Source organism: Jaculus jaculus, chromosome 17, assembly GCF_020740685.1.
Source record: "Jaculus jaculus isolate mJacJac1 chromosome 17, mJacJac1.mat.Y.cur, whole genome shotgun sequence".
Taxonomy (NCBI): domain Eukaryota; kingdom Metazoa; phylum Chordata; class Mammalia; order Rodentia; family Dipodidae; genus Jaculus; species Jaculus jaculus.
The window spans coordinates 19,899,958-19,968,855 of NC_059118.1; the positions used below are offsets into that span (position 1 = coordinate 19,899,958).

The following is a 68,898-nucleotide window of genomic DNA, read 5'->3' on the forward strand; positions in this document are numbered from 1 at the left end:
AACGAATATTTAAAATTTTACTTCAGGGGCTGGAGAGATGGCTTAGCTGTTAAGCACTTGCCTGTGAAGCCTAAGGACCCCAGTTCGAGGCTCGGTTCCCCAGGTCCCACATTAGCCAGATGCACAAGGGGGCGCACGCGTCTGGAGTTTGTTTGCAGTGGCTGGAAGCCCTGGCGCACCCATCCTCTCTCCCTCTATCTGTCTTTCTCCCTGTGCCTGTCACTCTCAAATAAATAAATAAATGAACAAAAAAAAATTTACTTCAGTAGAAATTTCCTCTTTATCCTTTTCTCTCTTTCATTCTGGTCTCATTTGCCTGTATTTTGTCCCCAGGTTCCCAGGGGCCTTCTCTTGCGTCCACAAGCAATGGCAGACACAGTGCCTCATCACCCAAAGCCCCGGACCCCGAGGGACTGGCTAGGCCTGTCTCTCCCGACAGCCCGGAGATCATCAGTGAGCTCCAGCAGTACGCAGATGTGGCTGCAGCTCGGGAATCTCGTCAGAGCTCCCCAAGCACCAATGCCGCCCTGCCTGGACCCCCAGCCCAACTGGTGGACAGCAGCACCCTTCCTGGGACAGCTCTTGGAACTGAGCCACGCCTTGGCGGTCATTGCCTCAATAGTTCCCTCTTGGTGACTGGCCAGCCCAGTGGTGGCAGGCACCCAGTGCTGGACTTAAGGGGCCACAAGAGAAAGTTGGCCATTCCATCTGCCACCCAGGATTCAGTTCGCCGGCGGTCCAGGAAGGGCCATCTGCCAGCTCCCGTGCAGCCGTATGAACACGGGTATCCAGTCTCTGGCGGGTTTGCTATGCCACCCGTCTCCTTAAATCATAACCTCACCACCCCCTTCACCTCCCAGGCTGGGGAGAACTCCCTGTTTATGGGTAGTACCCCCTCCTACTACCAGCTGTCCAATTTGCTGGCAGATGCCCGCCTGGTATTTCCAGTGACTACTGACCCTCTGGTGCCAGCAGGCCCCGTCAGTTCCTCTTCCACGGCTACCTCAGTCACTGCCAGCAACCCCTCCTTCATGCTCAACCCCTCTGTGCCAGGGATACTACCCAGCTATTCACTCCCATTCTCACAGCCACTCCTGTCTGAACCAAGGATGTTTGCACCTTTTCCTTCCCCCGTCCTGCCCAGCAACCTTTCGCGGGGCATGTCTGTCTACCCAGGCTATATGTCTCCACATGCAGGCTACCCAGCTGGTGGTCTCCTCCGGTCCCAGGTGCCTCCATTTGACTCACACGAGGTTGCCGAGGTGGGGTTCAGCTCCAATGATGATGAGGACAAAGACGATGATGTGATAGAGGTCACTGGGAAATAGCTGGGGAGTCCCTTCCCACCTCACTCAGGGCCCTCAGCAGGTTGCCCACCAAACTGAAGGCAGTGATCTGGGCTTTCTGAGAATAGGGGAAAGGAAGAAGACAAAAGGGGTTGGCTGTAGTGGAAAGGCTCTGTTGCTGCTTAGCAGAAGTGGGGGACTCCAACAGAGCAGCAATAGTGGGAAATCAGGGACCCAAAACAGGGATGGAGGGGCAAAGCGGCCTCTCTGTCTCCTCCCTGCCTTGCTTAGCTCTGCTTGTTTACCTGCCAGAGTGTAGAAGCTCACCCCATTCTGTCTCCGGGAACTCTCCCAAGAGGCTGCCGTGCTGGGTAGTAAGCTGGCCTGGGGAGGGGAGAGGGGGAGACTGAGGAGGAGGGTGGGCAGGGGCACACTGAGATCCCATGTGCGTGGTGTCTTTTTTAGGGGGTGGGAAAGAAGCAGACCAGGGTGTGTGTGTGTGTGTGTGTATGTGTGTGTGTGTGTGTGTGTGTGTGTGTGTGTGTGTGTGTACACAATGTATGTAGCAGAACAGGGAGGGAGGGAGGGAGGGAAGAAGTAAGGGGAAAATTGAAAAATGAATTAATCCTTTTTAAAATGGAAATCAGAGTGTGGTGGTTCATGGCAACTACTAGTTGAACCATCAAGGTAAGCCCAGGAAAAGAGCCATGGAAATCACACTTCTAGTTGGGTGAAGAGAAACCCCAACTGATTCAAGTCCTTGGTTTTTAGAGCCACTTTATTTATTTATTTTTTTTAATTTGGGGGAAATCATGAGAGAAAATGGGCATTACCAATCTCTGACTCTTTCCATGATGGCCATCTTTGAGCAGATCTCCCTTCCTCCTTTTCCAGGTGTGATAGAAAAACATTTCAGTATGAGGGCAAGGTCATGAGTTATGGTCAGAAAAGACATTCATCCCCAGGGTTGAACTAAGCCCCCAGGCTACCTATCCCAGTAGCCTTTCCTCTTCCTTCCCTTCTCGTTAGTGAACTCCATGTTAATTTATTTCTTATGGGCAATTATTTATTTGAATTTTTCATTTTGGGATGAGGGTAATGGGGGAGGTCAGAGGGTAAGAAAAGTAGGAGATAGAAAGTGAAATTTTATGATATTTCAGACCCTGTAGCTGCTGGTTTTTTAAAAAAATGTCCTGGTGGAGTGTGAATTAACCAGGGAAAGAGAAGTAGAATTGACCAAGGGTTACACAACTATGTTGTGGGGAGATAGCCCTCAGGAAAATCAGGGAGTCCTGAGTCTGGCTGTTTAGTAGTGGTAAGACTCATTCCATAGAAATTGCAACGTGGGATCATGGAATTTGTTACTGAGAAATAAGTAACCTTCACAGTTGGAGCTGTGGTCTGTGAGGTTCTATGCTGGCTAGTGAATCTGTGGATAGGCAGCTACTGGGTTGTTGGAACGGACTATTGATTGATTTCCTGTTGGGAAATATCTTGGCTTCCCCAGAATATCAGGTGGTCAATATGGGCCTGGTTTCTGGTGCCTCCAGCTTTGAAGGAGCACAGGGGGACCCTTCATCTGTATGAGCCTTCAGTCTGGCTTTTGTCTTAAAAAAGCATAAACACATTAGTCATCTGGCCTCCCTTTCCTTATTGCAAATGCCAGGGAAGAGGTTTCTAGAGCTTAAGCATAAACACTGGCTGTCTTTAGTTATTGGTGTGGCCTGTGTCTTGTAGTGGCCCCACCTCCCAACCCTCAATTTGCCAAGTGGTTCTATATGAGCAAATCTTGTCTGACTGTAGAGCTTTACCACCCATCTGACTGGGCTGCTGGACCTGCCTCTTTCAAGCCCAGGAAGCATCTAAGCCTCTTCCAACTCTTCTGACACTAGCCCCTTTTCATTGTTGGAGGACCTTAGGTGGTTATATCAGAGGCAAGACAAGGAGGTGGCTGACAGGATGTGTGTGTGTGTGTGTGTGTGTGTGTGTGTGTGTGTGTGTGTGTGTGTGTGTACATGTGTACATGTACTGTTCAGTAACACCAAAAGTGGAACTTAAGGAGCTTTCTTTCTGTTTTCATAAGCACCCTACAAGACACTTAACTCTTCAACTCATAGAAGCCTTAGACCTACAGTTTAGCTATGCAAATTTTAATAGTTTAAAAATAGCAGCTCCAGTCAGTGCTTTCTCTGTCCGACACAGCCCAGGAATGCATAGCAAAAGGATTCAGTTGAAGTGGGCTTTCAGGTTGAGGATGGTACTATAGGAGTAAGCTAGTCCAATTTGCAGAATACATTCAGAACTTGAGTTACACAAATGTCTCTCAGATCCTGGATCCCTGGGATCCCAGAGGGGTGTGTGTGCGCACACGCATATACGTGCACACACACACAGACACCTACCTGTCTGCCAGGGAAAGTAGTATTTGTGTTCACTAACAGGAAATCACTACTGTTGCAGTCAGAATCGAGAAACTATTTCAGTGGGGACTGAAACCAGTCACTTTTTAAGCTGCCAGAAAGAAAATGGATGTTCTGGGAGGTCGCACTTGTCTTGCTCACTACCCAGTGACTCCAGGGTTTGGAGCTTGCATCAGCTCAGCAGAGGCCATAACTCCAGGAGGGTGACCTCGCTAAGGAAGGCTTTCTATGATAACATGCAGCTCCTGTGGTATAGGATATGGGGTGAGATCATGGGAGACTGAAGTGCTTTTGGTTCCATGGGCTTTACTTTAAAAAAACAAAACAAAACTTGGAAACATGGATTTTTTTGTTGTCTCTATATGTGTGTGCTAGTGGTCAAATGCGCTTTCACAGCAAGCATAAGCATGTGACTAAGGGAAGCAGAAAGCGTCTAAGAGCTTAACAACCTTGTTTGATCAGAAACACTCGGTGACTGTGTGACAGCTAAATGTCCATAATCCCAGTCCCCCACCCCACCCCCAGGCCTGGGCAGGAGGTGGAGGTGGGATTGGTGACTGGAGAAGGCAGGTCAGGCTCAAGCATTTTCTCTCACTGTTGTCTTCCATGGAATGTTCTTAGGGTTCTCCCAAGTCCCACCAGTGTGGTGTGGCCCAAATTCTTACCCTAGGTAATACATTACTAAATAATTCAAGATTACCATTTGTAATGACACTTGATTTCCTTTTCTTAATGTCTTGGTGTCTCTTCTGGCAGGAAAAGAACTATTTAAGAAAGGAAGTAAGTACATCATGTTGTCAGATCCTTTTTGGAAATCTCTGTAGTCCTCGCCTCTTTGAGTTGTGCTGTTTAAGTGTCTAATATTATCATCTCCTGACCTAAAGATAACCTTGACTGGTCTTTGGAATTCCCTAAGAATTGTGCAAATTTATGATACTTGTGACTCACAACTAAAAATGGTATTTCCCACTCCGGGAACCTGAAGCAAACAGGGTAAGTTTTGCTGATTGGTTGACGCCATCAAACACCAACTAATGTGTGGAACTGTCACTAGCAAGTTGTCAGCATGCTTAAGTCCAGCATTGCTCTGGACCTGAGTCCCATGGGGAAGGTCTTCTGGGGGTTTTACATTCCATGTTTCTAGTGCTTCTGGCTTCCTGCCTCCCTTATCCCTTGACTAGCCCCTTTTCTGAGTCATGGCTTTCTGTACACTTGGCTAAGTTGCTCTTCCCCCGTCTATAACTCCTCAGAGAAGTTGCCTTTCCTGCAAAGGATGACTTTCTGGTCCTCTGCTGGTTGTTCCCAGGAAGTCAGCACCTCAAGGTGTAGCGGAAAATGCTGTGCTGTCCCTCTACCTAGTGCTCACCTTCAGACTCAGTTTTCCTACTTATTCTTTTGCCTCTGTGTATTCAAATTGCTGTAACCCCTCAGTGTCTGTTCTGTGCCAGTAGCTTGGCTGTAGGCTTGTTATGAATATCTTAATCCCACAACAAGGAACTTCCTGGTCAGGTAGTGTCCATCCACTTTGCTTTTCAGGGATCCAGGTCTGCGCCTTTCCCCTCTCACAGACCTGTTTGATATAGTCATGTAGTGTGCCAGGGAGAGGTAGCCAGGCAGGCTGTACAGTCTGCAATGCAGAGGGCTAGGGAAGGTTTGGGCACTCAACTACCACTACTGGGATTATATTCAGATGAGAGGGGACCTCATACTGTGACCTGACCCAGGACCCTCCCTGGTGGAGAGCTTAGCCTAGCTCTGTGTGTATGCGCGCGCGCGTGTGTGTGTGTGTGTGTGTGTGTGTACGCTTATGTGCACTATGTTGTAAAATGACTGTTATGGTTGTGTTACTCAGGGTGGGCTGGGGACTCACCAGAAGAATCCCCCAAGTCTGCCTAAGATAGGTTTTGTGTTGTTTTTTTTTTTTTCCTTGCACCCTCTTCAGAGGGATTAGAGGGTCCAGGGAGGTTGAGGGGGTTGCAATGGTTAACCACTATGGGCACACTGCAGCCAGAGGAGTTGGTGTGTGTGTGGAGATGGGTTGGCCTTAGGGCCCTGCCACCTGGCTTTAGTTTTCTGTCTTCTTTCCTCAGGACGCCCCTGAGGCCTGGGGCATGTGCCTGGCTTAGAGGAGCATCTGTGGCTGGGTGATCCAGCTGCTGGTGTGATCATGGGCTTCCCTCCTCTCTCAGCAGGGCAGGTACTTCTGCCCCAGAGACTGGGCAACTGGCTGTTTCTATGACGTATTTATTTTTACTTGTGTTTCATGTCACTTTTTTAAAAAAGCAAACAGAACAATTGTAAGTCAGTATAACTGCCTATCAGTTTTCTTTATTTCTCTTTTTGTAAAATAAAATTTAAACTCAAGGCAGTGTTGTTTGATCAAGGAATTATCTGGCCAGCTGCTTAGCTGGGTGATGGTGAAAGGAATATAACAGCACATGGGATAAGGTAGGTGGGATAGAGGGCCTGATTAATGACAGCTCTTTACTAGCAGTGGCATTCACTCGAATTTTTCTGCCTTTGCTACCTGAAGAGGTTAAAGTACTCTGTTACTGCTGCATTTCCTGGCTCTCAATGATAGAACAGTGGCGCTGACTTGGAGCTAGCTGGTCCTCAGCCATGACAATCCTTTCAGGGGCAGACCTGTGTAGGCTGTGTGGCTGAGTGGGCCATTTTCAGTGCTTTTGAGGGTGGAAGATGGTATATCTGAGTGACTGATAGCTGCGGTGGGAATCATACACTGACTGCATGCATGTTCTTGTTATATGAATTAGGGAATCTATCCACAGCCCACAGACACCTAATCAGGGTTTGGAGAGGGAGCAGTTAAAAGGAAAGGAACTGTCCACCGCAGTTCCCCAAGTAGTTTCTTTAAGGGGGTAGGGCTGGGGAAATACTTTATGGCAATTTACAAAAGGATAGTTAGCCTCTGTGGTGATTCCTTGGAAAGAGGAAGGCAAGAGACAAAGGCCAAGTCTGTTGAGAGAGATTGGGAGGGTGAGCAGGATGGAAAGGTGGCTGAGCAGGTCTCAGACCTGTTGCAAAAAATGGAGAGGGCTTTGCAAAGGAAGCTGCTGCCTCCCAGTGGCCTTGCACGGAGCCTCCCAACTGCGGTGCCTGCACTGTTGGAAGGAGTGGGAGATTTGGGCCCAGGAGGCTGAAGGTCTGCAGCCCCAGTGGCAGACCTACTCTCCTGCCACAGTGTTGAAGCTCCTGAGGTACATGCAGAACTTGGAGGTGGCCAACCAGGCTAAAGGAAATGAGCAGAGAGAACAAGATGGAAAGGGTGCCTCTGGATGATTTCCTGGGAGAAGGTTACCAACTTCCAATAAACAGGAGAATCAACCCAAAATCTTGCAGGCAAAGGCTGTCTTTGAGCAAGTGTCATGCACCATCCTGTGTCTTGAGAAATGTTTCCAAGCGTGTAGCCCACCTTCCTAGAGCCACAAGTGAAGTAACTGTGGTGACTTGCTGACCCAACCCTGGGGACTTGGCAGCAAGTGGCCAGCTGCCCATTCTGCTAGTCTGCCCAGTGTTGGGACCGACTTGGTCCTTCCTACCTATGGAAGAATGTGAAACAAGGAAAAAGAAGCCATGATCATGGCTGCCTTGGTGTACTCAGCCTTCTCCTTGTTAAGGAGTGGGATCCACAAGATGTACTGCCCCATGGCTGCTTTCCTTCACAGCTATCACCCTGGTGTGCCCTTCAGGGTGATCCTCTTCCCAAACTGCACTTCTTGTGAAAAGCACCAAGATTGTCTTTAGCCCAGCCTGTCTTGTAGCCAGACTTAGCACAGTTGTCACCTTCCTCACTTCCTCCTCGGAGCTTCTCAGAGGGGGCCTTTAGCGGAGTGCTTTGTGGTTCGTAGGTGCTCAGAGACAGGAGGTGAATGAAGATGGAACCTTTACCAAAGGAGCTTACTTTTGACTTGGTAGTTACCTAGGATACATTAAACCAGGACCTCTCCACAACGTCAAGGTCAATGATGGAGGAGCCTGGAAGAGGCACTCCTCGGCACCAGAACACGAGCTCCTTTTTTGGTTTTAGTAACTCAGCCCCCAGAGCTGTCCGGGACAGTGAGTGGTAGGTACTCCATAAATGTTGGATGGAGGAAAGATCACTCCTGTGGTCACAGAAGGAAAAGCCCTTGACGGGCGGGGTGAATGAGTAGAGAAAGTCCTTCCGTGTGCATTGTCCCAAGGTTTGCTTAACCGGCTTCTTTCCTGAGCCCTGGCCTGTGATTCCATTTTCTCGGCGGTTAAAAACGTGAACCACGCGGCCTGGCCTTGTTTGGGTCCCAGGCCAAAGTGACAGGGTAAGGATGGTGTATAAATCGCTATGAGGCTCACATTGCTGTGACGATCCTCCCTAAAATGTATGAAACAAGTCTTCCGCCCAGTCCTGGCTTCCTGGACCCCAGCCTGGCCTTCTGTGGCCGGACACACCAGGGCTGACGTCCCTCGGAGCTTGGGCCCAGGAGGGTCGCCGTGGCGCTTCCCTCCAGCCGGACACCTGGGAGGTGCGGCCGCCGAGTCACCTTCAGCGGGTCTCGGTAGTTGGAAGGCAGGAAGGTGCGTAGTGGACTCCGCCCCAATTAGCTCTGGGTGGGCGGGACCGGGGAGGAGGGCTAGGCGGGGGGGGGGGGGGGGGAGGAGAATTCGGCGCACGAGTTTCCATGGAGACGGGCGGGGCGGGCCTCCGCCCTCCGGCTGGTCCCGAGCGCACGCGCCCACGGCCACGGCCACGTCCCGCCGCGAGAGGGGCGGAGCGAGCGAGCGGGCGGGCGGGCGCGTAAGCTCCGCGACGGAGCCCCATCCGCCTGCGCGCGGGGTCGGCGTCCGCGGGGCGGCTTGCTGAGGTGAGGGCCAGGGCACGGACCTGGGACTCCCCATCTGCCCCAGGCACGACCTCAGGGGCTGCCCTTCCCTATCCCCTCCCTGCGCCACCCCAGCTGCCGTGTTCCCCGTCTGGGGAGGGGGGGGTGTCCCGTCCCTCTCCGTGGCACCCCCACCCCCACCCCCGCGGCCTGGCTGCAGCCTTTCCATCACGGTCTCTTCCCCAGCGCGGGCCCGAATGCCGCCTTGGTCCAGCAGCTCTCCACCTCCGCCCCGGGTCGCACGCTCCTGGCCCGCGCCGGGCCGTGGGGGTGCGGGGCCAGAGTCACCTCTTACCTCCGCCCCCCACCCACCCACCACCACCACCACCACCAGCGCCACTCCCCAAGGCCGCGCGCCTCGCCGCAAACTTTAGCCACCCTATAAAAAGTTGAGGTGCGTGGGTCGTCCGCGCGAGCCCGTAAGGCGAAGGGGAAAAGAAAAATAAAAGGGGCCTGGCTTGGGCAGAGTCCAGCCCGCTCCGGAACCGGCCGCGCGCGCCGTCCCTCCCTCCGGGCTCCGCTCTGGCGTCCGACTAGCCTCCGGCGCAGGCCCCTTTAAGTTGGGCCAGGCCCGCGGCCCAAGGCGCACGTGAGCGGCCTCTGGAAACCTATGAGTCGTCTCCGCTCCCTCCCCATCCCCGACCTTCCCCTCCTGGGCCACCGGCCTCGACGCTTGCCCACCCACCCGGGGGACTTCCCCCCTTCCTCCCGGGGGGGGGGGGAAACTGAGATCTGAGGGCGTGGCACGTACCGTCCAAAGGGCGGTGACAGGGGCCTCAAAGAACATCCCTGTTGTGAGGCCTGCTTTGGCCTGATTTCTCCCCCAGGAGCTCTGGAGGTGGTGGGGTGGAGGTGATGGTAAGATGCTCTTTTCCTCCCCCCTGCAAAAGGGGTGTGTGTGTGTGTTTAAAATCAGGGCATGGTGTCCTGCCCTCTGGCTCTCTTTCCTGGGGTTTGGGGGTGACTGTTCTTTTCTGCCCTCAGCACCAGAAGTACTTGACTCCTGCAAGCATTGGATGTCATGATTTGCTAAAAGTGAGCCTGGCTTCTCAGGTGAGCCTCCGCTGCCTCTTGTGCTTCTCTTCTCTTGGTACATTTCTGGATCGCCTTTCCTACCTGTATTGAACCAAAATTATGGTTGAGCCAAACATTTCCCTGTCTCCCCGCGTTCCCCACCCCCTGCCCCCAGCACTTGAGAGATGGGAGGAACAAAAAGGTAGGAACTAAGTTCCCTTAAAACAGGAAGTGTGTAGCTGTGCCTGTCACTCCCGAGCAAGCTGTAGCTTACTTGCTGAGAGCTTCCAGGCTTGGGTTCAGCGAAGTCTAATGTGGATTAAGTTCTTGGGACTTTCTGGAATTCAGTGAGCAGGGGAGAGGGGAAAAAAAAAAAAAAGGAGAAATTGGGCAGTGCACACCTTTAATTCCAGCACTTGGGGAGGCTGAGGTAAGATGATCGCCAGGAGTTCGAGGCCACTCTGAGACTACATAGTTTATTCCAGGTCAGCCTGAGCTAACAAGCGACACCCTACCGTGAAAAACCAACCAAACAAAAAACAGAACAGGAGGGCTGGAGAGACGGCTTAGCAATTAAGGCGCTTGCCTGTGAAGCCTAAGGACCCAGGTTCAATTCTCCAGGTCCCACGTAAGCCAGATGCACATGGTGGAGCATTCATCTGGAGTTCGTTTGCAGTGGCTAGAGGCCCTGGTGGGCCCATTCTCTCTCTCTCTGTCTCTGTCTCTACTAAATAAATAAAAATAAATTAAAAAAAAAACAGAACAGGAAAATTGGCTGGAGTCAGACTGCTTGGGTCCCCATTACCTGCATGTTGGTCCAGGTGGCTCTGTTTTGTGCCTATGTGACCTTGGACAAGCATCTTAATCTCCAACCACTTGTTTTCCTCCTGTGTACCTACCTTATTGGATTCTTTTCAGGATTAATGGACTAGTCTTGTTGCAACACTCAGACAGTACTTGGCATATAGTAAGTACCCTTTGAAAGATTGGTTATCATTATCAAAGAAAAGAACTAAACTAGCTGGAGGCCGGACAAGTAGGACAGGGAATGTATTCAGAAAAGATAATTCAAGTGACAGGCGTGCGGATTCCTGAGAAGACCAGTGGGAGGCACCTCAATATCATGACACCACAGTTCAGAAACTTACTGGGACTCTGTGAGGCAAATGCTAGGTGCTCATTAACTCCAAAGACAAATTTGAGCATCATCATTTGATATTCCAAACCTGCAGGGAACAAGCAATGCCGTATAACTAAGTTGTCCCACAGGGCTGACAGGGCTGAAGCATTGCCCTTTCAGAAGCTTAAACATTTTATGTTTTAAAGATGACTTTTATGTTTTTAAAGATGACTTTTAGATAATTGAGTGGGAATGTTCCCCCTCTGGTCCGTGGATTTTAAATTATTTATTTATTTATTTATTTATTTGAGAGCGACAGACACAGAGAGAAAGACAGATAGAGGGAGAGAGAGAGAATGGGCGCGCCAGGGCTTCCAGCCTCTGCAAACGAGAACTCCAGACGCGTGCGCCCCCTTGTGCATCTGGCTAACGTGGGACCTGGGGAACCGAGCCTCGAACCGGGGTCCTTAGGCTTCACAGGCAAGCGTTTAACCGCTAAGCCATCTCTCCAGCCCTGGTCCATGGATTTTAATTCTTTAAATTCATAAGACAAGAACCTGGGGTACCCTAAATTTATTGGTACGTTGTATATTGGTATCTTGGGCAAAGAATCCTCAAATTCCTGTTTCAGACTCATGCTTAACAGTCTGTGTGCTGTGATCCCAAGGCTACTCAGGTGAACCCCTCTCTGAAGGAGGGTCAGGATTCTGGCTCCACATTACCTGACGCCTAGGCAGCCTGTCTAGGATGGTGCACACAGACCCCTGTGTTGATCCTGGGCCTGCTCCTGTAGTGCTTCTCTACCTCTTAGGAGTAATGGCTACTTCCAGCAGCTTTTTCCTCCTCTCAACAGCTTCTAGTCTAATGTGGGCCTGGGAAGTGGACCGGAGCTTGTTAGCATTGGTGGTTTGTGTTCTTCTGGGAAGCTTGGGCTGGACTTTGTTCTTGCTGCTCAGGCTGTTTTGCTCTGATCTCCTCTAGTTCTGGATGGGTGCACTGTTGGAAAGCAAGATTCCTTACGGGGTAGATGCCCATGAAATTCTATTTCTGTGGCACGTTTGCTCCCCGTCCCCCCAGGGATTTTGTTCCTCATGATATTCCTGTTTGTTAAGCGCTTGGGCCCTGATACTTCTGTCTTCCCCCTGCCAGTAGTGCATGAAGCTTAGGGAGGGAGCCTAGGCCAGCAGTGTGGCTCAACCAGGAGAGGGAAGGAAGAGGAAATATAGGGAAAAGGCTCCCTGGTGGTATCTGGTCCATCTTGGCTGGGGGCTGGGGAGGTGGGGTGGGGGCTGGTCAGGGTACAGGAGCACATCCCTGGCTGACTCATCCTGCTGCCCCTGTGATTCAGTTTCCCCAGGTGTGACCAGGCTGTCAGTACCAAGCAGCTGTTCAGGAGCTTCAACGACTGTGATTAAGAAATAAAGAAGCTTGTGGCTTCAGTCATCTTTTGTAGCTCCCTTCTAGGTCACTATATGTGTAAACACCTGAGGCCCCTCCCCCTCCTGGGTCAGAGCATTCAAGGCAGGACCGAGGTTGGGCTTGTACTGCCTGGCAGGCCGGTAGGCATGGTCAGAGCAGGCTGATAGCCTCCTCTTCCTTCTGTCTCCTTTGCAGCTTCCTTGGGGTGCTGTGAGGGTGTCTCAGAACCATGTCGGACCTACTACTGTTCGGCCTGATTGGGGGCCTAACCCTGTTGCTGCTGCTGACGCTGCTGGCCTTTGCTGGGTACTCAGGGCTGCTGTCTGGAGTGACAGTTAGTGCTGGATCGCCCCCCATCCGCAACATCACTATGGCCTACAAGTTCCACGTGGGGCCCTATGGTGACACTGGGAGGCTTTTCACCGAGAGCTGCAGCATCTCTCCCAAACTTCGTTCCATCGCCGTCTGCTATGACAACCCCCACATGGTAAGGAGTCTCCATGGGGTTCTACTCCATGGATGGACATGGACCTGGGCCAGGGCCTGGTGGGAGAGCGGAGTTTGGGTCTCTGAGGAGAGGCTGGAAAAATCTTTGAACTGTTCCTGCAGGATACTTCTCTGAGCTTAAAGTCTCTTCCAAATTTAGTCTGACCTACTGCTTTGGGCATCCTGAAGCTTTCTACTTGCCCATGTCTGGTTTCCCCTTGTTCATGTCTACTCATGGATTCCTGAGTACAGTAGATTGTATCACTGTGAGTCTGTAGCTTCTGCCTGTACTTCAGTGCCCTGCCTCCTACACTTGCTGTTCCTACCTCTTCAGTTTCCATTTGGGGCCAGTGCTCTAAGGCCATGCCATTCATATTCTGCCCACTCTCGAGAGTTAAAGTTTATTTTTTTGCTTTCTAGCCCCTCAGCTTTTGAGTCATGCCTCTGGGCCCTTGAAGGCTAACAGGGAAACCCCAGAGCATGGAGCTTGGACTTCCATTTCTTTTGCCACTCTTACGCCTCTTGATCCAGTGACAGGGCATTTCCTTAGACCTCAAACTACCTGGTTGGGAGAGGGCCAAGTGCAGCCAGATGAACTACTCAGAATATCCTAGATGCTGGGGTCAGAGACTAATCCGGCATCACTGGCACCCTGTGGGCGTCTAGCTATACTACAGCCTACAATGAGTCAGGCCTTGCCAATGTAGCCTCCTGCCATGCTATGGGGTGGTGCTGCCCACACGTAGATGGGCTGGCAGCTCTGCCGAGGGCTCTTTAGCCTCCATTTCTTTGCCAGACCAAGCACTGGGGAATTTGGGTTTCCTTGCCTAGAGAGCTCAGATGGACAAGCCCTACCCCACTGTCTCCGGATCAGGCCTCACTGGAGCACCCAGTTGTAATGGGTTTGCTGGTTCCTCTGTGTGCCAGGTTCTGCTCTATGTTCTCTGGAGATGACTTAACTGGTGCTGCCCTCAGGAAACTGGTTGGCATGTCAGCCTCACACAAATGATTGTCCAGTAGGACATTGAGCTCAGTGTCTGTAGATGTTTGACCTTAGGAGATTTAGAGAGGGCGCCTCAAGTCTGCTGGGAAGGCTCAGAGAAGAGATGGATTCCAGCTGGGTCTTTTCACGTAAGTAGAATTTGGCTCTGCTATAAAGGGCCATCTGGCTAAGGAAACTGTATATACAAACACCTGAAGACGTGGACTGAAGGGGAAGTGTGGCCCAGTATATGTGTGGTGGGTGGAGAAAGAGGTAGAAAGGCTCCCTGGGATGGGGAGGTGGGGAGGTACATCAGGTTGGGAGAATGGGTGTGACACCATTTCCACCTTTGTTTTAGGAAGCTAACTGGAGGGCAGGTGGAGGAGGGAAGGAGATGAGGCATGGAGGCCATTGGAAAGATTGGGCTGGACCCAGCTAAGAGGTGACATGGACTGGTTGAAGGATGAGTAGACATTGTCTGAGGTTTCATAGTCACATGCCAGGGTCATGGCATTACCTGAAGTTCAAAACACTAGGTCCTAGGTTGTTTCCTCTTGGGTTAGTGTGTAATTTCAGGATGGGAAAGGATCAAGGAGGCAGATATCCTGGGGACACTCCTAGAAGCAGAACCAGGGAAAAATGAGAGAAGAACCCGGGCCAGGGGTATTCTTCCCCTGTCCTTCCAGGTGGCCCTCATGTAGCTTCCAGAGATGGGGTGGGCCCTGGATTGTCTAGTGTTGGCTGGGCATCCTCTGACTTGGGTGCTGCTCTCGGGGATCAATAGCCTCCGAGTATAACCTTAAGGATGACTGTGCCAGGTTCTGATTGTATCTCATCACTGTTTTCTGAGTGACCTTGGACATATCACATAGCCTATATGAACTTCTAGTTTCTCTTCTGCAGTGTAGTGGTAAAATACCTTCATAGATAGAATGGAAGTATTCAGCTCCAGCATCTGGTCCTCCACAAATGTTTAACAACAACAGTAGAGGGCTGGGAGATGATTCAGTGGTTAAGGTACTTGCCTGTAAAACTCAAGGACCCAAGTTCAATTCTCCAGTACCCATGTAAAGCCAGGTACACAAAATGGCTCATGCGTCTGGATTTTGTTTGCAGTGGCCAAAGGCCCTGGCACACCCATTCTCTCTATCTGCCTCTTTCTCTCACAGATGAAAACAAACAAACAAAAACAGAGTAGAGGAAATACTTAATAGCATGTGCTGAGGGATGGAGCTGAGCACTCCAGCTGGCCTAGTCCTTGACTTGACTGTGGATTTCTGGCCATTATGAGGATGAATGAAGAGGTTAAAGTTGCTGCTCTGCCAATCCCAGCCTTAGGTGACTCCAGAAGATACCCATGTCCATATTCAGATCTAGTCACATCCTGGCACTTGGGATGGCTCAGGGACACTTGGATCTCCACCAACTCTGGAGCTGGACAGTACATTCTTTTCCCAGTAGAAATTGTTAAAGATCCAGGGAACCATACACCTCTAGAATTCAGGTGTTCGATGGCTATCCAGACCACCTGGCCCACATTCCAGTAGTCGTGTGTTGGGGTGGGGGTAGGGTAGTAGTGCAGGTCGTCTAAATGAGGTACTGGCTTGGGTTCAGTCAACAAATACTTGAGTCAGGCTCTGTAGTGGGCATCTGGGCACCATGGGGCCTAGTCCTCAGAATCTCTTAGTGTGGAGCTGTCAGGCCCCTGGAGGGGAGACCCTGACCCAGTGCTGAGGAAGGCTGAGAATCCATGCTTACTGCTCCCAGTTGCATCTGCCAGCTGTGCCAACGTGGGGCCCTGCGTATTACGGTTCCAGGGAGAGGATAGGCTGAGCTCCGGAGTGTTCCACCTCCACCGCTCCTAGCCCAGTGCACCTGGAGTGGGAACGCGCTCTTAGAGTGTGGGCAGGAAGTGAGGCTGTTCCAGGCTCAGAGTGGGGCAGTGAGAAACGAGATTACAGGTTCACTTGGCCTCGGATACTGCCCACCCTATGACCACTCCTGGCCTAAGCTGTGCAAGGGGGAGGCTGGTGCCTAAGAAAGGCCTTGGTGAGTCCTCACTTTGGTTTGGGTGCCAGAAGGGATACTTCCAAGGCAGAACCGTGGTTGCTATGGATCCTTTCATATCATAATCTTGAGCCCTGGGTCCTGGAGTCTGGCTTGGGAGGATACCATGAAGTCTCCAGATGATTTCTGTGAGGTAAGAGGTAGGATTACATTCCTTCTCCCTGAGGCCTTGGCATGGCTGAGGTTGAGGAGGGGGAAGAAGGAATGTGTCAGAAGGTGGGCAGGCCCTGGTAGTGGCTCACAGTGTCCCTCCCATCTAGTGACTGGTGTTCATGGAGTGTGGGCCATTTTCTTTTTAAAGTACACAGGGATGAGAAGGAGTGAGTTCTGAAGGCCATGGGTCAGGTTATAAGTGGATGTCAGTCACAGACCTACCCCCTTCCCATATACACTGGTCCATACTGCCTTTCTTAGCTGGGGAAGAGTCCTAGATGGGAAATCTTGTTTGCTCTTAGGCTTGGACACTGGAAAGTTGGAAATTGACTTTAGTCTCATCTGAGTCTAGTCCTTCTGGGAGTCTTCAGTATTGGAGGGGGAAGGAGATGGAAGGACCCTTTATAACTCATTTGATCCTGGCCACTCTGATTTATGGACAAGACTAGTGGCTAGCTGCTGTTACCATGCCTATGGGTCTGCCCTGTGTGCCACTTCCTGCCCTACCCTCAACTGTCACCACCTCCTCTGGGGCTTAAGCACCTGTCTGCCTGCCCTTGTGGAGTCTGGCTGAGGCCAGTGGGTGTGGCAGCCAGTTACATTCACCTGGTCTAGGCCGGCCTGGATCTGCTGATCTGCTGCTCCCATCCACAGCCTGGCAGGGGCTGCTTGCTTCTGGCATAGAGTGGATGAGATGACCGGTAGGTAGCACTTGTAGTTTTGCCTTTAGAAAGTCCTGTTCTTTCCCATAGTGCACTGAGAATAAAGGCCTGGCACTACCAAGTCTGCAAGGCCTAGGGCTAGACCTGTGCCACCCTCCCTCTTACTACTTACCGGAGTCAGAGGACTGTCTTTCCTTGAGGGATTTAGGTCAGATGGAGCCTGTGTAGGGTTGAGAAAGTGGGATTTCTAGAGCTGACCTCAACAGGGCAATGGGAATATTGCCTAGGATGATGTCTCCTGAGGCCCTAAGCTGTCCCTGTTCCAATTACCCTATAGTTATTTTCTGCCTTGTAGAGTCAGCTCACAAGATGAGCTCCTCTGTACCCCACCTTCTTGGAAGGGAGTTGAGGTGAGAGGAGACAGCTCTGGTTTGCCCTTCTGGGGTCTATTTGGGCTTCTTAATAGCACATGGCTGCTTAATATCCTGACTCTGGGTGAGTCACTTGGACTCTTCTTGAGTTTGTCTCCTCATATGTCAAATGGGGATGGAAGAATCCCTATCTCAAGGTGTGTGTGTGTGTTTGTACGTGTACATACATATGCACTGAGTATTGAATCCAGGGTCTCATTCAGGCTAAACACATATACCTCATCCTGGGGATTTTGTTTTTCTGGGGTCTAAGTGGTGAAGTAAATGCCCAGCCTGATTGGTACATAGCACACCTGACATTAACCTTTCCTGTGAGAGCCTTGTGCTATTGGGCCTTTGTGCTTTTAGGAGCCCTGCCTGCCTGCAACAGGTGGCTTGGCATGGTGTGAGAAGGCATACTCCAGGGAAAGGACACCATGCAGCCTCTTCTAGCCAGAGCTGAGTTCTCGAATTCCCAAGAGGCTGTGGTTTGTGTGGTGTAGCCCAAGAGCTGGTCTGCTTGGGTTTAAATCCTGCCCTCAAAACTGCCTTGCAAGCCTGAGCTAGAGCAAGACCCTTACCTTGAAAAATAAACAACAACAACAAAAACTGCCTTGCTGTGAGACATTTGCTGATTAGCTTGGTTTCCTGGGCTTCAGAGACAGTTGACAACAGCATCAACCAGGCTGTTTGGATTTCGTGAGCTAGTATGTGGAAGGCAGCAAGAGGAGCAAGTGGTGAGGCCTGTCAGGTGCCAGCTATTGGTAGGAGTATGTTTCTAGGAGCAGGAAGGAAAGTTCCTAAGGAATGCAAGGTGGGCACTGTCAGAAAGACCCATAGCCCCGTTTAAGAGTTGGCATCCTGATGACTCCTTCCTTCTCTTTGAGCCGCAAGTATGAGTCTTCCCAGGTGGCTGTCCACTGTGACTTACGCATCAGGGAAGTTAGACACACGAGGCTGGGTATATTGACCTGTAGCACTCATGAAGCTAAAATAGGTCCAGCATACATCTGTTTGTTCCCCTGGGTGTACAAGTGTTTGTTCCCCTAGGTGTACCAGTGTAAGCACAGGGCTCTGCCTCTAATTATCCCTGTCCCTTGGCAGCTCTGTGTAGGGGATGCTGGCATAAGAGGATCTGGGCCTGGACCAGCAGATGGTACGGCTGTCTCTGTTGGTTGTATGGGTTATAAGCCTGGCCATTTCTGCTGAGCCCAGTAGGTCAGCTGACATTATTTCTCTCTCTTGATCCTGGAAGATATCAATCTTGTCCTTTTCTTAGACACAGTGAGGTCTTGGCCAGGTAAGTAAGGTAGCTCTCTTCACTGTGCCTCATACCACAGGGTTGTCAGAGACTTTTCTAATAGCGGTAGTAGAGCCAGCCTCAGGTTCAGTTCATATCTGGAAACCTGAGGCCCCAAACAGATTGTCCTCTTTTCAGTATTGGGATTCAGGAAACTGCAACCTGAAAAGAGATGTGTTGAGGTCTGACATGCCTTTGTCTCTTTCCTGGTAGTCTTGCTTTGAAGGCAGTTCCTGGGGTAGGCTTTCCTTTACTGAAAGTAAGTGATGGTAGGTCTGGCCATTCCCTGTCTCCCTGGGTGGGCCCTGGCTGGTGCCGTTTACTCCAGCTTTTGTTCTGGTCTCAGATACCCAAAGAAATAGCTAATCTGAGTAGAACAGGAGCAGGTAGGTTAGAGAGGCAGGCTTTTATCTTGTGGCCAAGCTCAAATAAAGATGCTGCATTGAACCAAAGTGAATGGTGTCTCTTGCCATGTGGACAGACATACCTTCTGTGTCTTCTTGGATATTTTGGATAGGTCATTCTCCTAGAGATGGACCTGGGCTCTCCTGGGAGGACAGGGAATGCTTTCTCTGCTGATGGACCAGCCTTGCCACTCCTTGGAATATCTTATTAGTTGTCCAGTCTCCTTGCTGCGGCCTGGTTCATCTGCTCTGGCTTGTCATATCACTACTTAGCAGGCTGTAGGCTTTTTGAAGGGACCTCACTTATGGAATTAGGGGTGTTCCTCAGGCAGCAAGAGAGCTCTTGCATTTCTTACACAATCCCAGGATCTTAGGAGCCCTGCCTCCAGATTTGCTACCTCCCTCCATTGTGGACAGCTCTTTCCTTTCTCTGGATGGAAGAGGAGGAGGTTTGTGCAACATCACTGAGTATGCCCAAAGAGTTTGTGTGTGGAAAAGATCTTAGACCTTTCTGCTTTGAGGTCTGGAGTGTTGGGGAGATGGGGAAAGCTTCATTACCATGCAGTTCAAGGCATGCCACCTTGGTGAGTGCTGGGGTCCAAGAGGAGGGTCAGCTTCAGCAGAGTGACAGAAGGCTTTCAGCGGAGAGTTGAGCTGCGTCTTGCAGGATGGATAGGAGTTTCTCAGGCAGAAGATGCATAGGTTGAAGAAGGGCATTTTAGGCAGAGGAAGTCACTTACAGAAATGTGAGGCAGCGTGAGAAGACGTGGCATGTGTGGCTACAAATAGTTCATGTGGGCGTGTGCAGGGGTGTGGTGGGAGAGGAGGCTGGCACGGTGGGCTGGGCCAGAGCCTGGGCCTGTCCCTCCTCCTGCCACGTAGATACTCGGTGTGTGTCCACCGTCAGGCCTACTGGTGCCTGTCTTGAGACGAGTGTGTATGGTCCAGTCTGAGCAGTGCCATGTATTGCTTACTGGACTTGGAAGTTTAGTTGTACTGGAGATGAACTGGGAGCTATTGAGAGGTTCTAGTCACATGAGTTCTCATGTTTTTTTGGAGACTAAAGAGGGTGGGAGTTCCATGGAGGCTGCTGAAGTGGTCCCAAGAAAGACTAGAATCCAAATCCAGGCAGACAGGGGATAGAGACGAGATCACATGACTTTGCACCAGTTTCTCCCTTTAATCTATTTTGGATGGCTTCATTTTTGTTTGACATAGGTTGCTAGGGTCAGGGACATGCAGATAGCTTTTATGGTCTCCAAGGCCCTTTGGCCTGTCAGTACAGGAGCCTGTAAGAACCTCTGCTTGGCTATTTTGTAAGTCTTGGGGTGTAAGCGGTGCAGGTGCACCATCTAGAGACAAGATGTGGTACTGCAGCAGTTTCCTTTGCTGTGGGGTGGAATGGAAACAGCTTCAGGCTACAAGTAGGGTTGATTTTAAGCTAGTGCTTATAGTAAATATTGGGGGGGGAGATGTCGTGTCATCTAGCCATCCTGAAAGGCGCTCCAAGAGGGCATTTGAAGCCAGGCATGGTGGCACACACCTTTAATTCCAGCACTCTGGAGTCAGAGGTAGGAGGATCACTGTGAGTTGAGGCCAGCCCAGAACTAGGGTGACTTCCAAGTCAGCTTGGGCTGAAGTAAGACCCTATTTGTGTGGGGGGTGGGGGTGGGTAAGAGGGTATTTGAATCGGAATGATGTACAGGAAGGAACTTTATTCAGAAGTTAGGGCAGATAGACATTCTAGGCCAACGGATAGTTGGGACACTTATGGACTACTTCATGAATGCTGGGCCTTAGCCAAGCCCTGTGAATTATGTCCTTTAATATGAAAAGTCTAAGCAAATATCAAAGAATTGGTTCTCAAAGAAGCCAAGGGTCTGGATCACATGACTTATGATTCACATCCTGGCCAGCCTTCCTCTAGCTATAGTCATGACTACTGCACGGTAGTTCCTGGTACTAAAGTTCTGAGCTAGATGTGATGCCATAAGATTTAAGGGAGCAGCAAAGGACCAGAGACTTGAGAGTGGGCTCATCCCTGGATGACCAGGTCTCTGGAAAAAAGTAATTCTAAGGCAGGGGAAGGTCGTTCAGAGTGTGTGTGTGGGGGGGGTTGTATATCAGGGCCAAGAAAGTCCCCAGAGGTTTGCTGACAGGACTTAAGGGTATAAGTTCTGGGAAGGTGGGCTTGGGAGGAAAATGTGTGGAAGTTGAAAGAGTGGTCTGTTTAGATTTAGAGGCTAATAGCCTCCAGGTAGGGAGAAAGGGGAGTCTGCAGATTGAGCAAAACTCAGGATTGAAAGCTAAGAGTGGTGGCTGGTGCTTGTAATCCCAGTGCTCTGAAGACTGTAGGAGAATGGGGTGAGTTCCAGGCTAGCTTGAGGTAGAGTGAGACCTTGCCTGAAAAAGAAACAGTCAAAAACCAAGCATAACAACAAAAAGCAAAACAAACAAACAAAACACTGAATAGGGCTGGAGAGATATCTCACTGGCTAAGGTGTTTACCTGCAAAGCCTCACAGCCTAAGTTTCATTCCCCAGTACCCACATAAAGCCAGAAGCACAAAGTGTAACATGCATCTGGAGCTAATTTGCAGTGGCCAGAGGCCCTGGTGCACCCACTCTCTCTCTCTCTCTGCTACGTGTAGTGGCACACACCTTTAATCCGAGCACTCTGGAGGCTGAGTTAGGGGGATTGCTGAGTTTGAGGCCATCCTGAGACTACTTAGTAAACTCCAGGTCAGCCTGGACTAGAGTGAAACCCTACCTTGAAAAACCAAAGCCAAAAAACCAGAGTAGGGTCAGCTAGGCATGGTAGTATATACCTTTAATCCCAGCAATTGGAGGCCGAAGTAGGAGTATTGCTGTGGGTTTGAGGCCATCCTGGAGCTACAAGGTGAGTTCCAGGTCATCCTGGGCTAAAGTGATACCCTACCTAGAAAATAAAAACACAGAATAGATGTATAAGATCTGTGATATATCCCTGGGTTCAGGAACAACTTCTCCTGGGAACCTAGCCAAGGACTGCTACAGATCTAGATGGCAGGAAAATAGACATGGGAAACAGGAAGTGGGACAAACTAAAGTCACTTGATGCCAGAAGTGAGAACTGGCCCTGTAGGCTGTGGGTTGATCCTGGGAAGTGTTTTGAAGACTCACATAAGAGCCCCATCTTGCTGGGGTTGCTGGGAGATAGTAGAGGAAGAAATGGAAGGGGTAGGAACATAGTGGACAGAACAGTCATTTGGGACTGAGAGATGGGAATAACCAGCAGTTTGGGGGCTTAGTTCTCAAAATGGATTTGGGAAGTCAGGCAGGTCCCAGCATGGGGCATGGGTTAGAAGAGGTCTAGAGCTTAGTCCTACCTTTGTGACCCTGGGAAGAGATTCCTTCTCAAACTTATTTGTTTGTTTGGTTTTGGTTTCTCGAGGTAAGGTCTTACTCTAGCTCAGGCTGACTTGGAATTCACTATGTAGTCTCAAGGTAGCCTCGAACTCACAGTGGTCCTCCTACCTCTGCCTCCTGAATGCTGGGATTAAAGGCATGCGCCACCATGCCCAGCTCTTCCTTCTTAGACTTTTTTGTTGACCCAGTATTCTGCGTGCTTTTACATCCTGACCAACACCTTCCACAGCCTCTCTATAGCAGAGGCCAAGTCTCCACCATGGCCTCTACCCTGTGTATTCAACTGTATACATACCTATTCTTGTTTTTGTAGGACTTGACCAGGAAGACAGCTGTGGGCTTTTTCTCATCCCTACTTCTTGATTCTACTCCCTTGCCTGCCATTTCTCTGCCAGTAAAACATACTCTTCTGGGAGCTGGGAGGGAAGTGAGCTAATTGGGCTGTGCTATATCCAGACCTCAAGGTCAGCTGCCTGCAGTCCTGCTGGAGACCTTGGGAGCATGGGGGCTGACAGAAGGTCACATCTGGAGATGGGTAGGCCCCTGAGCAGTGCTATTGATGATGAGCTGTATGAAGAGTAATGGCTTAAACATGCTGTCTGTCCTTCCTTCTCCTGGCCTCTGGAGAGCAGACACCATGTCTCATTCCTCACCATGACTCCTAGGTGTCCAAAATGGGGCTTGTAATGTTTGTTGAAGGTTTGGATGAGAGTCCTGTAGGAGGATGCATAGGCATCAGCCACAGATGGGTTTTGGTAGGAAGATGACCAGCTCTCTCCTGGTGTCTGGAGCTGTGTGCCCAGCTAGAGCAGGTGGTTCTCTGGGCCTGAGCTGGTACAGTCACAGTGAGGCCATAGGGCCTCCTTCCTTAGCCCTGCTCTGACCTCCTGCTCTGCCTCCGTAGGTGCCTCCCGAGAAGTGCCGCTGTGCAGTGGGCAGCATCCTGAGTGAAGGAGAGGAGTCGCCCTCCCCTGAGCTTATCCACCTCTATCAGAAATTTGGCTTCAAGATATTCTCCTTCCCAGCACCTAGTCATGTGGTGACAGCCAGCTTCCCTTACACCACTCCCCTGTCTATCTGGTTGGCTGCCCGCCGAGTCCATCCTGCTTTGGACACCTACATCAAGGTGAGACATAGCTGTATTATGTGTGTGGGGAGTGGTCAGCCAAGTCCCTTGGGTAAGAACTGGGAGGACTGGCCAGGCAGGGAGGAAGAAGTAGCTTTGGAAGAGCAGTACTCAAGAGGCCCTCATGGATCAGGTGCTTCAGGAACTAGAGAGATTGGCATCTCTTTCTTGCCCCTCCTTCTCCCCTCCCCTCCCCCTTCTTCCTTTCTTCTCCCCCTCCTTCCCTTCCCCTCCTTCACTTCCCCTTCCCCTCCTTTGCTTTCCCTCCCCTCCCCTCCTTCCCTTTCCCTCCTTTTCCCTTACTTCCCCCTTCCTTTCCCTTCCCCCATCCCTTCCCCTTCCCTCCTTCCCTTTCCCTTCCTTCCCCTCCCTTCCTCTTCCTTCTCTTCTCCTCCCTCCCCCTCCTTCCCCTCCCCCCTCTTTCTCCTCTCCCTCCTTCCCTATCCTTCCCTTCCCCTTCTTCCCATCCCTTTCCTCCCCTTCCTTCCCCTCTCTTCCCTCCCCCTCCTTCATTTCCCCTTTATTCCCCTCCTTTGCTTTCCCTCGCCTCCCCCTCTTTCCCTTTCCCTCCCTTCCCCTTACTTCCCCCGTCCTTTCCCTTCCCCCTTTCCCCCTTCCTTCTCCTCCCTTCCTCTTTCTTCCCTTTCCTTCCCTTCTTTTCTCCCTTCTTCCCCTCCCCCTCCTTCCCTTTTCCTCCCTTCCCCTTCTTCCCATCCCTTCCCTCCCCTTCCTTTCCCTCCCTCCCCTCCCCCTCCTTCCCTTCTCCTTTCTTCCCCTCCCTTCCCTTTCCTTCCCTCACCCTCCTTCACTTCCCCTTCTTCCCATCCTTTTCCTTTTCATCCCATCCCCTCCCCTCCTTCTATTTTCCTTCCTTCCTTCCCCCTCCTTCATTTCCCCTTTCTTCCCCTCCTTTTTCTTTCCCTCTCCTCCCCTCCCCCTCCTTCCCTTTCCCTTCCTTCCCTTTCCTCTTCTTTCCCCTTCCTTCCCTTCCCCTCCTTCCCTTTCCCTTCCTTCCCCTCCCTTCTCTTCCCTCCCCTCCCCTCCTCCCCTTTCCTTCCCTTCCCCCTTTTCCTTTCTCTCCCCTCTCTTCCCCTCCCTCCCCTCCCCCTCCTTCCCTTTTTCTTCCTTCCCCTTCTTTCTCCTCTCCCTCCCTCCTCCTCTTCCTCTCCCTCCCTCCTCTTCTTCCTCTCCCTCCCCTCCCCCTCCTTCACTTCCCCATCCTTCCTCTCCTTTTCATTTCCCTCCCCTCCTCCATCCTTCCCTTCCCCTTCTTTACCCTCCTTCCCTTTCCTCCCCTCCCCTCCCCCTCCTCCCTTTTTCTCCCTCCCCTCCATTTCCTCTCCTCCCTTTCCTCCCCTCCCCTCCCCTCTTTCCTTCCTTCCTTTCTTCACATACTTTGTATGGATACATCATGTGTTGGTTCCTTTATCCCTGCCCCCATTCAACTGAGGGGCCTCCTCAGTGGGGTAGCTGGTATTGGTGAAGCAATGCCAGCTGCCCAGCCTGCCTAAAGGAAGGAGCAGAACCCGCCTGATGAGGGTCTCTGTGTCTGCAGAGGTTTTACCCTCGGTAGATCTGACCGGAGTCTCTGTCTACAGAGGTTTTATTTATTTATTTTTTTAATATTTTTTGTTCATTTTTTATTTATTTATTTGAGAACGACAGACACAGAGAGAAAGACAGATAGAGGGAGAGAGAGAGAATGGGCACGCCAGGGCTTCCAGCCACTGCAAACGAACTCCAGACACGTGCACCCACTTGTGCATCTGGCTAATGTGGGGCCTGGGGAACCGAGCCTCGAACCGGGATCCTTAGGCTTCACAGGCGAGCGCTTAACTGCTAAGCCATCTCTCCAGCCCTGTGTACAGAGGTTTTAAACTTTTGCATTGTTGTACCTCCCTTCTCTTTAAAGTGCTTCATAATCTTGGGTGGTAGAAATAATTGTAGTTTGAGCTTGCATGTGATTGTTTATTGGCAGTGTGGAGCACCAGTGAATGAAAGAGGCATTTACAGTGACATGATGAAAATAATTAATAAGCATGGAATGCATGGTAGGAAAGAGCAGGGTGAAAAAAAGTTAGGGGGACCCTAGTTGGGCAGAGTGGGCAGCTACAGCCTGTCAGAAGAGGCCATTTCAAGGTGGAATCCTTGTAGAGCCTTTGAAAAGGAGCTAAGAGCATTCTAAGCAGAGCCAGGTGTACGGAGCATAGGTTTAGTTTAGTCTAGTTTTTTTGTTGTTTATTTTTATTTATTTATTTATTTGAGAGCAACAGAGAGGGAAAGATGCAATTAGAGAGAGAATGGGCACGCCAGGGCCTCCAACCACTGCTAACAAACTTCAGACACATGTGCCCCCTTGTGCATCTGGCTAACGTGGGTTCTGGGGAATTGAGCCTCGAACTTGGGTCCTTAGGCTTCACAGACAAGCCCTCAACCACTAAACCATCTCTTTAGCCCAGGTTTTGTTTGTTTTGAAGAGGTTCTTTTGTAGCTAGGCTGGCTTAGAACTCACTGTGTGACCAAGGACAACCTTGAATTCCTGATCTCCCTCTAGTACTACAGGCATACACCACCATTTCCAGCAAGGAGCATAGGTTTGATCTAAACGCAGGAGAGCATGACAGCACACATCTGTAATCCTAGCTGCTTGGGAGGCTGAGGCAAGAAGATCAAGAGTTTGAGGCCATGAGCCTGGTGTGGTGGTGCACACCTTTAATCCCAACATTTGAGAGGCTGAGGTTGGAGGATTGCTGTGAGTTCGAGACCACCCTGAGATTACATAGTGAATTCCAGGTCAGCCTGGGCTAAAGTAAGGCCGTAGCTCAAAAACAAACAAAAAGGAGTTTGAGGCTAACCTGGGCTATGTAATGAGACTGAGCTTGTCTCAAAAAAAAAAAAGAATAAATCTCAGTGATAGAGAAAAGATTACCTAGTATGTCTGAGGTTTAATTCCCAGTGTGTGCATGTGTTGTGTGTGTGCACACACACAATCAGTGCAGTGGTGGTCATTGTAGTGTTCATGTGGAACCATCTGTGCAAACACTGAGCAGGTTGGTTCAGAATCTGTCCGGAATCTCTGTGGAAATGACAGAGCTTGTGCTAGGCCGGTGACTATAGAGATACAGATCAGCATAGAGATTTGTGATGTGGAGATTTGTTTTGTGGTATACCTGTGGGGTGGCAGTTGGGAGAGGGAGGGTATGGGAGTGTCACAGCTGTGTGCCTTTTTTTTTCCCCCTGGGTAGTTAGGTAAGTGCATAATGGTGCTTTTCACTGAACTGTGGGGAGCTGAAAAGGCATTTGAGTTGAGAGAAACCAGCTCTGGGCCGTGTCAGTGAAGCTGCCTGAGAGACATCTGGATATGTGGGGGGCCAGCTTGAGAAGCAGTGATGTGTGTCAAGTCTGATGTTTAAAAGGGTCTGGGCTAGAGTCATTTTAGGGGCCATCAGCTTGTTGACAACATTTGGCTTGAGAGGCTACTTTGTATCTCCTAGCCTGTGTGAGGCCAGGTGGGCGGTGGGCAGTGGACAGCTTGTGGTAGCAAGGGCTGTGCATAGGACAAGAGAATGAGCGTGAGTAGGAGCTTGACAGACTCAGAGGAGCCTTGCAATTTTGTTCTTCTTTTTTATTTAAAAATTTTTGTTCATTTTTATTTATTTATTTGAGAGCAACAGAGAAAGAGGTAGAGAGAGAGAGAGAGAGAATGGGCACACCAGGGCCTCCCGCCACTGCAAACGAGCTCCAGATGCGTGCGCCCCCTTGTGCATCTGGCTAACGTGGGTCCTGGGGAATCGAGCCTCAAACTGGGGCCCTTAGGCTTCACAGGCAAGTGCTTAACCACTAAGCCATCTCTCCAGCCCAATTTTGTTCTTCTTAACAGCCTGGGACATGGTGTCAGTAATGGAAATCAGACCTCATGTGCCCTGATAAGAAGGTGTAAGTGGTGTCAGGGCTGGGGACTTAGTCAACGAGCCCCAGGTCTCCAGCTGTGGCCTTGATGGTAAAGTAGGCAGAGCTGGAGAGAGGAGGGAGGGCAGGGCGACTGTGCTGTGGTGTCAGGATGGTACAGCGTCGGGGTGGGAAGACAAGTTTGTTTCCTTTGTGAGCTAGAGGTGGGAGCCTGGTGCAGTGCTGAAAAGGATGTGCTTGCCAGGGCTAAGGTTGCCCCTGGAAGTGGGGAAATGGGCTGACATTGGGACAGGAAGGGAGACACCAGTGACCCAGGCCTACTTAGCATGCCACCTCAGGGGCATTCTAACTCATTCCCTTCAAGGGAAGACACATACGGTGTCTTACATCTTGTCTGTGCAGTCTTCAACCTCGAGGGCTAAGCTGGAGGATCCCCAGGAAGAACTTCCTCGCTTCCAGACCTCAGGACAGGGCGCGTGGCGCGTGGCATGGTGGCAAGCGACTCAGCCACCAAAGCCTTTCCCTGGCTTCAGGGATTTATTTTTAGACACCTTTGTCCAAATTTCCCGGCCCCTGACAGCTTCACAAGTTGCCTGGTTTTGACGTCACCTCTTTGATGAGAGCCCTGCCTCCTCCCTCCTCCTCTTGTGGGAGCCTGTCAGCTGTGCTCTCTTGGGGTGGGGGCAGGGTTAGGATGCTAGGGGTTTATGGGGGGGTGGAGGGGGAAGGGGCTTCTCCCAGAGATGTCTAAGAGGCAAGCTTGTGTGGATGCGACCACCAGCTGGGAGAGTGAGATGCCAGGCTGCCTGCAAAGGAGGAATAGTTCAAGACACTCAGCTTGCTTCCATGTCAGGGTGGGGTCACCCCTGGTTTTGGATCCTGGGGAACTAAGCTGAGGTAGAGATGAAGAGGTTGGCTGGTCATAGCTGCATTCCAGAGGGGGTGGCCCTGTCCTGCACCTTTCAGCACAGGAGACAATGAGAAGAGTGTGAGGCTGCCTCCATCCCTGCCTTCTTCCCACTGCCCTGTGGTCAGAGAGGAGGCTACTAATGAGACTCCAGCGCTTGTGGCTCTCTCCCAGCTCTGACAGCTGGCTGCCTTTGACTGTGCGCACACGCGCCTGTTTCTCTCTGTCTGGGATTTCTGTGAAGGTTCTTCAAATGGAATGACAGCAGCCGTCAGCATTCTGTTTTCAGGAGGGATAAGAGAAGCCCAGGGTCCTGCTGCCAGGGGGAGGGGAGGGAAGGGTGTATGGTTCTTAGTCAGGAGCTTTAAGTCAGAAGAATGGAGGGCAGTTACCATCCTGGCAGCTGCAGATGTGCCTGAGCAGGGGCAAGATTTGATCTCATGGGACAGCAAGGACCTTGGGGTCACTGTAAGGAGCCCAAAGAGAAATGTTTGTCAGGTCCCTTTGGGAATTCTGGAAGGGATGGCGATCTGAGAGACAGCCTCTGGCTCTCTGGCCAGCCTTCTTCAGCTTAGCAGACTGAGCTGTAAGAGCTGGAATTCTGCCTTTTTCCCAGTAAACTACTAGGGGGCTCCAGGCTGTGAGGGCTCTCCCAAGTACCACAAGAGCATCTATGTAGAAAAGCCCTAGCCTGGTCAGGCTGCTTGACTGGAATCCAAGGGGATGGCCTCTGGGATAAGAAGAGCCTACTCCCTGAGTCCCACAAAGGTTCTTGCAGCTGCTGGAGGGAAATTGGCTTCATTGACATTGTAAGCCTACACAAGAGCTGGGGTCTGTATGTGAGCCCACAGTAATGGTCCCCAAATCACCTCAGAGTAGAACCAGTCTCATTAAGTGTTTAAAGAGTGCTTTAAGCACATGGAGCAATCTGGACTGATGAAACCTGAGGTCCCATTTGTGGGTCTGTGTGTAAAATGTCCCTAGCATGGGACTTGGTCCATGACTCCCTGTGGCAGTTGATGAGGATTATTAAGAGTGTTAGACTGGCCTAACCAGCCACACCTCCATGCCTGCCTGCTCTCCCTCCCAAAAAGGACCAGAATCTTGTCTGTAAAATACTTTCTTCAGGTCTCTTAAGTTCCAGGAGTTCTCAGGGAAAGACACTTGTAAAATGACTTGAGCATCTTTCCTCAAGTTTAGGAAGACAGAATCTTCCTTTCACATGATGACCTGTGGCAGGCAGGCTCCAGAAGTCAGATTTGGCTCTTTCTTTGTCTAACTGGAGAGAGAACTAGAAGAAAGAATATGCCTATAAGGGGAATCTTAGATGCCAAGTTCTGGGACATTTGGATTGGCTGTAATTTCTCTACTAATGGCTTAAAGGGGAAAGAGACCTCAGATTCTGTTTCTCAAACTGCTCTGGATTGGGAACTAGAGGTAGTGCTGAGGTACCTTGTGTCTGGCAGTTTGGGGTTGGATCTCTCCCTTATTTCAACTCAGACACCTCCATGTAAGATTCTTCAATCCAGAGGATGCCTTAGTCTTGTGTCTGAAAGAGGGCTTCCGAGGATCAGCTGGTTTGCGAAGCTCTGTACGAATCGAAGTGTGCCGCTGGGCAGATCCCTCTGCACCCTTGCCAGCTTCATGTTTGACGCTTGTTCTTGACCTGACAATGCTATGACAGCAGTGGTGTGAGTGGGGAAAGAGGCACCAGGCTTATCCTCTTGCAGTTCAACGTAGAGGCTTCCAGAATAGGCAGTTGTTTCAGCTGGAACTGAAGAGGATCCTGGGGAGCTGCAGGTTGGAGGTCTGTGGGTGAAAGTCACTGAGCTCTCAAGTGGTGGCTAGTGAGGCAATGCTGTGCCCTGGATAGTCAGCTAGGAGCTGAGGCTCCAGCAGGGTGCCTGTGGAAGTGAGTCAAACAGTGAGCTGTGGGCTGGAGGGTGCTCACAGCATCATGGTCAGGACCTGGGTCCTGCCCATTGGGATCTGAGTCCTGTGATTCTTTCCTCTTAGTATGCCTCTTCAACTCAGAAAGAGTCCGTGGGTAGGTCTGAGTCCATGCTGGGGGGCAGAACATTAGTGGAGATCAACAGGCCCTGCCATGGCAGTCTAGGTGAGGGAGCCCCAGGAGGAGTTTGAAAGGTCATCTTTTTCTCCTTGCCTATTACCTACCTTGTCTTAGCTAACATGGCAGGGTTCCTAGCTTTATTTTTTATTTTTTTGGTTTTTCAAGGTTTTTCGAGGTAGTATCTCACTGGATCCCAGGCTGACCTGGAATTCACTCTGTATTCTCAGGGTGGCCTTGAACTCATGGCAATCCTCCTACCTCTGCCTCCCAAGTGCTGGGACTAAAGGTGTGTGCCACTACGCCCGGCTTCTAGCTTTATTTTATTTCCTAAAAATATTTTATTTTTATTTATTTGAGAGAGGGGGAAAAGGAGAGAGAGAGAGAATGGACATGCCAGGGCCTCTAGCCACAGCAAATGAACTCCAGGCACATGTGTCACCTTGTGCATATGGCTTACATGAATACTGGGTCACTAGACTTCATAGGCAAGCACCTTAACTGCTGAGCCATATCTCCAGCCCTAAAAATATTTTTACTGGGGCTGGAGAAAAGGCTCAGCAGTTAAGGCTCTTGCTTGCAAAGCTCCCCAGTACCCACATAAAGCCAGGTGCATGAAGTGGCACATACATTTGGAGTTCGTTTGCAGCGATAGGAGGTCTTGGCATACTCTTTCTCTGTCTTGTTGTGTCTGCTTGCTGGGAGTTGAACCTAGGCCAGCAGGATTTGCAAGCAAGCGCCTTTAACCACTGAGCCATCTCTCTAACCCACCTAGCTGGGATGGGCTCAGTGTTGGAACATGTCCTTAGCATGCACAAGGCCTATTTCTTCCCCAGCCCCCAAACAAAAAAAACAAGGAGTGGGGTAGAGGCCTTCTTACAACCTCAGCTCCGTCCCTTTCTCAGCAGATATTTACTGTTCTTTGTGTGGCAGTATTCTGGGCGTGGGGTTTGGGTAGTAGGTAATCATAGGTTCTTCAAAGCCAGCATCCTCAAGTGGAAGACAGAGGCCCAGAGAGGGAGGCTACCTAAAGCCAAGGGGTAATGTAGCAGCTGAACCCAGACATGAGTAGAACTGAGACCAAGAGGCTGTGGTTTGTCATGACTTGGGGACACTGCCAAGGTGGGCTGTGGATGACAGCAGCAGGCACTTGCTTGACTCCTGGTCTCCAGTGCTGGGAGTTAGAGTTGGATTCTGAGGCTACTGGTCATTTTCTAGCAGGCCTTCTAGCTGCTTTAGGCATCCTATTGGGTCTCATGCCCTAACCCTCGATGAGGTACAGGCTGCCCCATTCTTAGTGGGTCTCCAGAGTCAGGTGACCTGCCAGAGCTCCCTGCTAATCAGCTTACTCCAACATGAAGAGGGTATTCTTGGCAGCCTAGGACCTACGGCTGAGTAACAAGCCCCCAGAACCCTCCCCCTCCCCAGCCAGAGCTTAGTCATTCTTGGTAGATGTGGGAATGGGAAAAGGAGAGATGGAATTACTGGGAAAGACAAAATAACCTTTTGGGGTTGTGGGAAGGTGGGAGTGTAGGCCCAACAGAGGTTCTGGATTCCACTGAGGCTGGAGTTCCCAGGAGAAGCACTAGTTGAAGCCCAAAAGATCAGGCTAGGTCCTGCAAGTATCGGGGAGTCACTGACAGAATCCAAATATCTGCCATCATGCCAAGGGGCATGCCGAGTGACAGTGTCCAGGCTGGACTTCAGAGCAGGACTGTTGAACATTGGGAGATACGGAGGAAGAGCTAGAGGCCATACCTAAACTCTGAATGAGAGAAACAAGAGGTTAGCTGAAAGTAGCAGTCGCTCTTCACTCTCAAAGACCATAAACCTAAAAGAGACCCTCCTCCCATACCGAGGCTTGATTTCCTGGCACTTCTTAGGGAGCTGCACCTGGGGCTTAAGATGTGGGAGGACCCACAGGATGGCAGGCCTCTCCCTCCTGCTGACCTAGGCACTGGAATCTGCTCTTCAAGCTCTTTGGCTTCACCTCTTCTTCCCCCGCCCCAGGACTAAAAACACAAAGCCAGCCTTTGCTGGGGTGGCGTGGGAGCCACCGCTCTCGAAATACCAGCTTGGATATTGTCGCTTGGCAGTCCTGTAGGCCTCGGAGGGCTGAGGCTGTCTGGATAGTATTGTTGGGTTGGAGGCGCACCTTCTCTAGGCAGGTGGGATTTATCAAGGAAGAACTAACTCTGTTTTTCTCTAGAAAGCTTAGGATTTGGGACTAGGGAGGGGAAGGGATTCTGAGGAGGGACCTTGCTGTGCAACACAGAATGATTGCGTCCTTGAGCAGAGTCAGGAGAGGCTAGGTATCTAGGCAAACAAGATGGACATCCTTGAGGGCTCAAGAAGGGTCAGAGTACCAGTTGGAACTAGGAAATTCAGGGCCTTCTACTCTCCCTCCCCTCTGTTCCGTCTTCTCTATCCCATTTGCCCACTTGTCCTTCCCCTCTGGCATTTCCTGACTTCTGGCTCCCAGGTGCTTGGCTTCATGGCTCCATCTGCCCTGAGCAGCCTTCCTGCTGTTGGACAATCAGTCAGCAGCATTTTCATCAGTGTTTGAGCTGGACAGGTCTCAAGGACCTTGACTGCACAGACATGCAAAGAATGGCTGGATTTGGAAAGACGATGGGCTGTGAAGGCTGTGGTGGGAGGGGTATTGTCTAGGAGTCCCCAGATTTGAAAAGGAGAGCCGCGGCATCCTGTGGCCCACCCACTCACTCTAGTGCTCCTCAGCCCTCTGCTGCCTTCCCACAAGGACTCAAGGAGGCATGAGCAGGACTGTTGAGGGGTTGAGTATTGGTCATCTGGGCCCTGGGCATAGTTTCAGAAGCAGGGCTTCCCAGTCCGTCTGACACTAGGGTATGTGAGGACCTGTGTCCTATATGCTTGCTTCCAGGGAACCATCTTTTCTCTGCTCCTCAGTGCCTAGCCTACCCTGATACCTGGAGCTGATCACCCCCACCATGAGCCACCTAAGAAGCTGGGGCCTGCACAGCGCCAGGGAGATGAGCAGAAGTGTAAATTGTGTGGCGAGCTGCCGGCTCTGAGGTGAAAATGAAACGTCTTCAGGCAGCAGTGGCAGCAGACAACAGCAGGCTGGGGTGCCAGGCACAGCACCCTATCTCCCCACCTCTCTCCCTCACACTTCCTCCTTCTGCAGTCTTCCCCAGGCTCCTGCCCAGGCCTGGCCCTGTCTGCCTGGCTCCTCTACCATCCTCTGCCATTTAGGGGTTTTCAGACCAGCCTAGGCTAGACTGAATTCCAAAAAGGCCTTGATGTCTTGCTTCCATTTTATTTTCTAATTGGCACAGAAAAGCACACTGTCCTTTAATAAACATTATGTTGAATGTTTATGGTAGTCCCATCATTACTAGCTTTGGTATTTTTCCAGATATATAATTGTCCTATATGGTGTTTTAGGTTTATTTTTATTTTATTATTATTATTTTTTTTTTGCTTCAAATTCCTCACTTCTTTTGAGATCTAATCCCTTTATTTCGTAGTTTGAAAAACTGAGACCAAGAGGGATGCCACCCATCCGCCAGTAGCTTAGCTAAGGTACTGGTCTCCTATATAGGGCTCTCTGTGTCAGCCCTCCATCCCCTCCCTGACAGTGTCTCCTTACCTTTCCTTTTCAGAGCTCTGGGCCTTCCTTCTACTGGGAGGAAAGGAAGAGGGTGCTCACTAACTCTTCAGAGGTTCTCCCGGCTGATAGTGGGGTACCCCCAGAGTAAAGGGCTTTGTGCTAGAGGCTATTGAGAGTTCTGGTGGAGATGAGAGGGAGCCAGGCAGAGGGAAGTTGGTAGAAGTTTCTGGGCAGAATAATAACAATGTGCTACATTTTAACTGCAGCCTCCCTGCTGTGCCTCCCCCAAGCACTTTGCACATGCAGTGCAGACCGGCTGCCTAAGGGGCCCCTAGGGTCTGACCCCCCACTTGCTGAGGACTGCTGTGTGCAGGCGGATGCGTATCGGTGTCTGTGTAATTAAAAATGAGCATGCATCATTTCCCTCAGCAAGGAGATGCCGCCACCTCGGGTGGGATGCAACAGCTGCTTGCTGGCTGTATGCTCCTTGGCTGTCCAGCTTGGCAGTGCGGGATGAGTTGGACTGGGCAGCAGAGGGTGAACAAGGAGGCTCAAGACCCCAATGAGGCAAGAAGGGAGAAGGATACTTCAGGCAGACCTCATTCCTTTTCAGACCCAAGTGGAGCTTGTTATGTAGATGCGTGACCTAGACCTTGGCCTGTACCCATGGCTTTCTTCTTTTGTGTGTCTGTCACCTAACTCTAAGCAAATCTGGCCCCTGGGTGGTCTAAAAGTGAGATCCACTCTCCGCCTCCAGCCTGGGACCTTTCTTTTCTGTGTCTCACCCTCTCCACACTCCTAGCTGAAGCCAGTGCATAAGCTGATACTTTGAGAGCAAAACACAAAAGGAGGGTTGTTCAGGTCCTCTCTCTTACCTTCTTTCTCTTCCTTCCTGAATTCAGAATGATCTGCTTGTGGGCCCTAGGAGGAAACCTTGTCCCAGCTTACCAGTCCATTCCTTTATGGGAGCCCTGAGCTGAGCAGGTGTATGCTTGCCCCAGCCTAGGACATGAGCTCAGCCTGAGGTGAGGAGTGAGTGACATGTTTCCAAAGTGGCTAAGGTATTGGCCCCATGGAAGCCTTGTGTGAGGTGGTGAGCTGCTCTTTCCTTTGTCTGCTGGCACTCACTCCTGAGTAGGTTGCCCGTGCTAGTACAGGGTGGAGTGGTGATGGGGGCATGCAGATAAATGAGGTCTCATGGAAGTCCATGATCATGAATGGTGCCCTGAAGTCCCTCTCTCATTTCTGTTCAGGTTGTTGAGCTGAGAGATGTCTTAGTAGTTAAGGCACTTGCCTGCAAAGCCTAAGGACCCAGGTTCAGTTCCCCAGGACACACATAAGCCAGATGCACAAGGTGGCGCATGTGTCCAGAGTTTGTTTACAGTGGCTGGGGGCCATGGCATGCCCTTTTGTTTGTTCTTTCTTTCTTTCCTTCCTTCCCTCCTTCTTTCTTTCTCTCTCTCTCTCTCTCTCTCTCCCCCCCCCCCGCCCCTTTCTCTGTCTTAAACAAATAAGGTAAAATACTGCTGGAGAGATGGCTTAGCAATTAAGTCACTTGCCTGCAAAGGCAAAGTACTCAGGTTCTATTCCCCAGGACCCACGTAAGCCAGATGCACATGGGGGCACGCCCGTTAGGAGTTCATTTATAGTGGCCAAAGGCCCTGGCACACCCAGTCTCTCTCAGTTTCTACCTGCCTATTTCTCTCTCTCAAATAAATGAAAATAAAAAATTTTAAAGTAATATAAAAGAAATATTTTACAAAAAAATTGAAAAATACTCTTATTTGATTAAGAAAGAAAGAAAGAAAAAAGATGGGCTTAGCTTAGTTAAGGTATTTGCCTACAAAGCCAAAGGACCCAGGTTCAAATTCCCAGAACCAACATTAGCCAGATGTACAAGGTGGCACATGTGTCTGGAGTTCATTTGCAGTGGCTGGAGGCCCTGGTACACCCAGTCTCTCTCTCTCTCTCTTTCTGTCAAATAAATGAATAAAATCAAAATATTTTTTAAAAAGAAAGAAAAGGAAAGGAAAGAAAGGTCCAGATTACATGAAAGTACTGATGGGGTGTCTGAGGGACCTGGGACTCCTGAATCTAATTGGTAGCAGTTCTGGTAAAGCTTTTGAATGGCTGGCCAACTTCTTCCTGTTGGGTGTCAAGGACTGTGGAGATCTATATCTCTTTGCTCTTGGAGAAGGCCTGATGGTTTCTGTGTGTGAATGAGCTGCTCTAGGTTGTGGAGTTGTCAAATGGCCAGTGGCTTCGTGGCCAGGGCAGGTTCTCCTGTTATGGCCTTGCTTCTACATACTTGTTGCTGTCAGGGCTGTGGAAGGGTTGTTTTAGGGCTGGTAGAACTTATTTTTTTTAATTTTAATTTTAATTTTAATTTTTTTCTCAAGGTAGGGTCTCATTTAGTCCAGGCTGACCTGGAATTCACTATGCATTCTCAGGGTGGCCTTGAACTCACAGCGATCCTCCTACCACTGCCTCCCGAGTGTTGAGATTAAAGGCATGTACCACCACGTCTGGCCTATTCAGGCTCTTTTACTCGGCAGCACCATCCATGCCAATGTGGCATTGCGCTCTTGTCCTTGGCCACTGGCAGTCTGTTCTCTAAGGGTTCCCTGGGGCTAGAATAGGGAGAGGCAGGTGGCTTCACCTTCCTCCAATGGTTTTCCAGTAGTTCCAGCTCATCGGCCTGCTGCCTGGGCAGTAGCTCCCACTGTGCAATGAGGGCCCAAGAGCCAGCCCGCGGCTACCTTCTCCTCCCCCAGAGGCTGCTCCTACTGTGAGAGAAAAGGCTTGTCCTCTCTGCCTGGTCACCTGGGGACAGGGCATATGGCTAGTCCTGCCCCCTTACTGTCCATCCCAACTCCCATTAGACTCCTTCCTGCTCAGTAGGCAAGAGCAAAAGGGGTCTTTTTGGAAGGACTGCAGGGACAACTGTGAGCCCTTTGTCTGTGGGCTGAGTTGGAAGTTTGCCGCCTTCTTGCCCTGAGTCTGAATTTTGACAGGATCCAGCATGTGTGATAATGAATTGGGGTTTGGGGTTGAGCAGGCAGTAGGATTTTAATTAGCTCTATGCTTCTCTCCAGTAGGGGGGCCGAGGGGTTCCCAGATGACAGGGGATGGGTCTGTGCTGGATTTGGGTCTGAGGCAGGCCTGGGCAACCAGTGATCTCTGTGTAGGAGGGTACGAGGAGGGAGGTTCGGGTAGAGGAATGTAGCCGGGCCACAGTTTGCTCTCCATCCTCTATCTCCCCCGTTCCTCTGTTCTCCCGATGGCTTTGAGATGAAGGCGATGGCAAGGATGGAGGATGCAGTTTCCATGGCAACGGGGCTGTCCACAGCCAGGCAACTTCAGAGTTAGGCTCTCTGGAGGAGGCAGATGCGCAGAGCATCCACAAAGCTGCCTGCCAATGAGGGGGCTGGCAGAGCAGGTGGCACAGGGTGGCTGCCTGGTGCTGCCCACCCTGATGCCCAGCCTAGAAGAGAGGGTGGAAAGAGCACTACTCCCTCATTCCCATTACTGCCAGGTTTTGTCAAAAGGGAAGCTAGGGAGGTGGCCTGAGTATTGTCAAGGGTCAAGGCTAGGTCAGGGTCCTCATTGTCTCTGGAATCTCTGGGCACATCCCCAAAGGCCAGCTGTGTGAAGCTTCTGAGCTGGTCATTGGTCATTTTGCTGCAACCATTTGCACCCTTGGAATACTCAGATCACAAGGATGTTGGTGAAGGCCATGTCCCAACTATATTAGGAGGCCCTTTCCTCTACCTACAGAAGAAGGACCTGGACCTTCTTTGGGAGCCTCTCTGTCCTCAGCTGCTGGCATTGGAGAGCCCCAGAGTCTCATAGCTACTGCTCCCTGAACAGTGAATCTGCTCCCTAACAGTACACTTAGGCAGGTCCAGAAACAAAGACAACCGTTTAGATACAAAAGCAAAGATGTGTTTAGATATGGCATGAGTTTGGACAGGTACTCATGAAGTAAAGGGGTCCCTAAGAGCAACCAGATTGGCATAGAAGATTGGACTTAAGCTATTAAAAGTAATAATTTTCCCTTACTGAGTTTGGGAGCATGAGGCTAGGATGTTGTTTTGCCATCTGTGGTTGGGCACATGGACACTTAGGATGAAAGGCTTTGCTTGGGTCACTTGGGGAGTTTAAGCTAAACTGCAGCTGACCTGGGCTGGGCCTGTCCCTGCGTCATATGGCCTCCTGGATAGACTCTCCCTCCAACTGGCACTGAGAATCTTGAGTGGATCCTCTTTTGAGGCTTCCCTTCCCTTCCCTTTTCCCTCTATGGGTTCATTTTATCCCTTTGGCTGGCCTTAATTGGAGGAGGTTCCTTAATCCTTGGGTTGGCCAGGAAGGCAGACGAGTGGGGTTCGAGAGTGGCTTCTCGGCATCAAGCAATAAGTCTCTCATTATCGCTGAGTGGAAGGTTCATTTCAGGTCTTGCCGTGAGAGCCGGCGGGTGCTATGAACAGCTATGTTGTGAAGGTTGGCCCATGAGCAGTGACAGGTCAGGGGCCGCATAGTTGTCTTGTGCATAATTGCATCCCATAGCAGGAAAGCGAGGGCAGATTTTGGAGCAAGAGACACTTGACCCCTGTTTTGATTGCTCCTGCCTGCCTCCAGGCAGCTTTGGCATGTGTCTGCTTGCTTTGACTACTAGGGGTAGGGAACGTTAGGGTCTGTATCCGTGCAGAGGGAAGTGGATGCCTGTCAGAGCTTGGAGCCCTAGAAATTGGCACATACACAATTAGGTAATGCCCAGTGCTATTACATGTCCATATCCCCCACATATCCTCCAGCTCAGGGTCTAATATCCTCCTCCTCTTTGTCTAAAACCCTGGGCCCAGGTGTGAGGAGGTACAGAGACCACTTTTTAAAACTTATTATTCATTTGCAAGGACAGAAGGAGAAAGAGAATGGAAATATGAATGGGCATACCAGGGCTTCTTGCCTCTGCAAATAAACTCCAGACATGTGTGCCACTTTGTGCATCTGGCTTTACATGGTTACTGGGGAATTGAACCTGGGCTGTTGGCTTTGCAAGCAAGCACCTTTAACTGCCAAACCATCTCTCCAGCCTCAAGGAACCAAATTCGATAGATTCAGAAGTTGACCTAAGTCATCGCAGTAGAAGTAGAGTCTGTGGTAGCATGTCTATGTGAAGGTGCCAGAGGCTACAGAGGCAGTGGCCACACCAGTTACCTGTGTCAGTCAGCACTGTTAGGGTAGAGAGGAGGTCAGGGCCAGGGAATTTTGTGATAGAAAGTCAGGTTAGACCTTGGCTTGGCTGCCTGGGGCCATAGTTCAGGGGTCCTTGCTCTGAGTGGCACAGTTGTGTTAAGTTTCTTCATTCTTCATTGGATTAGCAGCACCAAATCCCTGGGATTTTTTTTTTTAAGTACCTGCCCTAGAGCGTTGACCCCATAGGACTCCTGGAATGTGGGGTCCTGTTCTTAGTGGGCTCCTTATGCGCCTCCCTCAGTCAAGCTTTGAAACTTGGAAGAGAGTCAGATGGAAGGCACAACCATACCCTCCAGGAGAAGGTGTGACAGTAGACAGTTCTCAGGGACACCCTGGGATAGGTGGGCTTATGCCACATTTTGCAACACTTGCTTTCTAGGAGCGGAAACTGTGTGCCCACCCTCGGCTGGAGATCTACCAGCAAGACCAGATCAATTTCATGTGCCCGCTGGCACGGCAAGGAGACTTCTATGTGCCCGAGGTGAAGGAGGCAGAGCGGAAATTCCGGGGCCTTGTGGAAGCCAGTGATGCCCAGGTGGATGGCACAGGTACAGAAGGTGGGAGGGTGAAGGTGAGGCCTGCCTGGAGTCCCTTTTCACACACCCAGGCACATGGCTGAGGAGGCTCCTCTGTCTAGGCTGGCACTGGAGGTATGAAGGAAGCTCTGCTGGGGCACAGGGAGGGAGGAGACAGCCCAACCCAGGGCCCACATCCAAAGTTGCCTGCCCTGGATATGAGCCACATGGATGTGGAACATACATCTTCCTCTGGCAACACAAACACCCTGTCTGCATTCCCTTCAGACATGGTAGGAGTTCCCAGGCCACAGGCAGCTGGATGTTCATGAGAGGAGGTTAAGCCTGCTCATGAAAAGTGTCACTTGGGTGTGGATCATCGGGAAATAAGATTGGCACTAGATCAGGAAGGTAAGAAGAGGCACAAGGTATTCTCCCAGCTCCCACTGTGGCCACTTCACCCAGAGCCCCTGCCACCAAAGCCAGCCCATGCACCTGCTGGTAACTGTAATGCCCAGATCCAGAGCAGCAGGCTACTTGCCCGTTCCAAACCCCTTTCATGACCGCTTGTGAGCCCAGAACCCACGGGCCCCACTGGTAACATGCCAGGTAGTCTGAGGGGGACTGACCCTTGGCTGTTCTGACAGACCCTTACTGTGGAATTCCATAGTTTCTGGGGATGGTATAGGAACTGTCCCTTTTCCTTCTTCCTCCTCTAGGAGTCTCTGCCCATCCAGCCTTCAATAGCCAAGGTCACCCTAGAGAGATGTGTTGGCAGGGCTGGTGGGGGCGGAGTACTAGGAAGCAATCGCCACTCCCTTGGGGCCTGTGTCTAACATAGTTAACTTCATCTGCCACTTAATTACCTCCATGGGGTACTGCTCTCTTCTGCCTGATAGTGCCCAGCAGACAGTCTTCCTGCCTCTACTGTGGTCACAAAACGTGGCACAAGGTCAGTAGGCCCAGGCAGCCCCCAAGATAGGAAGGAGGAGTGCCTTGACCTTCTTATGATCTCCTGCTGCTGCCTCCTGCCACATTGGCTCACCCACCCAGCTTCCTTCGCTCCCAAACACTGCCTGCCAGGGGTGTTAAAGGGTGTTAAAGGCACCCACTACAGCTGGCTGCAGCCACAGCTCCCACACCCCCGAGCTCCTTGGCCTGTCCTCCCCACCAGCCCGCCCGCCCACTCCCTAGTGTGGGTGCTGAGGGATCGGCCCACCTCTGACAGGGCCTGTCCTTACCCCTGGGGAAGACTCTGGGCATCTACCCACCAGGTGCAGCCACTTAAACAGCCAGTGTATAGCGTGTGCCTGGCCACCCAAGGCTTGGTCTGTCCCTGTTTGTCTCCCTGCTGGGGCCCTGACTTGGGCTGGGAGGTGAAAGGGGGTGATTAGCGCTGCCTTGTGCCTGTTATTACATTGATGTATTATTTAGCTCCAGAGAAGCGATGAATATTTGATCTCCTTGCATTGGCTGTGGGCAGAGGACGAGGGAGGGACTGGGTGAAGGTGGTAGCTTCCACCCCCTGCCCAGCAGCCCTGGAGAGTTAGGTGCTGCCTCGCCTTGTCCTATGTCTTCTCCCTGGGAACACACACTCGGGATGCTGGGATCTCCTCTTGTGGGTCTGAAGGGATGACACTCCCCTGCCTTAAGGAGTTCCTATGTATGAAATATCTGTCTGTCCCCAGGGGCTGTCTTTATCTCCTTGTGCTAAACTCTGGGCTAAAGGAGGCACCCTTGGGCTTCTTCCTTAGCCAGGGCGAAGAAGGAGGAGGCATCCAGTTCGAAAGAAAGCATCAAGACAGTCATGGAATGGGCAGGCAAAGAGAACTGACAGAACTTAGCTAGGGAGATACTATCCCTCCTCCTTGTGCCTTTCAGGCCTGTAGCCCCTGGGACACCATCATCAGTATGTGTGAGTGAGGATCTGGAGTCCTGCCCCAGGGTCAGTGGGAATACCCGTAACGCAGAGCTCTTCCTGCTCCACTGGCATTCCTCTATCCTTGGAAGCCATGCCAGAGGCCCCAGCAACAGAAAGCCTCAGGACCAGCAATTATGTACTCCCAGGGCTCACTGCCCCTTTGCTAGTAGGGCTCAAGAGGGCATCTTCTGGAAACAGAGTAGCTTAAGAGAGAAGGCCTCAGGTACCTTCACCTTCATCCTTGTAGACCCTGGCTGAGGCTCAAGAACAGTTTTCAGCCAGCGTAATGTAAATACATGGTTCAAGGCTCTGTCCATGGGCGACGGGCTGGTAAGTGGGCCCTGTTTGACAGCTACCCCTTCGAACTTTTATTCCCAATCTGGAGTCCTGCACATAGTGGGCCTGTGCTTTCTCCTTGCCACTGCCCACCTGCATTCACTGGCTCTGCATATATGAGCCGGGCTTGCTCCCAAAGGGCTGCTTGCTTGGAGGATTTACTGCAGATAGGTGGAGTGAGTTAGGAAGCACCAGTTGTTGCGGTGGGGATGGGGGGGTAAGGTTCCTCTGGGTTGACCCAGGCATAGGAGGAGAAAGTCCTTAAAACGCTTCATCCTCAAGCCCTCCTTTCTTGCAGCTGCTTCCTCAGGCTTTCCGCATTCTCGGACCTCAGCCCTCCTCAGGTTGGGACACAACATGGTCAGGAGCGGGGCCAGCTGCCATCCTGGATACGGCTGCTACTTGAGGAGGCCTGTTGGGGGGGTGTCGTGGGCAGCTAGAGAGCAAGTTCTTGGTCCATCTTCAGTGTTCATGCCTCATGGGCAATGTTCTGTAACTGGGCCTGGGCAGACCTCTCTCCCAGCCTGAAATGAAGAGTGGAGGGGACACTCTTGAGGTTTCTTTGTTTTACCCTCAGCTCCTCACCTCACCCTAGGGCTGAGTGGCCCTTAATGGACGTGGGGGTTGGGGGCAGCGGCTTTGTGGGAGTGCAGGGAGCCGAAGCTAATTCAGGGTAGGGAGAGGAATGTACAGCCAGCTGCTCTTTGGCGCTCCCTCCCTCACTGCGCTATCCACCGGCCCTCACATTGCACCCCCAGTCAGGGCAGAGGGCAGAGGGCAGCCGGAATGGGTCTCCAGAGCTAGGGTGGCTGTATTATTCATGAGCGGACTGTGCATGCTCAGCCGCTGAGCTGATGGCGGAACCTCTGCTCTCCCCCTGGAGAGGGGTGTGGTGGGGGTGCTTGGGGGTCTTGGCTAACCTGCGCTCCCTTGCCTTGGCCGCAGGAGCTGACACGACAAGTGATACGAGTTCTGTGAGCCTCGAGGCGAGCCCTGGCAGCCGGGAGACTTCAGCCACCACGCTGTCTCCTGGGGCAAGCAGCCGTGGCTGGGATGATGGCGACAATCGCAGCGAGCACAGCTACAGCGAGTCGGGTGCCAGTGGCTCATCTTTTGAGGAGCTGGACCTGGAGGGCGAGGGGCCCGTGGGAGAACCTCGGCTGGGTCCTGAAGCCAAGCCTTTGGAGGCCACAAGGGAGCCCAGCACCCCTGAGCGGGGTGAGGAGTGACCTGCATCACTCACCCGCCCATGGTACATTTGCTAAGGAACTGAGCAGACTCCAGCCCTCCCTCCTTCACCTCCCCAGCCTGCTTGGGGTCTCCAGGGAGGCCTGTTTTCTCCCTCCCTGGGCCTCTAGCTAAACCTTCTCTTCACTGCCCTTTTGGCTGCCAGGGCCAAAGGAGACAGGGACTGTTATCTGCACCAGCCTTCCAGGCTGCCAACTTTTTCAGACTCATTGGAGCTTCCAGAACCCAGAATAAAGCAAATGACTTTCTTGTTTCACCTGGATTTGAGCTGTACACTTGTTTGTTCTACCTTCGATAGCCCTGTGGAGATGGGTTGGGAATGGGCAGAAACCCCAACCCACCTCCCCCAGCACAAAGAGTGGAAAGAAAGAACATGGCTGGGTACCCTGGGGACAGGGATCTTGGAGGCTCTTCATTCCCTAATCTGTCATCCCAAGGGAAGTCACCCCTGCATTGCAGTAGCCCCAGGGGCTCTCCGGGTTACTGGAGAGCAGAACACGGAGTGTGCCCTTCAGGGCTCAGCAGTGGTGGAGGGGGGAGCTCCCAGCCTGCTTTGTCTGCTTTCAGGGGACGCCTTTGTGTCTGTGGCTCCCGTGTGCCTGTGCTCATGCTGGGACCTCCCCAGCAGGTGAAGACATTCCTGCTGTGCCTGCCAGTGCCTGCGTGTGTGCGTGTGTGCGTGTGTGTGTGTGTGTGTGTGTTTTGTCTATGTGGGGCTGCTGGTGTTCTTCTGGAGGCTGTTCCCAAATGAGTGACTGTGGCTAGGAACAGTTGTACTGTGTGTGGATGGTTACGTGGCTATGTGTGCATTGCTATACTTTTAACTGTGTGTGCTTATATTTATGTGTGAGGCAGGCTAGGTGGAAGCATCTCTGGGCATGTGTGTGTGTGATTAAAGCCATGGGTCTGCACACTTGTGTCCTTGATGACAACTGTGTCTGGGGGCATGTCTGGGCAGCTGTTGTGTGGCTGTGTGTCCATATGCACGTACTTCTGTGGCTGTGTGGCCATGCCCATGTGTACAGCTGCGTGGGCATGGCTCATGTCTCTGAATGGCTACGTGGGAATATCACATGTACTTTTGGGTGTTGTCCACACATACAGCTCTGTATCGGAGCTGCATGGACTACCTGTGTACTTAGGTCTGTGAGGCTGTGTCCTTATCTCTGTGAGCCGTCACTGTGCATCTGTGTACTGGGGCAGCTTGCTTGCTTGCTGCAGGCCATGGGATGGGTTTCTTGTGCGACATCTACGCGCAAAGCCCTGTGTCTTCTGTGAGGCTGTCTGGGTGAGGGGCTGGAAGTTCGGCTGGGATTTCCGAGTAGCTTCTCTAACACCCTCCTGCTGTCAAGCCCTCTGCTCTAGGAGCTTGGGCCATCGCTCACCTGCCCCAGGGAGCAGCAGCTCTGAGCCAGCCAGAGAGTGAGAGCAGCCGGTGGCAGGGTTGGAACTGGAAGACAGCATGTCTGTCTCCCCAGACTTTGTCTGACAGCTCTGAACCCTCATCTCATTGCCACCTTGTTTCCCATTAACAGTCGGGCTTGTGTTTGTTTGGGTTTGACGTGTGCGTTGTGTTTAAAAGCGGTGATCTACAGAGCAGCGGCCCTCAGGTTTCTGTGTCCAGGGAAAGGCCTATCGTTATGGTGTCCCCACCCCCAAATGACACATGCATGTCGGTGGGGGGGGGATGCTTGAGGGCCTAGGTTTGGCATTTCATCACATCATCTGAGCTGACCTTCTACTGACACCTGTTGGAGGAGAGTGCAATGCTGAGGGAATGGGCAGGGGTGTTGTACCCTTGAGCACTTGGTAGGATGTGTAGATGCCAGGGGCAGAAGGCACAGGCTCTGGGGTCAGATCTGGCTGCAGGTCTCCTCCCCAAATTTTGCAGCGCATCCTGGCACTACAGCTTATCTAACACCCCCTACCCAGGGGCGTCCTTCCCCATCCTGCTGTGGGAGGGAAGAGTCAAGAGCATCTTCTCAGAGCTGTCCTCCCTCCACTTGGGCTCCAAGCTCCGGCTCCCTCCTACGCAGCAGCCAGTTCTTGGAGGCTTTCCTGAGCCCCTGCTACCCTTCCCAGTCCCAGCAGGTCCTGGCGATTGACCCTCGCCCTGAAGCCTTCTCCTCCCATGGGTTGGTATCTCTACCATAAATGGGAGCAGGGATTAGTGGGGGAGGGGCAGCAGATTTAAAGGTCATCTGCAGGAAGAAAGAGGAGGGGGAAGCCTGTATCCTCTGACCCTCCCTCCCAGTCTTTTCCTTTTAGTGACTCAGGCGTTAGCTCTCATATGGAGCCTGGTATGTAGACTGAGAAGCAGTCACTGGGTGGAGAGAATGGATGCGAGGGGCAAACTGGCCGCAACAGGCACTCCATTTACCTTCCACATTTACCTGCCTCCTTCCCGCCTCCCCCTCCCCCCCCCCCCCGGGACAGCTCACGACCCCAGGACCACCTCGTCCACTCTAAGCACACTGGAACCCATAACGCTGCACTCACTATGCAAGCTCAGCGACCTTCCCAGCCCAGTACCCCACACCCTGTTCCCACCGCTGTCTGGGACGCAGCCTGACTTGAGTGCTGGGCGGAGGGGCCACTTGCTCCAGCGCAGAACCCCAGTGCCCGGGAATTCAGCACCACGCGACGGACAGCTCCAGGCCCGTCAGACCTGCGAAGAGAAGGGAATCGGCCTGGAGGTGCTGCGCTTGGTGCCTCGGAGGAGTCCAAAGGGAGGCGGAGGCCAAATTGAGAGTGGGTTGGTGGGGAGACCTGGAGTGGAGAGGAACGGAGGAGGGCTTGGGGGCGGGCCGGGGCCGGGGGGGCGGGGCGGGCCGCGATTGAAAGCGGCTGGGCGGGCGTGCGGAGAGCGCAGAGCCTGCAAGAGAGCGAGCCAGCAAGCCCGAGCGAGCCGGAGCTCCGCGCCCCCTGCTCCACTCCGATTCTCTCCGTTGCCAGAGCTGGGCGCGCCAGGTAGGGTGAGCCTGTGGGGCCGCGGCCACTGCCCATCTTTATTTTATTTTATTTTATTTTATTTTATTTCTGTGGCCCTGACCCATCACGTCCTGGGGCCCCCGTGGATCTTCGAGTTTTGGACCACCTGGGCCAGGGCATCCAGACAGCGCTTCCTGGGAGCTCCAGGGAAGCGGGAAGACAGTCCCCGGGCATCCCACCTTTCTGCCCCAGAGAACGTACGTCCTGCATAGTGCTCCCCCCCACCCCCCCACCCCCGTTCCTCCTGCTCCAACATCCTCTGGTCCTTCTTTCTGTCTGTGCCTCCGTCTTTTGTCTCAGCCTCTCAGGCCCCTTTGCCCCTTTATCGGATTTTGTGGTCCTAGCCTCCTGGCTACTGCTGGCTCTGGGCTTCTGCCCCTTCCCCTGCCTCAGCTTCCAAGGGGCCTCCCTTGCGCTTAGCCCTCATCTGGGTCTCTGCCCCATCTGTGTAGGTCTTCATGCCTGCTTCTGTCTTCTGTTTGCCTGGTTCGGCTGCTGCTTTTGGGTCCCCACAGGTTGCCAGTCCCGCTGCCCCAGCACGGGCAGGAGACTAGCCCAGTGAGAAGCCTCAGTCTTTATGGCCAGCACAGGGTTGTGTGTGTGTGTGTGTCGGGGGGTCCTCTTTAGCCTTAGTTTCCTTTCCTCTTCTGAGGATGGATGTGTATCTTCTCCCAGCCTGTGGAGGGTGGATGTTCGGGAAAGCAACTGGGGTACAGACGATATAGGATGCAGGGCTAAAGAGAAAGGGTGGAGAATGGATGAAGGGCCAGGGTGAGCAGGCCCTGAGGATGGGGAGATTGTAAATGACTTTCTTTGCTGGGGTTGGAGCGAAGAAAAAATAGACACAAAGTCTCAAACATCTTCCTAGGTGAATCCGGGGCCTCCAGAACTCACCCTCGGCAGTTTAGAGCACCCTACCTGTGACACCCCCACATATGTTCATATCTACTTATTCTGTTGACTTAGGACTTGGACTACATGGTGCCTTCTCTGGAACCACCTCCTCTACCTTCTTGTCTCACTAAGGCTCCAGGGGTTCCATTCCCAGGAGATTCTAGGCAATGGTTCTTTAAGAACCAGAGGCTAGGACCTTGGAGGTTCACCTGGGCTCCAGTTTCCATGGGGTTGGAGACTGTCCAGGGCAGGCTGTTCCCTTCTGCTGGGTCCTCACACAACAGTGGCTCTATCTCTGGAAATCCAAAGGCTTAGGATGGGGGCTGGACCTCCTGAGTTTGTAACTCTGACGTGACCTCAACTGCTAATGTACTGACCTTGGGGGTCCTAGGAGGTGTGTGTATTAGGGTCTTTGGTTTCCACAGGGCTCGGTATTGCTTAGAGTCCCCTGCCCTCTGCCTGGGTCTCCTCTCCTGATTTCCCTGCTCTCTGGTGAGTTTGGAAGGAGCACAGAACCCATCTCTAGCCCAGAGCAAAGCAAATCTGAGATAGGCTCATGAGGGCAGCCCCAGAGCTTCTCATCCTGCTGATATCACCCTTGCATTGGCTCCCGAGTACTTGGGAAGAAGACGTGGGGAGGGGACAGAGTCAGAGGGGAAGCTGGAAATAAAAGGGGGCAGGTGTTCTCCAGTTCCACTTTTCTCTGTCTGTCTATCTATCTATCTGTCTTTCTGCAGGAGCCGGGCCCCTTCTCATCTCTTTTCTTGTCTGTCTTTTCCCGGCCCTTGTCTCCTCTCTTTGCCTCTGCTGTTTCTACCTTCATTCCCTGGAGACCCAGGTCTGCTGGACCTAGCCATCCCCTCTGGGGCCATGGGATCGCTGCTTGGGCTACTGTCACTGCTGCTGCTGTGGGGTGCTGTGGCTGAGGGCCCGGCCAAGAAGGCGCTGACCCTGGAAGGGGATCTGGTGCTGGGTGGGCTGTTCCCAGTGCACCAGAAAGGTGGTCCCACAGAGGAGTGTGGGCCTGTCAATGAACACCGTGGTATCCAGCGCTTGGAGGCCATGCTTTTCGCACTGGACCGCATCAACCGCGACCCCCACCTGCTGCCTGGTGTGCGCTTGGGTGCACACATTCTCGACAGCTGCTCCAAGGATACACACGCCCTAGAGCAGGCACTGGACTTCGTACGTGCCTCGCTCAGTCGCGGTGCTGATGGCTCACGCCACATCTGCCCTGACGGCTCTTATGCCACCCATGGTGACGCACCCACGGCCATCACCGGTGTTATTGGTGGTTCCTACAGTGACGTCTCCATCCAGGTACGTGGAGACCACCCAAATGGGAATTGGGATGGAAGGTTGGAGGTGGTGGCCTAGAATTCTTGCTGAGCAGGGGGCTCCCCGGGTGAGATGAACTGGAAGCCGGGGGGGGGGGGGAGCTCCAGCAGCTTCCTCTTGGAAACTTCTTACAGAAGACCAGGAAAGCTCCTCTGTCATATAGTGGAGTCGATTTCTAGAGATTGTATAAGAGAAACTCCTTAGCGGTACTGGTGGTGGTGGTGGGGGTGACGAGAAGAAACACATACACACACCTGATGCTAAACAACCTGAAAGGCTTCCCAGGCAGCTTTTGGGGTCAGCTTCCAGGGTTGAATCTTGGCTCTCCCCAGGTGTCATTTGCATGTCTGTATTTGCATGTCGGTTATTATTTTTTTTTCCTGCGTCTGTTTCCTCTTTATAAAATAGGATTGCTAACCCTTCTTCTACATTTAGCTTTGTAGAGGGAATTTAATAAGGGAACACATGCAAATCGGGTTAGGGAGCCTGGCAAGTGATACAGGCAAGGCTGTATTTGTTGCTGCCACTATTGACCCATGTCACAGATGAGGAGACTGAGGCCCAGGAAGATTGCCAAGTCAAGGTGGTAGCAGAGAGGAGATAGGAAGTCAGGGCTGTGAGCCTAATCAGTCAGGTCATCGTTTTCCACACTGTACAAGGGTAGACAGATAGAAGCCAGGAGCAGACAGAGAAATAAGGCGAGTACCCAAGAAGAAGAAAACAGACTATGGTGGGCAGGGGGGAAGAGTAGATGGGGAAGGTACCCCTAGAGTTTTCAGGGAGTACTGATTTTGAGGGAGTAGGGAGAACTGCTCTTCCACAAGTGGTCAGCAGAGGGTGCCCTATTGCTTGTTCCAGCAGCTGACTTGGCTCTCTGGCACCCTGGGCCTACCTGGTTGCTTTGGCCCTTCCCTGACAGAATCTCCCCCTCACTAAGACCCTCACCTGTCTGTGCCAAGTGTAGGCTGCAGGGAGATAAGGGCAGAAGTGGGATCAGGGTTATAGGGTTATTAGGGGACCTTGGCAGGGATGTCAGCTCCCTCAGAGGGATCCAGGATGCTTGTGTAGAGGTGGTTAGGTAGGCCTCTTGGCCAGGTTGAGGCTATTGCCCATATCTGAAAACCTGACTGATACAGGGATGAGTGGGAAGTCTGCTAGCAGCTGATGCCTTCCTAAGCACCCCTCCTCTCTCCATGCATGTATCTCCAGGGGCCCTTCTTCTGTCTCAAACTGCCTCTTACCATAGCAGGGCTGGTCCCTCAGCATCAGGCTGCTTTTTTTACCTTGTCTTGGCCACCACGAGGCCCAGCCCTTAGCCTTGGAGTACGCCGGCCTTTTAATCATTTCTCCTTATTCCTTTCTCTCTCTTTTTAAATATTATTTTTATTTATTTATTTATTTGAGAAAGAAAGAGGCAGAAAGAGAGAATGGGAGCCTCCAGCCACTACAAATGAACTCCAGATGCATGTACCACCTTGTGCATCTGGCTTATGTGAGTACTGGAAAATCGAGCCTCGAACCAGGATCCTTAGGCTTCACCAGCAAGTACTTAATGGCTAAGCAATCTCTCTAGCCCATTCCTGTCTCTCTTAAGAGACCAAATCTTTTTTCATCTTCCATAGGCCAGACACTGTAGTCTCTTGCATTATTATTTTCCTTTCCTTTCCTTTCTTTCTTTCTTTTTTTTTTTTTTTTTTTTTTTTTTTGAGGTACGGTCTTGCTGTAGCCCAGGCTGACCTGAAATTCACTACATACTCAGGGTGGCCTTGAACTCATGACACTCCTCCTACCTCTGCCTCTTGAGTGCTGGGATTAAAGATGTGTGCCACCATACCTAGCTTGTAATTATTTTTTTATTTGCTCAGCAGCTTGTAAGACAAAGGTGGGAACCAGGGGCTCAGGAAGATTTTTTAATTTATTTGCAAGCAGAGAGAGAGAGTGTGAGCGAGAGAGAGAGAGACACTAGGGCCACCAGATACTGCAAACAAAATTTAGATACATAGATCACTTGGTGCATCTGGCTTTTTGTAGGTACTGGGGAATTGAACCTGGGCCATTAGGCTTTGCAGGCAAGTACCTTTACTGCTGAGCCATCTGTCCAGCCCAGGAAGATTTCTTCTTGTAAATCCAGGGTTACAGAGGGAACAAATGTGGGAGGGGACATCTAAGCCCTAGGTTAAGTGAGATTTTATATATATATTTCTTTCTTTTTTTTTCACAATGATCCGCCTACCTCTGCCTCCCAAATGCTGAGATTAAAGGCATGTGCCACCATGCCCGGCTCAAGAGCCTATATTTTGGTTACAGGGACTTGGTTTTTTAAAACCCTGTGCTTCTTTCACTTACCTACTATCTACCAAGTCCTTGGCTGCTCCCCTCCCCCCCCGACCTCCTGTGGCCCCAGACACCCAACCATGGGGAACAGGGTGTCAGCTGGTACATCAGAGAACCTTGTCTACTTCAGGTTCAGGCATCTAGTGGGGAACAAACCTCGCTGCCAGGCCTATGAGACCCTTGGATCTGGGTCTTTCTTCCTAGGGCAGCCTTTCTCCAACATTCCATGAGGATTGACACTGGGGAAGGGTTTACCCGCTGCCAAACAATGAGAGAGGGAGAGAGAGAGCTTGTGGTCTTGGGAATCCAATCTAGTCCTGTGCTCCCAGTAAAGCCAGGTGCGACCTCTCTCCACCCTAGGCCTGCCTTGGTTTTCCTGCTCTGAGTCTGGTTCAGGTGAGACTCGTGATCACTCCGCCTCAGCCCTGGGTCTTCTGTGTCTCAGACCTTGGGGAAGAGTAGAAACCCCCCCAGCTCCAAGGCAGTAGACTCATTGAGCTCGGCCTCAGGCTTCCGAGACAGGAAAATCCCTAGAACTGCTCTTGCCGACCCTGGAGCCCAAGGTTCCATGGGGTGGTGTGGGAGATTGCACCCACCTGTAGTATTTGTTGGCTAGGCTCTCTGACATTTGCGCTCTCCACTTTTGTCCCAGGTGGCCAACCTCCTGCGGCTCTTTCAGATCCCACAGATCAGCTATGCCTCCACCAGTGCCAAGCTAAGTGACAAGTCCCGCTATGACTACTTTGCCCGCACGGTGCCCCCAGACTTCTATCAAGCCAAAGCCATGGCTGAGATACTCCGTTTCTTCAACTGGACCTACGTGTCCACCGTGGCATCCGAGGGTGACTACGGCGAGACGGGTATCGAGGCCTTTGAGTTAGAGGCCCGTGCCCGCAACATCTGCGTGGCCACCTCCGAGAAGGTGGGCCGTGCCATGAGCAGAGCAGCCTTCGAGGGCGTGGTGCGAGCCCTGCTGCAGAAGCCCAGTGCCCGGGTGGCTGTCCTGTTCACCCGCTCCGAGGATGCCCGTGAGCTGCTCGCAGCCACCCAGCGTCTCAATGCCAGCTTCACCTGGGTGGCCAGCGATGGCTGGGGGGCCCTGGAGAGCGTGGTGGCAGGCAGTGAGGGGGCCGCGGAGGGTGCCATCACCATCGAGCTGGCATCCTACCCCATCAGTGACTTTGCCTCCTACTTCCGGGGTCTGGACCCCTGGAACAACAGCCGTAACCCCTGGTTCCGTGAGTTCTGGGAACAGAGGTTCCGTTGCAGCTTCCGGCAGCGAGACTGCGCGGCACACTCTCTGCGGGCAGTGCCTTTTGAACAGGAGTCCAAGATCATGTTCGTGGTCAATGCGGTGTATGCCATGGCCCATGCGCTGCACAATATGCACCGTGCCCTCTGCCCCAACACCACCCGCCTCTGCGATGCCATGAGACCCGTCAATGGGCGTCGCCTCTACAAGGACTTCGTGCTCAACGTCAAGTTCGATGGTAATAGTGCTGGCCAGTGTCTATTGGCCTGCTGACCTCCAAGTTTGTCGTACTTGGTTAAACTGAAAATAGGGTGTTGCACAAGGAAAGGAACCGGCCAGAGATGGTATCACAAGCCAGGGCAATGACAGCTAGGAAGGGAGGTCTCCAGCTGGAGCTAGGGAAGAGGTTCTAATATCTGTTTTTTAAAGTGTATTTGTTTGTTTATTTGTTTATTGTATTTTAGACAGGAAGGGAAAAAAGGAGAGAGAGAATTGGCACGCCAGGGCCTCAGCCTCCGCTATCGAAGGCCAGATGCTTGCGCCACCTAGTGAGCATGTGCGACCTTGCTCTTGCCTCATCTTTGCGTCTGCCTTATGTGGGATCTGGAGAGTAGAATATGGGACCTTGGGCTTTGCAGGCAAGCACCTTAACTGCTAAGCCATCTCTTCAAACCTCTTTCATTTTTATAATATTTATTTATTTGAGAGAGAGAGAGAGAGAGAAAGAGGCAGATAGAGAATGGTGGGTGTGCAAACAGGTACACCAAGGCCTCTAGCCACTGCAAACAGACTTCAGACACATGTGCCACCTTGTACATCTGGCTTATATAGGTACTGGAGAATCGAACCTAGGTGCTCAGGCTTCACAGGCAAGCGTCCTAACCACTAGGCAACCTCTCCAGCCCAGAGGATCCACTTTCTGAGAACCTTCCAGACACCACACCTTTTGCCAGGACCTGGTATTTAGGTTCCCTGCGTCTTGCATGGACTTTATCCTCTAACTCCTGGCTCTCTGTCTTGCCAGAATGGAGAACAGGTGTTCCCAAGTCCGTTCTGAGACAGCAGTGAAACCTAAATCAGGATGGGTTGAGGGTCAGCACCAGAATGATACTCTATTCAGGAGAAACTTCTACTCTTAATCTTGATTTTTTTTTTTCTTTTTGGTGTTTTTGACATAAGCTCATACTATGTAACTCAGCTTTGCCTCAACCTCGCTGTGTAGCCCAGGCTGGCTTCAAACTCACGGTGATGCTCCTGCCTCAGCCTTCCAAGTGCTGGCATTATAGGCATGCACCACCACATTCAACTTAATCTTTGATTTTTCTACCCGAAGTGTCCTCAAATCCAAAGTTAAAGTGCCCGTTAAATTAAAAAAAAAAAAAGAGGGTCAGGTGTGGTAGTGCATGCCTTTAATCCCAGCAATTGGGAGGCAGAGGTAGGAGGACGGCACTGAGTTCTAGGTCACCCTGAAACTACTGAGTGAATTTCAAGTTAGCCTGGGCTGAAGTGAGACCCTACCTCGAAAAAACAACAACAAATAAAAAAAAAAGAAAAAAGAATAGGGTGCTTGCTTACAAAGCTTGGTGGCCTGGGTTTGAATCTCCAGTACTCATATAAAGCCAGATGCACAAAGTGGTGCATACATCTGGAGTTTCTTTCTTTCTTTTTTTTTTCCAAGGTAGGGTTTCACTCTAGCTCAGGCTGACCTGCAGTTCACTATGTAGTCTCAGGGTGGTCTTGAACTCCTGGTGATACTCTTACCTCTGCCTCCTGAGTGCTGGGATTAAAGGCAAGCACCACCACACCTGGCTGGAGTTTCTTTGTAATGACAGGAGACCCTAGTGCACCCATTCTTTTTCTCTCTCTCTCTGCTTGCAATAAATACCATATATATGAGGTAGGAGGATCACTGTGGGTTTGAGGGCAGCCCCAGACTACATAATGAATTCCAGGTCAGCCTGGGTAGAGTGAGACCCTTCTTTGGAAAAAAAAAATTGCATAGGGTTTCCAAAATAATCTCCTCTCGTCTTCCTATATACTTTAAATCATGTCTAGATTACTTATGCCTAGAACAAAGTAAATAGTTGTTGTACTGTATTTCTGGGGAATAATAAGAAAATAAGTCTATGCATGTTAGGTATGGACACTACCACTTCAGGCCTAATTGGATTTTTAAAAGAAGATGAGTTTTTAAAAACTTATTTATTTATTTATTTAACAGAGAGAAAGAGGGAGAGAGAGAAAGAGAATGGGCATACCAGGGCCTCCAGCCACTGCAAACGAACACCAGATGCCTGTGCTACCTTGTGCATCTGGCTTTCATGGGTCATGGGGAATCAAACCTGGGTCCTTTGGCTTCACAGGCAAACGCCTTAACCGCTAAGCTATCCCTCCAGCCCAAGATGAGTATTTCTGGTTGTTGTTTTTGATGACTATTTTATTTTTTTCTCAATTTTTATTAACATTTTCCATGATTATAAAAAATATCCCATGGTAATACCTTCCCCCCCCCCACTTTCCCCTTTGGAATTCTATTCTCCATCATACAAGATGAGTATTTTTGAAAGGCACAGTGATTCACACTGTAATACTAGCCCTCAGGATGCTAAGACTGGAGGGTTGCCATGACTTCAAGAGTAGCCTGGACTACATAGTGAGTTCTAAGGCTAGCCTGAGTGAGAGAGTGAGACTTTGTGGCAAAAAAAAACTCACAAAACACTGTATATACATATGTGTGTGTTACATATGTGATCTATATGAGATAGACAGATGATAAATTGATTGACTGTGGAACCTACACTAATTCCACTAAGATTGGCATTCATGTATAATAGAACCCAGGGTCAGGGTTAGGGCTAGAGTATGGCGTCTGATCGAGTAGCTATTAGAAAGAGGCCATCTTCAGCCTGCTGGGCTTGGGTATCGCTTATGACAGAGCTGAATGCTGAGACCCTGGAGGCTTGTGGGAGAAGTGGGAGCCAGGTGAACCTGGGTTTGTATCCAGGCTGTACCATCCACTCGCGGGGCCTTCAGCATGTGGTCTCCTTGCTTCGACCCTGATTCCTCACTGGGAGCATGGGTGGTTTGTAGGCCTGGCTCCTGAGCCTGGCTGCGCAATGGGAAGTTGATAATGGATGGAGAGTGGCAGTGGCAGTTCTGCGGAAAGCAGTGGGGGCAGGTGGCTGCCAACGTTGGGATTCAGTGTGCAATGGCACCAGTGTTAGGACTGACAGGGACTGGAACAGGGGGTAGTTTCATTTTTTTTTAATTTTTGTTTTTTAATTAATTAATTAATTAAATTTTGTTTTTCAAGGTAGGGTCTCGCTCCAGCCCAGGCTGACCTGGAATTCACAACGTAGTCTCAGGGTGGCCCAGAATTCATGATGATCCTCCTACCTCTGCCTTCTCAAGTGCTGGGACTAAAGGCATGTAACATCATGCCCAGTCTAATTTTATTTTTCTAATTTAGTTATTTGAGAGAGAGAGACGGAGGGGCAGATAGAGAGAATGGGTACGCCAGGGCCTCCAGCTACTGCAAACATACTCCAGACACATGTACCACCTTGTGCATCTGGCTTACCTGAGTCCTGGGGAATCAAGCTGGAGTTCTTTGGCTTTGTAGGCAACCAGTTGCCTTAACCACTAAGCAATCCCTCCATCCAGAATTTATTTATTTATTTACTTATTGCTGTTTTTTTTTTTTTCTTTTTTTTTTTTGAGGTAAGGTCTCATGCTGACCTGAAATTCACTATGTAATCACAGGGTGGCCTCGAACTTGCAGTGATCCTCCTACCTCTGCCCCCCCCCCCCAAAGCTGGGATTAAAGGCATGTACCACCGTGCCTGGCTATTATTATTTATTTTTGAGAGAGACAGACGGGGGGTGGGGGCGGTGGAGAGAAAATGGGTATGCCAGGGCCTCTCGTGCTTTGAGTCGCTGTGTATCTGGCTATTTGGGACCTGAAGATTCGAACTTGAGTTCTTAGGCTTTGCAGTCAGGCACCTTAGCCGCTAAGCCATTTCTCCAGCCCCTGTTACTAACTTTCTTTTAGTAAAATAGCTGTGATCTCAGAAGGGCTTTGGCGTTCAAGATGCGAAGAGCTAGCAGTGACCTTAGCTTGCGTTTGAGTAACGAACGTCTGAGGGTGAAGGTTGAGGTCGCATCAGACAACAAGCCAGACCAATCCTTTCTCCCTTCCCTTCCCCAATCCCAGCCCCCTTCCGCCCCGCTGAGACCCACAACGAGGTCCGCTTCGATCGCTTTGGTGATGGCATCGGACGTTACAACATCTTCACCTATCTGCGCGCAGGCAGCGGGCACTATCGCTACCAGAAGGTGGGCTACTGGGCCGAAGGGCTGACCCTGGACACCAGCCTCATCCCGTGGGCCTCCCCCTCAGCCGGCGCCCTCCCCACCTCCCGCTGCAGTGAGCCCTGCCTGCAGAACGAAGTGAAGAGCGTCCAGCCTGGCGAGGTGTGTTGCTGGCTCTGCATCCCGTGCCAGCCCTACGAGTACCGCCTGGACGAGTTCACCTGCGCCGACTGCGGCCTGGGCTACTGGCCCAATGCCAGCCTGACGGGCTGCTTTGAGTTACCCCAGGAGTACATCCGCTGGGGCGACGCCTGGGCAGTGGGACCTGTCACCATCGCCTGCCTAGGCGCTCTGGCCACCCTCTTTGTGCTAGGCGTCTTTGTGCGCCACAACGCCACACCTGTGGTCAAGGCCTCTGGTCGAGAGCTCTGCTATATCCTCCTGGGAGGGGTCTTCCTCTGCTACTGCATGACCTTCGTCTTCATCGCCAAGCCGTCCACGGCCGTGTGCACCCTACGGCGCCTTGGTTTGGGCACCGCCTTCTCCGTCTGCTACTCCGCCCTCCTCACCAAGACCAACCGCATCGCGCGCATCTTCGGGGGGGCCCGGGAGGGCGCCCAGCGACCACGCTTCATCAGTCCCGCCTCACAGGTGGCCATCTGCCTGGCGCTCATCTCGGGCCAGCTGCTCATTGTGACGGCCTGGCTGGTGGTGGAGGCACCGGGCACGGGCAAGGAGACAGCCCCCGAACGGCGGGAAGTGGTGACACTGCGTTGCAACCACCGCGACGCAAGCATGCTGGGCTCGCTGGCCTACAACGTGCTCCTCATCGCCCTCTGCACGCTCTATGCCTTCAAGACCCGCAAGTGCCCCGAGAACTTCAACGAGGCCAAGTTCATTGGCTTCACCATGTACACAACCTGCATCATCTGGCTGGCATTCCTTCCCATCTTCTACGTCACCTCCAGTGACTATCGGGTGAGCTCTCTGTTGTCAAAGTGGGATGGGTGGGACCTCTGTTTTTCCTGATATCTTTTTTTTTTGTTTTGTTTTGTTTATTTATTTATTTGAGAGTGACAGAGAGAGAAAGAGGGCGAGAGAGAGAGAGAGAGAGAAAGAGAGAATGGGTGCACCAGGGCCTCCAGCCACTGCAAACGAACTCCAGACGCATGCGCCCCCTTGTGCATCTGGCTAACGTGGGTCTTGGGGAATCGAGCCTCAAACCAGGCTCCTTAGGCTTCACAGGCAAGCGCTTAACCGCTAAGCCGTCTCTCCAGGCTGTGATATCTCGTTTTTATCTATTGAAAAGCTGTCAAGCTCCGAGTGGTTCAATGGGCTCCCCAAGGAAAGATTGGATAGCTGAGAAATGGCCAAGGGGATAGGAATGAGAGAAAGAGAGAGAGAGTGAGGTCCTCCTCTAACCTGGGATAAATTTGGGTGCAGAAACACGTCCCAGTGCGTGTGGGCTCTACCTTGCCCCACTGAAGGCTCAGTAGAGAGAGGCAGGTTGACAAATAGAAGGAAGGCGCAGGGTACAGAGGCGTGAAGCAGCGTGAGGGTTGAGGAAGATTAAAACCAGTGAAGCCACTCTAGGTGGTGGCCCCCAAGCAGATGGTTCCAACTGGCACTGAATGTCTCACGGGGTGCCCTCGGCTCCAACAAGCAATGGCCACCAGAACAGAATGGCCTGTCCGAGGAGGTGACAGGAGAGTTGAGTTCTGAATGACACAGGGATCGTGTGGCCGGGTCCTCACCACGCTGCAGCAAGCGCCACAGCTTTCGTGTCTCCCTGAGGTGGTAGAGATCCAGGGCGAGTCAGTCCCCTGCCCGAGCTCACAAAGCTTGCAAGTAAAGAACAGAGTCCAAGCAGACAGTCTCGAGCAAAGAAGCAGGGAGATTGTGGCACAAGCCCTAGCACGGGTTCTTTGCCAGGACAGAAGTCCAGCTGCTTGTGGCTGGGGGCTGGGGATGGTGGGGTTTGGCTTGCACCTGCTTGGGCACCTGCTTGGGCAGTGGAGGCCAGGGCCGGGGAGGGATCCCGCTCTGACTCAGCCCGCGTTTGCATGCAATTTGCATTAGCATGCCAATCACAGGCAGCTGCAGACTCACCAGGGATACGCAGTAGCCAGCCACGCGTACACACAGTTCTACACAGGCGCACATACCCACATACAGGGAGACCTATAGACACGTTCCCTCATGCATACACGAGTGTGCGCACACACCCTGGCACACCTAGAACGCACACACCTGTGCATACCTACAAGTGCGATTCATACCGGTAGGCATGCACTCTATGCTGGCACATGTGTGCACACATGCCCGTATCCCGATGCAGGCGTGCACCCCTACATATTCACACCCCAGCTGGAATTTCTGGTGTCCCTTGGGGAATGGTCAACTGAGGATGACCCTGGGATGTGTCCATCTTCTTTGGAGCTTGACAGGTGGACCAAGGCTCAGCAGATGCTTATCCTCTTTGCCCTCCCTCTGCCCTGCCTTGGGTAAGGGGTCCTGGGGTTAGGCCTAGGCATTTTTAACAATTTTTTTGTTCATTTTTTATTTATTTGAGAGTGACAGACACAGAGAGAAAGGCAGATAGAGAGAGGGATTGAGAGAATGGGTGCGCCAGGGCCTCCAGCCACTGCAAATGAACTCCAGACGCGTGCGCCCCCTTGTGCATCTGGCTAAAGTGCGTATTGGGGAATCGAGCCTCAAACCGGTGTCCTCAGGCTTCACAGGCAAGCGCTTAACTGCTAAGCCATCTCTCCAGCCCAGGCCTAGGCATTTTTTTTGTTGTTGTTTTTGTTTTTCGAGGTAGGGTCTCACTGTAACTCAGACCGACCTCCAGGTCACTATTCACTATGGAGTCTCAGGGTGGCCTCGAACTCATGGCAGGTCCTCCTACCTCTGCCTCCCGAGTACTAGGATTAAAGGCGTGCGCCACCATGTCCGACACTAGACATCTTTTTTTTTTTTTTTAAGTATTCTAGGGCTGGAGAGATGGCTTAATGGTTAAGGTGCTTGCCTGTGAAGGCTAAGGACTCATGTTTGACTCTCCATGTACCACTGTAAGCCAGACACACAGTGACACAAGTGTGCAAGGTGACACATGCACACAGGGGGACACACATGTGTCTGGAGTTCGATTGCAGTGGTTGGAGGCCCTGGCTCATCAGTTCTCTCTCTCTCTCTCACTCTCTCACTCACTCTTGCTCTCCCACGCAAAAAAAAAAAAAAAAAAAAAAAAAAAAAAGGCCAGTCTGCTGGGCTTGCCTTAAAAAAATTTTGTACTTATTTATTTATTTGAGAGAGAGATAGAGGAGAGAGACAGACAGAGAATGAGTGCGCCAGGGCCTCCAGCCACTGCAAATGAACTCCAGACACATGCGTCACCTTGTGCATCTAGTTTATGTGTGTGGGTACTGGGGAATTGAACCGGGGACCTTTGGCTTTGCCGGCAAGTGCCTTAACTGCTAAGCTATCTCTCCAGCCGAGGGCTAGACATCATTGATGTGTATCTGCTCACACACACCCACAACCCCCTACAGGTTCAGACCACCACCATGTGCGTATCAGTCAGTCTCAGCGGGTCTGTGGTGCTCGGCTGCCTCTTCGCGCCCAAGCTGCACATCATCCTCTTCCAACCGCAGAAGAATGTGGTGAGCCACCGGGCACCCACCAGCCGCTTTGGCAGTGCCGCCCCCAGGGCCAGCGCCAGCCTTGCTCAAGGTCAGCATCCTCCGTGCCCCTCCGCACCACGGTTCCCTCTCCTACCAGCTTCTCAGGCATGGGGCTCAGCTTCTCAGGTTGCTGAGAATCACTGTCTGGGAGAGGGGGGTTGCCCTCGATATAACCCCGGGTATAAGAGGGAGGTGCTGTGAGAAACATCCTTCTACAGCCCCATTTTCTGCTGGGCTTTCTGCCTGGGCACGGATCGGTCTCAACTTCCGGCTCCCTTGCCCTAGGGTCTGGCTCCCAGTTTGTTCCCACCGTTTGCAACGGCCGCGAGGTGGTGGACTCAACGACGTCATCGCTTTGAAGACTGCGTACTCCTGCCCTGACACGGCTGCTCCCCAAAACCCAGTGTCAACCTACTACGTCCATGGCCAGGAGGAAGTTGGCTGGAGCACTGCAATAATACCCACCCGCCCCCCAAAGTCACTTACCCACCCACTTGTCTCAACTCTTCTGTCCGAAGTCAGGGTCTTTAGGCTGGGGAGCCTCTCTGCGGCCACCAGTTGTCCTTGTAACAGTGTCCCTTGCTTGTCAAGACTGGGACTCAGAAAGGAGAGAGCCAGGGTCCACTGTGCCCTGGAACAAGGTGGCCCAACCCCCAATCAGCAAAGGTGCTTCCAGCCCAGCCCCCAACCTCCAGGGTCTTTTTAATTTTTTTATATAAGTTAATGGAGAGGGTGGTTATTGTGGGGGCCATTCCCTCCCTGTCCTGCACAGTAGTTTGTCCTGTGGTTTATTTTGTATTATCTGTAAATAAAGTGTCTTTACTTAAATGCTCTCTCTCTCTTTTTTTTTTTTTTTTGGAGGTAGGATCTCACTCTAGCCCAGGCTGATGTGGAATTCACTATGTAGTCTCAGGGTGGTCTCGAACTCACAGCAATAATCCTCCTACCTCAGCCTCCCGAGTGCTGGGGTTAAAGGCATACACCACCACGCCTGGCTTGGTTTAAGTTTTTATTTATTAGAGAGAGAGAATGGCATGCAAAGGCCTCTAGCCACTAGCAAATGAACTCCTGATGCATGGACTACCATGTGCATCTGGCTTACGTGGGTACTGGAGACTTGAACCTGGGTCCTTAGGCTTCACAGGCAAGTGCCTTAGCCACTAAGCCATCTCTCCAGCCCTCTTCCCGCCCCCCTTCCCTCTCTCCCTCCCTCTTAGGGTCTTGCTGTAGTCCAGGCTGACCTAGAATTCACTCTGTAGTCTTAGGGTGGCCTCAAACTCACGATGATCCTCCTACCTCTGCCTCTGGGGTGCTGGGATTAAAGGCATGTGCTATGACGCCTGGCTGGTTTATTTCATTTTTAAATTTTATTTATTTATTTATTTATTTATATTTTTTAGAGAGGGTCTCATGTAAACCAAGGTTGGCCTTGAACTTGTTATATAGCCAAGGATGACCTTGAACTTTTGATCCTTCTGCCTCCTCCTACCTCCCAGTGCTGGGATTACAGGCATGTGCCACTATGCTACACTTTTATTCAGTGCTTGAGACCAAACCCTGAGTTGCATGCATACTTGACAAGCACCCTACCAACCAAGTTATATCTCCAGTCCATGCCTGTGCATGTGTACGGATGTGTATGCCCAGCGTATGGAGGCCAGAGGAGGATATTAAGTGTCTTCCTCTATCACTCCTTTGCCTTCTATCCTTGAGAGGATTTCTCAGCCAGCCCGGGGTTCACCATTTTTCACGCCAAACCAGGGAGAGCTAGCAATCTTCCCATCTCCGTGCTGCTCAGTGCTGTGACGAGAGGTGTGTGTGTCCCTGCACAGCTTTTTACTCAGGTCCTGATGTTTGCATAATAACTGCTCTTACCCACTGAGCCATCTCTCCAACCCCTTGTGTCGTTATTATTTATTTATTTATTTGCAAGTAGAGAGAGAGAGAGAGAGAGAGGGAGAACAGAAAGAGAGAACGAGAGAAAGAGGGAATGAATGCCCCAGGGCCTCTGGCCACTACAAACTCAACTACCTTGTGCATCTGGTTTTACACAGGTACTGGGGAATTGAACCTGGGCCATCAGGTTTTGCAAGCCGGCACTTTTAGCCGCTGAACCATCTCTCTGGCCCTACTGTGTTTTATTTATTTATTTAAAAACATCTTTCTAGCTGGGCATGGTGGCACATACCTCTAATCCTAGCATTTGGGAGGTAGAGGTAGGAGGATGGCTGGGCGTTCGAGGCCACCCTGAGACTCCATAGTGAATTCCAGGTTAGCCTGGGCTAGAGTGAGACCCTACCTCGAGAAAACAAATCTTTGACCTAGGAAGGTCCTTCACACCCTCCTTAGTCTCCCAATCTGTGCTGTGCTGGATTTGGTGACTCTGGCCTGTTCCCAGGGCTAGGGCCTGGAATCCAGGAAGGCAGACTCAGCCTTGTCTGGTAGGGATGCTGAAAACTGCAGACTGGTCAACGCACTGCTGGGCTGAGGAGGCTCATCTAGCCTTTCTGGGGAGAGGTTTCCCTGGGGGATCCAGCCCGCTCATGGTGTGAAGAGTTTGACAGTGACTGTGATCACAGAGAAGGGTGGGCTTTCTGTCGGTGGCTGACTGGCATTTGGACGAGCCGCTGGTCGGTGCAGAGGGGATCAAATGTCACCTGCTTATACGGTGCATACAAAGCTAGAAAGGGCTTGTGAGGAAGGGGTGGATGAAGCAGTGGGTTCCGAGTCAGGGAAGTTGGGGTGCTCAGCTGCTGATGGGTCTGCCCAGAAGTCAGGGAAAAGGCTCTTTCTCCAGTGCTCCGAGAACTGGCCTCTACAACCTGTGGTGCAGCCTCGTATGCTTAGGCAGTTCCTGGGACCCACCAGCAGGGGGCGCCAAGGTCTAGCCGCAGTCTCAGACTCCTCCGCTCTCTGGGCAAGGCCACCGCTGCCCTCATGTGGCCAAGGGGTCAATGGGCATTGGGCCAGAAAAAGTGACAGCTCAGAGGAGGTAGGGGAGGGGCTGCAGAAGTTCGCAGGTCCAAAAGTCTGTTAGAAGACCCGGCAGGCCAGAGACATTAGTTATTTTCAAATGAACTAATTTGCATTGGTAGGCTGGTGAGACTGGAAATTTGGGTTAACAATTTAAAAAATGGAAACAGAAAAAATTGAAAAAAGAAAATTGCAGGGATGGCTTCTCCTCCTCAGCCAAACCGTGGGATGGAAGGATGAAAAATAAAATGTAGGATGCTCAGTTAGCTTTGGAGGTCATAAAGAGAACATGCTGCTTTTAGCATAGGTATATTCCACACAGTATTTGGGATTATTCTAAAAGTTTTTGTTTAGTTGGCAAAAGAATAATTTTTCTAATTTAAATGAGCATCCTGTATTTTTTTTTTTTTTGAGGTAGGGTCTCGCTTTAGCCCAGGCTGACCTGAAATTCACTATTGTAATCTCAGGGTGGCCTTGACTCCACAGTGATCCTCTGCCTCCCAAGGGCTGGGATTAAAGGTGTGCACCTCCATGCCCGGCTCTGAGGATCTTGCATTTTCATCAGCTAATGTTTTCAAGCCCATTTGGAGTAGTCTTTATTCTAGCTACCGGACCTGATAGAACCCAGGTTTAAATTCCCAAGGTCTGGCCATCAGAGAGCCTGGAACACTATAGTCCTTGCTTCCAGGGTGGCCTCTTTTGAGTCTTCCTGACACCCTCCAACCAGGGAACATTTGTCTCTCATCCCAGGCCCCTGGAAAAGTCAAAGGAGTCTTCTTTACATCACTCAGGGACTTTCCTCTCTCTCTCCCTCCCTTCCCAGTGGACAGACAATTTAAAAGATTCAAGGGCTGGAGGGATGGCTCAGCGGTTAAGGCATTTGCCTGCAAAGCCAAAGGATCCAGCTTCAATTCCCCCGGACCCACGTTAGCCAGATGCACAAGGGGGCGCACGTGTCTGGAGTTCATTTGCAGTGGCTGGAGGCCCTGGCATGCCCATTTGCTCTCTCTCCCTTTCTCTATCAAATAAATAAATAAATTTTTTTTAAAAAAAATTCAAAGCACATTTGGTGGGCAATCTCCTTCTATTCTCATCATCATCTAAGAGGAAAGAGGAGCCAGAGAACTGGGGATCAGGAGAGAAGATCTATCCTTAAAGTCCAGCCTTTACATCTACCTACCACACCTCTCTCTTGCCCCTTCTCTTCCATGCTCTGTGAGTATAGGATCTAGGATTAAATTATATACCACCCTTGCCCCAGCCTATAGTGTTGTGGTCAGCAAATCACTCCTCAACTTTCTTCTTTCTTTTTTTTTCAAATTTTTATTAACAACTTCCATGATTATAAAAAATATCCCATGGTAATTTTCTCCCTCCCCCCACTTTCCCCTTTGAAGCTCCACTCTCCATCATATCTCCTCCCCATCTCAATCAGTCTCTCTTTTGTTTTGATGTCATGATCTTTTCCTCCTCTTATGATGGTCTTGTGTAGGTAGTGTCAGGCCCTGTGAGGTCTTGGATATCCAGGCCATTTTGTGTCTGGAGGAGCACGTTGTAAGGAGTCCTACCCTTCCTTTGGCTCTTACATTCTTTCTGCTACCTCTTCCGCATTAGACCCTGAGCCTTGGAAGTTGTGATCGAGATATTGCAGTACTGAGCACTCCGGTCACTTCTTTCTAGCCATGATGCCTTCTGAGTCATCCCAAGGTCACTGCCATCTGAAAAGAGAAGGTTCTCTACCAAAAGTGAGAGTAGCATTAATATAAGGGTATGAACTTTAAGAGAAGTGCTTACTGGGTGGTTTGATAAGCATAGTATATACATTTAGCCAGACGGCAGCAGATGTTACACCCCTAGGGCTCATGACTGCCCCTGTTTTAAGTTTTCAGTATCAGGGATGTGTTCCCTCCCATGGAGCGGGCCTGCACTCCTCAGCTTTCAATGCTTACTTTGGAGTACAAAGACCAGCCCATGCCGGCTTCTTCAACCCCAAGCTCCCCTCCTGGTTCTGGGCGGCCTGGGCTCATATGTCTCTGCTATAGTCTTCTCCTGTTCCGTAGTCCACATCCCACGAAGCCCTGACGCCTCATCCTGGAGAATGGATAGGGGCACGGGTCAGCTTCTGCTCGATGTGGAGTCCTCAAAGGTATACTTTCCATCCTGGGATTTTTCCATGGAGCTTCCCATCATGGTGGCCACCTGGCTGTCACACCCAGGTGCTTTGATTGGGAGCCAGAGTTTACACGGAGGCATGGCTGTTTGTCCTGTAGCATTGTTCAAAGACGTTCCCAGACCCTCTTCCACTAGTCATCTGTCCCTTGCTTGGGTTGTGTTGAAAGCCACAGGGAAGTCCTCAGCCTGTCTTTGGGGACGTGGCTCTCTTTCTCAACCGTGAGTGTCAGTTGCTTAGGGAGGGTGACTTAGGTCTCACTGCTTCCTGGTCTCCCAGTCCTGGCATGGTGGAGGAGGGGAATGACCATGTCACAACAGTGGCTCTGAGGAGGGATACATCACCACATTTTAGTCTCACCCTGTGATGACACAGAACATCTCCATTCAAGAGGAATTAGGTGACATACTGAGCAAAGGTGATTGAGATAAAAAAGCAGGAATGATATTGGAGCCAGGAATAAGATTGAAGTTCTTTCACCCCCAATGTCCTTCCCCACATTGCTCCATTCCACGTAAGCTGCCGTGCTGGCCATGCTGGTGTGGGAGCTCATAAGAGGAGGCAGGCAGAAGAAATAATGGAGGGTCTCAAAACCCTTTAAAAATGTCCCTATAAACCAGGCGTGATAGCGCATGCCTTTAATCCCAGCACTCGGGTGGCAGAGGTAGGGGGAATCATCGTGAGTTCAAGGCCACCTGGAGCCTACATAATGAATTCCAGATCAGCCTGGACTAGAGTGAAACCCTACCTCAAAAAACTGAAAAATAAATAAATTTAAGGAAAAAAAAGGAAAAGAAAATGTCCCTACCCTAAGTTCAGGCAGAAAAAAAAGAGAATGTGCCACTCTGTTCCCATGGGAGAGTATGGGGTTAAGCACCAAGAGATTAAACGAGGGCTGGAGAGATGTCTTAGCGGTTAAGCGCTTGCCTGTGAAGCCTAAGGACCCCGGTTCGAGGCTCGATTCCCCAGGACCCACGTTAGCCGGATGCACAAGGGGGTGCACACATCTGGAGTTCATTTGCAGTGGCTGGAGACCCTGGTGCGCCCATTCTCTCTCTCTCTCTCTCTCTCTCTCTCCCTCTCCCTCTCCCTCTCTCTCTCTCTCTCTCTCTCTCTCTCTCTCTCTCTGTATCTGCCTCTTTCTCTGTCTGTTGCTCTCAAATAAATAAATAAAAATGAATAAAATATTTTTAAAAAAGAGATGAAATGTTCTCAGCTTGGGGAAAGAGGCTAGCCCTAGGGACAGAAAGGCAAGGAGAAAGTGAGGAATGGGGAGACAGGGAAGAGGGTAATGGGAAAGACTCAGAGGAGATGTGGGAACAAGTAGAAATGAAAGCCTTAAGCCCTGAGGGCTCTTACCAAGATGTTAGCATTTTTTTAAAAAGAAAAATTCATATTTTTCTGTGAAAACAGTATATGCTTCCTATAAACAGTTTAAGCATTGGAAAAAAGTACAAAAAGAAAATCAAAGTATTACCTCAAGCTTCATGATTCAAATATAACCGTCATTAACATTTCTGGTGCAGCATGCTAGACATATTTCTATGCATTTTTTACAGATAGGAGAGATAGAAATACTTTCATAAAAATGGGATCATACCATATGTCTATTTTTCAGTGGATTTAATTTTACTTGACTCTAATTGAAGAAAAATGATTCCAAAGTGAAAATGGGAGAAATCCTTGAACTTCATATTTCTTCACCACAAAAGATGTTTTCCTCTCCGAAATATCCCTCTCAGCTTAAGAAAAGAGCTGGTGTGACATTTAGAAAGTAAACATTCCTTCAGTCTCAGGGGAGTTTGACCCGTTGTTGAACTTCTTGCAGTCTAAGAGGAAGGACTCAGCCACAGGGGCACGCCAGAGGTCTGCTGACTTCCTCCGGTGCCCACACAGGGCCACTGGGCTGTGGCCTGTCCATCCTGTCACTTTTGGACTGCTGCCATTGTGCATGAGGCACGCTGGTTATTCAACATACCCGTGGAGGGCTGGTCCCCAGAGGCTACCTCCTTCCCATCATCACAGATGTCACGTTCCTCTGATTTGTTTCCAGAGACTTGATAGTTTTATCTTGTGCCTTAAGGTCTTTGGTCTTTTTAAAAACTGACTTTAAAAAAAATTATTTATTTATTTGTGTGCGGGGGGGTGGGGGGGAGAGGGCGGGGAAGCCAGCCAGGGTTTCTTGCCACTGCAAACGAACTCCAAATGTTTGCACCACTTCTTGCACCTGGCTTTACTTGTTGGGTGGTTGGCTGGGAAACAGAATCCTGGCCTGCAGGCTTTGCAAGCAAGTGCCTTTTAAACTTGGAGCCATCTCCCCAACCCCCCAGGTCTTTGATTTTTTTTTTAAATTAGTTTTATTTTCTATGAGAGAGAAAGAAAGAGAGAGAGAGAGAGAGAGAGAGAGAGAGAGAGAGAGAGAGAATTGGCACACAAGGGCCTCTAGTCAATGCAATCAAACTCCAGATGTGTGAGCCACCTTGTGTGCATGCGTGACCTTGTGTGTCTGGCTTATGTGGGTTCTGGAGAGTTGAATCTGGGACCTTGGGCTTCACAGGCAAGTGCCATAACTGCTAATCCATCCCTCCAGCCCAAACTGTTTTTTCTTAAACTACTGATCTATCTATCTATCTATCTATCTATCTATCTATCTATCTATCTATCTGCAAGCAGAGAGAGATAGGAAAGAGACTGCTCCAAATGAACTCCATACATCTGTACCACTTTTTGCATCTGGGTTTATGTGGGTATTGGGGAATTGAACTGGGTTGTTAGGCCTTGCAGGCAAGCACCTTAACCACTGAGACCTCTTCCTAACCCCAGGTCTTTTATTTATTTATTTACTTTTATTTTTTATTTTTGGTTTTTCAAGGTAAGGTCTCACTGTAGCTCAGGCTGACCTGGACTTCATCTGTAGTCTTGAGGTGGCCTCGAACTCACAGCGATCCTCCTACTTCTGCCTCCCAAGTGCTGGGATTAAAGGTGTGCGCCACCACGCATGGCAGGTCTTTAATCTTTGATGAATTAGTTTCTCTGTGTGATGTGAGATCAGAATCAAGGTCTTTTTTAATTTTTATTTTTTTTTATTCTTCGAGGTAGGGTCTCACTCTAGTCCAGGCTGACTTGGAACTCACAGAATTCACTATGTCATCTCAGGGTGGCTTTGAACTCATGGTGATCCCCCTACCTCTGCCTCCCAAGAGCTGCAATTAAAGGTGTACCATGCCAGGGGTCAAAGTCAACTTTTTGTTTGTTTGTTTGTTTTTCGAGGTAGGGTCTCACTCTAGTTCAGACTGACCTGTAATTCACTATGTAGTCTCAGGGTGGCCTGGAGCTCAAGGTGATTCTCCCACCTCTGCCTCCCAAGTGCTGGGATTAAAGGCATGTGCCACCATGCCCGGCACAAAGTCAATTTTTATCACATTGTTGTTCCAGCATCAGTTGTAGGTTTCTTTGCCCCACAATGAAGTATAGTGAATCCCTGCCTGAATTCAGTTGGCCAGAAATGAGTGTCACTATTTCTGGAATCTACTGCAGCTCATTTATCCATGCTTTTATCAATAAACCCTTGTGGTGGTTTGAATGCAAAAAGCCCCCTGTAGCTTCAAGTGTCTGAGCACTTACTCCCCAGTTGGTGGTGCTGTTCTGGAAGGTTGCAGGGCCTGTAGGAGGGGAGCCTACCTGGAGGAAGAGGTCACTGGGGCAGGCTCTGAGGTCTTAAGAGTCCAGCCCAGTTTGCTGTTCTTTGCTTCCCCTCTGCCAAGGTGACTGTAGCAGACGGCTTCAGGTTCGCTGAGATGAACATCCAGACCAGGCACAGTTGTGGAGATATGGAGGTATGAATGTATTGAAGCTTACAGAGCCAGGGGACATTCCATAACAGCAGGAGAAGTTGGCCGGATTTCATAGGACCAAACACACAGAGAGAAGCCCAAGCCTAAAAGTCAAAAGCCACACAGCACAGCATACTTCAGGAACTCCAGCTAGGCACACTTTGCATATCTTTATATTGAAATCTCAAACCCACCACCACACCTTAAGATCCGCCCAGTGACACTGTCCCCCGC

At 51.1% G+C, this 68,898-nt stretch overlaps 3 protein-coding genes across 8 annotated transcripts in view; all 3 read left to right on the top strand.

Annotated features, from left to right (window-relative positions):
* Rad54l2 (RAD54 like 2) overlaps positions 1-1,711 on the top strand; it is a 124,438-nt gene extending 122,727 nt beyond the window's left edge. Inside the window, exon 22 of the mRNA XM_004664292.3 lies at positions 334-1,711. Coding sequence (XP_004664349.1) covers positions 334-1,328 — 995 coding nt within the window. The 3' untranslated portion in view covers positions 1,329-1,711. The remainder of the gene's footprint in view (positions 1-333) is intronic.
* Positions 1,712-8,476: 6,765 nt separating this feature from the next.
* Tex264 (testis expressed 264, ER-phagy receptor) lies at positions 8,477-43,147 on the top strand. Of its 2 annotated transcripts, none has more exons than XM_045136340.1 (6): positions 8,477-8,565; positions 9,568-9,636; positions 12,332-12,623; positions 22,912-23,133; positions 39,245-39,413; positions 42,583-43,147. In XM_045136340.1, exons 3-6 carry the CDS (start codon positions 12,366-12,368, stop codon positions 42,864-42,866), a joined length of 933 nt encoding a protein of 310 aa, XP_044992275.1. In that variant the 5' UTR covers positions 8,477-8,565; positions 9,568-9,636; positions 12,332-12,365; the 3' UTR covers positions 42,867-43,147. The 2 variants fall into 2 exon arrangements, with proteins under 2 accessions (XP_044992275.1, XP_044992276.1); XM_045136341.1 differs by lacking the exon at positions 8,477-8,565 and adding an exon at positions 9,394-9,441.
* Positions 43,148-45,536: 2,389 nt separating this feature from the next.
* Positions 45,537-60,464, top strand: Grm2 (glutamate metabotropic receptor 2). 5 transcript variants are annotated; one of them, XM_045136754.1, is made up of 6 exons: positions 45,537-45,636; positions 47,603-48,090; positions 51,095-51,932; positions 55,908-56,983; positions 59,557-59,737; positions 59,974-60,464. In XM_045136754.1, exons 2-6 carry the CDS (start codon positions 47,641-47,643, stop codon positions 60,045-60,047), a joined length of 2,619 nt encoding a protein of 872 aa, XP_044992689.1. In that variant the 5' UTR covers positions 45,537-45,636; positions 47,603-47,640; the 3' UTR covers positions 60,048-60,464. The 5 variants fall into 5 exon arrangements, with proteins under 5 accessions (XP_044992689.1, XP_044992687.1, XP_004664353.2 ...); XM_045136752.1 differs by lacking the exon at positions 45,537-45,636 and adding an exon at positions 45,768-45,855; XM_004664296.2 differs by lacking the exon at positions 45,537-45,636 and adding an exon at positions 45,769-45,855 and having other exon boundaries at positions 47,508-48,090.
* Positions 60,465-68,898: the final 8,434 nt, after the last annotated feature.

Excerpts from the sequence above, each read along its gene's own strand:
- Tex264 (XM_045136340.1), top strand. The coding sequence starts at position 12,366 with ATGTCGGACCTACTACTGTTCGGCCTGATTGGGGGCCTAACCCTGTTG. Across the intron at positions 12,624-22,911 it reads GCTATGACAACCCCCACATG|GTGCCTCCCGAGAAGTGCCG; the intron begins GTAAGGAGTCTC and ends CTGCCTCCGTAG. Across the intron at positions 23,134-39,244 it reads CTTTGGACACCTACATCAAG|GAGCGGAAACTGTGTGCCCA; the intron begins GTGAGACATAGC and ends CTTGCTTTCTAG.
- Grm2 (XM_045136754.1), top strand. The coding sequence starts at position 47,641 with ATGGGATCGCTGCTTGGGCTACTGTCACTGCTGCTGCTGTGGGGTGCT. Across the intron at positions 48,091-51,094 it reads ACAGTGACGTCTCCATCCAG|GTGGCCAACCTCCTGCGGCT; the intron begins GTACGTGGAGAC and ends CTTTTGTCCCAG. Across the intron at positions 56,984-59,556 it reads TCACCTCCAGTGACTATCGG|GTTCAGACCACCACCATGTG; the intron begins GTGAGCTCTCTG and ends AACCCCCTACAG.